At 30.8% G+C, this 66,767-nt stretch overlaps 3 protein-coding genes across 4 annotated transcripts; 2 read left to right on the forward strand and 1 right to left on the reverse strand.

Moving 5' to 3' along the window:
• Positions 1-18,755: 18,755 nt before the first annotated feature.
• Positions 18,756-21,772, forward strand: LOC117913897 (auxin-responsive protein IAA13-like). Its single transcript, XM_034829001.1, has 5 exons — positions 18,756-19,376; positions 20,031-20,353; positions 20,480-20,603; positions 21,040-21,101; positions 21,201-21,772. Exons 1-5 carry the CDS (start codon positions 18,970-18,972, stop codon positions 21,248-21,250), a joined length of 966 nt encoding a protein of 321 aa, XP_034684892.1. The 5' UTR covers positions 18,756-18,969; the 3' UTR covers positions 21,251-21,772.
• Positions 21,773-26,564: 4,792 nt separating this feature from the next.
• Positions 26,565-35,190, reverse strand: LOC117913937 (3-isopropylmalate dehydratase large subunit, chloroplastic-like). Of its 2 annotated transcripts, none has more exons than XM_034829070.1 (15): positions 35,034-35,190; positions 34,801-34,933; positions 34,493-34,663; positions 33,592-33,744; positions 33,407-33,475; positions 33,193-33,309; positions 31,197-31,271; positions 30,933-31,010; positions 30,711-30,806; positions 30,536-30,585; positions 29,745-29,799; positions 29,463-29,594; positions 28,997-29,044; positions 28,724-28,882; positions 26,565-26,997 (listed from the first exon to the last, which is right to left on the reverse strand). In XM_034829070.1, exons 2-15 carry the CDS (start codon positions 34,927-34,929, stop codon positions 26,857-26,859), a joined length of 1,473 nt encoding a protein of 490 aa, XP_034684961.1. In that variant the 5' UTR covers positions 34,930-34,933; positions 35,034-35,190; the 3' UTR covers positions 26,565-26,856. The 2 variants fall into 2 exon arrangements, with proteins under 2 accessions (XP_034684961.1, XP_034684960.1); XM_034829069.1 differs by having other exon boundaries at positions 34,796-34,933.
• Positions 35,191-47,370: 12,180 nt separating this feature from the next.
• On the forward strand, positions 47,371-51,106 carry LOC117915037. The gene is made up of 5 exons (XM_034830587.1): positions 47,371-48,003; positions 48,496-48,549; positions 48,837-48,887; positions 49,239-49,268; positions 50,667-51,106. Exons 1-5 carry the CDS (start codon positions 47,521-47,523, stop codon positions 50,757-50,759), a joined length of 711 nt encoding a protein of 236 aa, XP_034686478.1. The 5' UTR covers positions 47,371-47,520; the 3' UTR covers positions 50,760-51,106.
• The last annotated feature ends 15,661 nt before the right edge of the window (positions 51,107-66,767 follow it).

Raw genomic sequence — 66,767 nt, forward strand, 5'->3', positions numbered from 1 at the left:
AAGTTTAAGCACCGATGAATATACTTTGGGATAAGAATTTAAAAATATTAATAATGCTCCCATTTATTAATTATTTTTGAAGAAATTATTAAATTAATTAAGTTTAAGGTTCATATTAGTTATACCGTTACGTAGATATGCTAAAAATGCTCAAAATTTTGATTAAAGCCCAATCCATGGCCCAGCCCGTCCAACGCGGTGTGGACCTGGGCCCTAAGTAAGGGCCTGCGAGGGAAGGAGCATTATTCCTTGTGTTGGGTTAGTTTAACGTATCCACCAAACCACATTATAGTGGATTATTTCTAATTATTGTCCATTTAAAAGTATAATTATTAGGTTTCACTTGGGGAGTTAATGATTTGTTTGAAATCATATTTAAGTAGCGCCATCATGTGTTATGTATGGGTTAATTTCCATATTATATACATATATATATACATGCCGTTGGTATGACTTACTCACCTCTTCTAATACTAATCAATCCCTTGTACAAGAACCTCAAAATAAAACTATGCCAACTAATTCACAATTTCCTTGCATAAATACTTATTTATAAAAAATTAAGCTTTATCAATAATTTCAAACTTTGATTAGACAAAAGGGTCTCACTATATTATTGATTTGGTACTAAAGCTAATAACCTTCGATGAGTGAGGTCCTATTTTGTAAATGTTTTTTAGAATAGTTCTAAAAAATGGTTTTTAAAAATGTTTTTTTTTTAGGTTCTAATATTTTATATGCTTAGAAATCTAAAATGTTTTTAATCTGTTTTAAAAAAAATAAGTGAAAACAATTAAAAATTATTCTTTAAAAATATTTTGTTTTTTATTATTGAGAATTAAAAACGTTTTATTTTTTGTTCTTAATAATAGAAAACAAAAAACAGTTTTTTAGTTACTAAACTTGTTTTCCAATTTTTTTTTTTTTTTTTTTGGAAAATAGAAAATTGCTCTAGCAAAACCGTTGCCAACACAGGCCCTAAATTTTTATTAACAATTTTGATGAATACAAGGGAATTTAATAAAGGAGGAAGAATTGTCATTCCCTTAGTTACGGGGAGGTATTTGTAAACTTTTCGAACATGATTTTTCATAAAATTATTTTCTTTTATTGTTTCTTCTTTTTGAAGGCTTTAATGGAAGACATAAATTTTATATCTCACGAACCATGATTTTTTAGCCTTTTTCTCTTTTTATAATTCTTTTCGAATACCAAATTTTATCAAAATTGGGAGATAAGTATATATAAAGACACTTTCATTCTACTCAATGAGACTAACAGGGTCGTCGAGTATATATTTCAAGTCTTATTGTTTTATATGTTAATTTAATCTCATTATTTTATATCTATGAATATTTTTTTATATAGATTTTTTAAATATATTTGTTTTTTAATTTCATATGTTGTATATTTCTTCGTCCAACTTTAATGATTCAGGTTATATTTTCAAAAGATATCGTGTTGATAACCTATAATATTATTATTGTGATAGACGTTGATGGATTAGTGGTGTGGTTGTGATGGATGAGCAATAAATTATTATTATAATCATAATAATAAAAGGAAAAGGAGAAGAAGGTAGGAGTGGAGGGGGCGTGAAGACACACAATGATAGAGCGTATCCAAACATTTCACCCTCTAATTATTACCAATATCCCATTCTTTAATTATTTACAATACTCCTTTTGTCGGACAATATCCCACATTTCTCCCACGCGCTCCTCCCGACTCAAATTCCGTGGACGATTAAGTCGAGAATAAATGTTGTTGAAGTGAAAAACATATTTAATTGAAATATTTAGGTTACTTTGGTTTTGAAAAATGATAAGGAAAGGAAAAATAGTATTAAAGAAAATGATTTGTTTTTTATATATGATTTTATTATGAAAAAACTTATATAATTGAAATTTGTTAAAAATTTATATATTTTAAAATTATTTAATTTTTATATAATAAAGAAAAATAAGTAAAATAAATTTAAAGAAATATATAAATATAATTTATTGAATTTAAATTTATTTTTATTTTATTTCATATTTTCTTTTCTTCCTTTATTTCCTTTTTATTTTATTACCCTTATATTTTTTCTCAAAATTTTCAAAATCAGACTATGGACCCCGCATTTCAGCTCATGCGTTTTCCCACTCGATAACAAGATAGATTTTTATTTTGAAAAATGATTTATTGTTATTTTTTTAGAAAAATGACTTGGAGTCGCCACTTATTTTTGTTTTATTTTTAAAAGGGCAAACAAAATAAGAAAGAAAACCTCAAGTGTGACTCCTTATTTTGGAAAAGGTGGTTTGTGAAAAACCGGATCGGGTTCGGGGTCAGGTTACTTATCAGGAAGGTATGGTAAATACCGTAACACCCCTCTAAGTCCCTAAAAATGGGTCTCTACTAATGAGATAGAGCAAGCATGACAATTGATTAATCGAGCATGGATACCAAAGGAATGTCACTCAAAACAAAATAACTGAATGAACAAGAGAGACAAAGAATGTACCCGAGTGATGAACCGGTTTGCTTCAGGGGAAACAAATGTTAGCAATCAAACACAGAATAATTGCATGCATGTCATAGAGTCGAATAGAGTAAATCAATCATGTATAGTAATCAAATCAATCAATTAATCATAAAATCACATATGTCGGGCCTCCACCAAATCCCATTTATTTTGTATGAATTAATATCACAGATTCCATTATTCTAAAATTATGAAAAATTCGTTCATGCTTATTAAAATCAAGAGGAGCAAAAGATTGTTTGAAAACCAAAGTGGAATTAAAACCATTTGAGAGAATTGGATTTTTGAAATTTATTTGAAAAATTAGAGTCTCGAATATTACTTGAAAGAAATTGGAGTTTTAAAAATTAAATTTCGGAAATGGAATTTTGGAAATTAAATTCAAAAGAAATTGGATTTTAGAAATTAAATTTGAAAGAAATTAGAATTTTGGAAATTAAATTTGAAAGAAATTAGAATTTTGGAAATTAAATTTGAAAGAAATGAAATTTTGGAAATTAAATTGAAGAATTTGAATTTTGGAAATTAAATTTGAAAGAAATCAGAATTTTGGAAATTAAATTTGAAAGAAATGAAATTTTGGAAATTAAATTGAAGAATTTGAATTTTGGAAATTAAATTTGAAGGAAATCGGAATTCTAGAAGTTAAATTTGGAAGAAATTGGAGTTTTAAAAATTAAATTTAGGAAATGGAATTTTGGAAATTAAATTTAAAAGAAATTGGATTTTTGAAATTTAATTTGAAAGAAATCAGAATTTTGGAAATTAAATTTGAAAGAAATGAAATTTTGGAAATTAAATTGAAGAATTTGAATTTTGGAATTAAATTTGAAGGAAATCGGAATTCCGGAAATTAAATTTGTAAGAAATTGGAGTTTTGAAAATTATTTAAGAATTAGAGTATTGAAAATTAAATTTGAAATGAAGTTTTTAAAAACACATTTTTTTTTTCTTTTTAAAAGATCGATTTTTTTATCATAAAAAAATGGATTAGGAGGATGACACGTGGCATGGGGTCTCCACGTGTTCATCCTTGTTCTCAACTTTATTTATTATCTCAGATATAGTAGCAACAAACCCATTTTCCATCAACCCATTCCACGTGGGGCCTTAAGTCCAAGTAAATGAAATATTTTTCCATGTTTGTATATTTTGAAAACAATATACCTCCTGTAGGAACTTTCATGACTACTTCATTCCACCACCCATAGAAATCAAAGATGCATGAAATATTTTCACAAAACAAATGCCCAGTTCAACTCCTCATTAAAACTTCCCTTTCATATCAATAATAGGCTAACAGGGCAAACACAAGAACTCCATATTTTTAAATAACCCAACAAGCTGGACTGAAAAATCAAATAAAGACAAAACAAGTATACAATAAGAAGAATAAGCATATGTAAACCGTTTAGACAATTAGGATCCCAGAAAAATCAATGGAAACCCAAGAATAGGATTATACCTAAAAAAAAAAAAATCAATGCAAACACAATAATTATGAGCAGAGCTAAAAACTGGAATCTTCAAAATCACATAAAACTCAAAGAGAAAAATTGAAGAATAAAATGTTGATTAGCCAAATGGACATCTCAAAAAATCAATATGAGGATTGAATAACAAGAAATTCTTTGTGGAGTCAAGCTTTTCAAAATGTAGAAACCAAAACAACATAAAACACACATCTCGGCGACATCGAGAGGGTTAACATCGAGAGGGTTAACAAGGATGACAAAGAGGACAACGGCACCCGCATCAGCCTCTCTCTTCCAAGCTTCAGTTTTTCAGCTAAAAAACATCACCTCCTCCATTTTTTTCTCTCTCACCCTCCTCCCCCTCCCCCGGCGAAAAGCTCCCTTTTTCTCCCAAAATGCCCCTATTTTCCCCCCTATTTTCTTCACGTTGGAGGGCCCATCAAAATCGGAAAAGTCGAAAAAAACCAATAAAAAAAAGAAAAGAAAGAAAGGTGAGGAGGGGAGGGGGGGGGGGGGGGGGGGGGGGGGGGGTAGGTGAGAGTAGGTAGGGAAGAAAGAGGAGGGAGAAGAGAGAAATGAATGAAATAAAAAGAAAAAGAAAAAAAAAGAAAAATAATAATAATAATAACAACAACAACAATAATAATAATAATAATAATAATAATAATAATAATAATAACTAATAATTAGATAGTGAGTAGACAAAAAATATCATATGTAATTGGGATTTAAAAACCAAGGATAAAATTGGGCTCAAAATTAATGTAAAAATAAAAGTAGGACAAATTTTGGAGTCTACACAGATATAATCTTAATATTTTTATTCTAAATAGTGTTTAATTATCAAGAAAATAGAAGTATTATATTGATCAAAATTTTGATAAAAGTTGCATAAATAACAAAAATTGAACAAAGTGATGTAAAAATGATAGATGAAATTTTGAGAAGTAATTAGATAATTAATAATATAAATATTTAATTATTTTTAATAAGATTATATATATAATCTTATTAAAAATAATTTAATATTTATTTATTAAAAGGCATGAATAAAATTTAGTTTGTTGGCAAGAGCACTTGTTTTTAAGAAAGGCGAGATTGGCTTCTTCATGTTCATTTCAAATCCTCTATACCACCAAGAAATCGTGGGTCTCTCTAATAGATTTTTTAAAAAATATATATATTTAAAAAAAAAACTATTCTTGATTATTTTTATAACAAAATTTTATTTAATGGATGAAATATGAAAAATAATTTTCTCAATTAAAGTATTACATTTTTATGTATAATGTAAATTTTTTTTAACACTTTTTTCCGTCTACATTTCATAAAAATAACTAAAAATACTTAAAATTTATTTAAAAAATAACTTATTTTAAAAATAAATTATTAAAATATTATTTCCTATCAAAAGTAAGCAATAAGTGTTTTCTAAATTAAGAAACTATTTTCCATTTTAAAGTATAAAAAAGTGTTTTCAAGAATAGTTAACCATGTTTTTAAGACTTCAAAACCATGAACAAAAAAGCAACCTTGACTTTTCGCATTTCCTTCTTTGTCCTTCACTTTTAAAAATAGCTTCTTTCGCAAGCCCCTTAAAGAGTGGCATCCTTTTCAAAAATACCATTTTCAACTACTTTATAAACAATCTAATTTGCTAAATGCATATGTTTTGAATTTTTTTTTTATAATTATATCTTTCATAAAAATTTTCTTAAATTGTTAAATTTTTAAACAAATACTAAAATTATGTTATCTAATAAAAATAAATAATAATATTTTTAAAAACTTATAATATTTTACAAATTCACTCAAATTTTAATTTAATTTAAAATAAAATAAATATTTATACGAATATATATAATTTTAAAATTAGTAATATAATGAAAATTTTTATAAATAATGATATTGATGATATAAATGCAATCATATATATATATATATATATATATATATATATATATATATATATATATATATATATATATATATATATATATATATATATATATATATATATTAAGGGTTATTTGGTTAAAGGGGTTAAAATAACCCTCATATTTTCAATAATAACCCACTTGTCAAAAAAAAAAAAAAATTGATTGAGACAAAAATACCATTCCTTTTATTTTCCTCCAACACTAACAACTTTTCCTCTTCTACTTCATTTATAGAATAAACTCCTCATTTTCTTTTTCTACTTCATTCTCTTCCTTTGGTGTATAAAATAGAAAATTCATATTTTCTTTAAAAACCCTAAAAATTTTCTTGTCTATCATTCTCAAACTCTAGAAAATTTCACCTCTCATTGAAGAGTGATAAGAGAAAAAGGTTTAAATTAGTGGCAAAAAAGTAAAAATCCCAATTATGGATGAAAGAAGAAAGTGAGGAAAAATTCCAATTACCAATAGAAGAGAGAAATGAATCTGCTAAACCGGTGAGTGTAGCCTTCACATTTGATAAATTTTTGGAATTTTTAGAGTTGTTATATAATAGTATTTGAGTAGGGTTAGGTTTATTAGTTACATCTTTTTTAAAATTTAGGAACTATTGAAGTGTATTCAAAATATAAAATTGTTATATTTATAATTTTTTTTAGTTCTCCATTGTTATTAGTTATGTATTTAGAGTGAATAAATTTAGGTTTGTTAGTTGATATTTGAAAATATTTGAGAACTATTAAAGTGTGTTGAAAAATAATAGATTGCATATTAATATTGTTTTAGTTTAGAGTGAATTAAATATATTCAATATAGTAGCGTCTAATTAGGGATTAATTTTTAGAGAATTTATAAAATTTTAGGGTTTTTTGAACTTTTTAGGGATGTTATGCAATGGTGATGGGGTTAGATTTGTTAGTTAATGTTTTTAAAATTTTGGGAATTGCTAGAGTGTGTCTAAAATAATAATTGCTATTAAATTAATCAATTATTGTATAATATTTATAATTTTGTATTAAATATTTAATAACTTGATTTTATTTAATTTATAGACTACTAGTTCCTTGACATGTTTTATAGTTAAAATACCAATAGAAGAGTACTTCCCATCAAATGCTGCATGTCTATCATACATATTTGTAATAGAGAATATTAAAAAGAAGCTCAATAAGGAACAATTAGAGATGTTCAAGAATTCTTGCTTTGAATATTTTTTGTTTATGCCAAAACTTAAATTTTCAACTCAAATTGTGCACCACATGTTTATTACGTCAATGTCTTATAAAGAAGGATGACGAAATGTGGTTTTTCGTAAACTCTAAGGGATTAAGATTTGGTCAAAATGAGTTTGGATTGATCACTGGTTTAAGTTTTGGTCTCATCCCTTAACATAATCAAACATCATTGAGAATAAAAGATGTTTATTTTAATGGTGAAAACAAAGTGGGTAATGATCATTTGGAGAAAGTTTTTCTTTCTTTTGGTGAAGTGAAAAAAAAGAAAAACCAAACGAAAAGCTTGATAATCTTAAAGATGAAGACTTGGTGAAACTAGCCTTATTGTACTTTCTTATGCATGTTCTACTTGGGAAAGAAGGGAAAAATTTAATAGACATGCAATGTGTTGTTCTTATTGATTGTTTGGAAGTTTTTAATAAGTATGCATAAGGTAAGATTTGTTATGAAAGAACATTTTTTGGGTTGCAACGGGCCTTGGAGAAACGGGTGTTAAAATACTAAGGTAAGAAACAACAAAAGGACAATATAGCATAAGAGGCATCTAGCTTAGTTAGATTTCCATATGTCTTCTAGGTTTGGGTGTATGAGGCTATTCCAATTATCAAAATGAAATATGCTAATCATGTTGTTGAGAGTTGCCCACACATATTAAATTGGAGTGTTACTTCCACACCGAGGTTCACTGAGCTCCAACAAATTTTTTTTAGACTCCAATGTGAGTAAATTTTTTACCTTATATTTTGATAGTGTTGTCGCTTATATACTTGTATATGTTTATGTTTATTGATTAAATTACTTAACTTGAATTTGATAGTTATCCTTGTGTTTGCTACTTAAACTTACTTAAGAGGAATGTCAACAAGATTAGTACAAGTATTTGAATAAGTTAGAGTAAGTGGATGATGCTCTTTTAGAAGTTTTAAGCCAATCAACAACCCCATAACATGATATTATGGGTAGCCTAAAAAATGAAGTGACGCAGTCAAAGCTAATGCATATACTGTTGCTGCAATAAAAAACAAGAAGATGATCATTCTATCCTACCTTCAATTGAGGTAACTTCACTATTATACATTTATTTATAAATTTCATTTTTAATATTTCAATTGTAATACAAAGTTTAGGTGAATATTCAAATTGAAAACTTAACCTCGGTTAAGTTATTCGTCAATGAAACTTAACCATAGCCAAGTCAAGGTGGATACTTTGATGAACATAACTTAATTATCATAAGTACACATCAATTTTGTAATCTCAATTATAATATAGTCATGCCCCAATTTTTTTTTTTTTTTATAATTATGACTATAATTTTGGTGTATAATGATGTATGATGAGTTGAAGTTTCATTTGTTTATAACATGTGTAGAATCTATGGATAGAGTTCATGAAGCATATATAAAGATCTTAATCAAATTTCAATTATCTAAAGAAAGAACTGAAGGAAGTGAACACAAAGATAGACGACTTAAGACAACTTTTATTGGATGTTAATGACATATTTATTGAATTTTATATTTTATTGAATCAAAGTATATGTTGTGTTTTTGTATTTGTGCTATCTTATTGTATGGTGCATATATGATTTTAGGTAAAATGAGCCATGTGCTACAAATAATACAAGATTTTCAAAATTTGGTCCAAAGGGAAAAGATATTGATATGGACTTTGATTCACTATATGACAAGTTTGAGTGTCATGAAAGATAAGGAGGATAAGAACCATGGCCATATAGATGTGAAGACCATTATAGAAAAAATAGCAAATATTGTAGCTATAGAAAACACATAATTGGGATGGAGAAAGATGATGATGTGATTCTTGATCCAGTTGTTGATATTACCAAACTATATGATACCTTTAGTGTATCAGACAACTTTTTGATTTATGTATTTCCAAAGCAATTGTCCCCTCTTATATTTAAGCAAAGGTGTGAGTTGAAAAAATCGTATTTTTTGTAACCTCCTTTCACAAACCCTACAAAAAGAAGGAAAATAAGAAAGAAAGGAGAAACACCATTTGACTTTAATATTTTACAATCTATTTTCGAAGAAGCAAGAGAAGCCTTTCATAAGTGGTTGAGTCTTGAACAAGGGTAATTTATTTTTAATTCAAACTTGTGATAGTTTCTTTTTGGCAAGTTCTTTGCTTGACCATGGTTTTTTGCTATATTAATACAATGAGGTCTATGGTTAATATTGATTACTTGCATGTGGACCAAGAATGGTTTGAATCACTACTTCAACATGGTTCATGACTTAAAGACACGGTTTGTAAATGTTCTTATTGTGTTTTCTTTTACTTATTAGTATATTGATATTATAATGAAATAATATAACTAATGTTTTTTTTTTTTGTATATGTTGTCTAACATATTGATATTGCTTTCTACTTTTTTCTAAGTGGAGAATAGAAAAGCCCCATGTATTTTCTTAAAATTTTACCACCATAGACACAATGTTTTGGCTATATATATATATATTACTAGATAAATTATGTTAGTTTAACTGTTTTTTTTTTTTTTTTTTTTTACATTTTCTTATATAGCAAAATGTTAAAGTAAGGTGGGAAAAACATCCTAAAAAATGGAATCAATTCCAAATGCAAGTAAATGATGTTCTTATTGACTATGCCAATGGGCTTCACCTAGTTCCTTCCATGAAATGGTCTGAGGTGGACATCGTTTATGTCACTATTAATGTTTGAATCATGCACTGGGTATTGGGAGTAGTTCATCTTACTTAATGGAGAATAATTGTGTATGACTCCTTGATAGACATTAATAGTGACAATTGATTGAAATACACTATCCTACCTTTAACTAAATTGTTACAGTGTATTTTGTATGTTGCATCATATTATAGGGAGATTGGTGATCCTAAGAGTGACTAATAGTGGGATATTGAATGGTTGCATGATGTTCTTCAACAAGAATATGAACAAGTAAACAAATATCTAAACTTTCATCTTATCATTTCACCTTTATGTCTTATACATAATTTTTTTAATGATCTTAATTTTGATTACTTGTGTTTTATGTAGTTGTGATTGTTGAATGTTCCTAATTAAATATGCAGAATACTTGATGGATGGTCATCCATTCAACTCATTGACTAGTGTCTGTATGGATTAGTTTTGATAAAAAACACCATAAAATTTTTTTTAATAAAACTTCGAAAATTATTTCAATAAAAAATCCAGAAATTATTTTATCAAAAAGTTCAAAAAATTATTATTTTGAAAAGTCAAAAAAATTGTTTTAATAAAAAAAGTTCCACAAAATGCTTTTGATAAATCCAGAAATTTGATTTTTAATCAAAACTAAGAAAATTGTCTCAATAAAAATTCAGAAATTTGTTGGTAATAAATTGTCTGATTTTTTTTCAATGAAATTAAAAAATCTTTTTAAATAAAATGGTAAAACTTGCTTTTTATAAATAAATTGTATAGTCTTTTTATTAAATAAAAATAAGAAGCTTTTTTTTTTTAATAAAATTATAAAATCATCATTTTCTCTAGAAAGTAAGAATTTCTTTTCACAAAAAAATAAAATAAAATCCCATTGTGTTTTTCTTTACCTTAAATATTTGTTAAACTTTTTTTCTAAAAATAATTTAATCATCTTCTAATAAATTCTATTTTCTTCGTAAATCTTATAATAAAGTTTGATACTGTTTTTAACAAGATTGAAGAACACCTCTTTTTTTATTTTTATTTTTTTATTTTTTTAAAGGTTAAGTTCATTTATTGAAATTCCTTTTTAGTGAAGTTAAATAAAACTCTCTTCTTGCAATTGAGATTGGAGATATTTTTTTAATGATTTTTTTTTTAGTAAAAAAGTTTGTTTTAATAAGAATAGGGTGTGAATTCTTTTAAAATTAAAGGTGTAAAAATCAATTCCTTTATAAATAAAATTAAATTGGAATTATCTTGTGTAAATAAATTGTAAAATCATTTTTAAATAATTGGTAAAAATCACTTTTCATAAAAAAAAAATTGAATTGTTAAAAACCTTCTTCTTGTAAAAAACAATTTTCAAATAATAATAATAATAATAATAATAATAATAATAATAATAATAATAATTTGATTGATACTTTCTAAAATCATCTTATGAAAAAATCATTTTAAATAAAATTTGATTTGAAATATTTCTTGAAAATAGATTTGTAAAATCTCATTCTTTTAGTAAATAAATAAGAGATAAAATGTTTTCTTGTGTAAATAAAATCAAATTTATGCATATCTTTTTAATAGTAAAATTGCATCCAATAAACCCTTTTAATAAAAATAAGAAAGTCTGTAAATTTCAATATGAATCAAATCTTTAGTGAATAAATTGAAACTTTGTAAATAGATAAATTATAATCAATAATTTCAAATTGTTTTTAATGTAAATAGTTTCTTCCAACACTTCATTAAATTATCTTGTGATATTTGGGATAATAAAACTCATTTTTCTTATTAATCAAATAAATCACTTCACATAATTTTCTCATTTTTTTGAGCTATATATTTTTGTAACTTGTCTTTATGTTTTCTTTCCATCTTGTATTATTGTGTATTTTTCCTATTATGCTCGCTATTTGTGATTGATTAATTAATTATCATAATTTCTTCTATTTGTTTAGTAGAGACTTAGGTACATGAGCTTAGAGAGGTGCTATAGCTTATTACCATACTTTTCCCATAGGTAACTTGACACCAAAATCTATTTTTATTTTTATTTTTTATTTTGTACACTTGTCTTTTTTTTTTTTTTTCCAAATAAGGAGTCATACAAGCTTTTTTTTTTTTTTGAATTTTATTTTCCTTTTTAAAAATAAACTAAAATAAGTAATGACTTCAACTTTTTTAGAAATAAGTTTTTCACATAAAAACAAGTCTTGCCATTGAGTGAGAACACACATGAAAAAAGTAGGTCCATAGAAAGCTGAGGAAAAAAAAATCTATATGGTTGTTGCAACCATTACCTATACTTGAGTGGAAATGAGATCACATTATTATGGACTTTGCGATAAGGTTACTAAAAACTAGAGTCAAGCAAAATAGAATTTGGGTTATTGTGGATAACCTCATGAAATCAAGTCATTTCATACTTTGGCTAAGTTGTATATAGAGGAAATTGTGAGGCTTCATAGGATATCATTATCTATAGTGTTTGACAAAGATCCTTATTTTTCTATTTTTTTTTTCTTTTAGGAGATAAGATATAATATCCAGGTATTTTAGGCCACATGAAAATCGTGAGTTTTAAAATTTTCTAGAAAAATGACAATTGAACTAAAATTAAGAGCATATGTCAGATTTGGCTTAGAACATTTAAAGAACTTTAGTGGTCAAATAAGTGAATTGAATTAGTGTCATGTTAGCTTTACTATAGAAACTTTCTTAGGAAGTTAGATAGGTTCTACTTATTATTGATCAATAAATAACTTTGATTTTTGATGATTAATTATGTTAGTAAAAAAAAATAGGTATATGATTTAGTATTATTAGAAGTTGAAAGTGGCATGAAAGCCACTTTGAAAAAAAAAAAGGAAAAATAAAAAAGATGAAAGTGGTATGTGTTGTGCTCTGATATCAGTTTGTTGTGATAGTGGAAGCTTTCATGCAAGTAAGGTTAATTTAAGAAAACAATCACACATATGGAACATGAGGTTTTAACATGGTTTGACCAACCATGCCTATGTCCACGAATGAGAGATAATAATTCCATTATACAATAGAGAATATTACAAAGAAGAAAATAAAAAACAACTTCTAGGTTCTCAAAACATCCCATATTTCCCTACTCCTTGTATCCATACCCTACCACGAGCCCTGTTGCTCCATCGGGTACCTCCTGTTCTTACTCACATCTCCATCCACCTCGAGGCCCATTTTCATCTCATAACTTTTTCCCCTTATTACCTTGAATATTTATAGGGATATTTCCAACAACTTTCCTTATTCTATACAATAATCTTTACAAAAAATAATCTTTACTAATTAGGAATTTGGAATAATTCCCAACAATATGAAATAGTGAAAGTCATTATTGGAGAATTAAAACAACTTAGGAAGCGAGAGAGAGAGATAGGAAGAGGAGGAAGAAGAAGAAGTCTACGAGTAAGATAATAGAGGGGTGAGGAAAAAAATGGTGAAAGTTTTAAACTGTGGCTATTCAGAAGGTTGTTTGACAAACCAACTTATCCTTAAGGCTAACTTAAAATATGAGGAAGTTAGAAATTTAGTTTTTGAGAAATTAAAATATGTTTGAGGATGATGTATAAGAGTTAATATAGAGAAGTTGTAAATAATAATAATAATAATAAATTATAATCTATAGAAAAAAAAAAGAAAAAAAAAATTGAAGGTGGCGTGAAAGTCACTATAGGAAAAAAATAAGAAAGAAAATGAAGATGAAAGTAACATGAAACAATGAAAGCCATTATTGGAGAATTTGAAAAAAATAAAAAGAAAATAAAAAGAAAAGAAAGGGTCAAAACCACATAGAAAGTAGGGGTGAAAAAAAAAAGGAGACAAAGAAAAGAAGTCTACAAGTAGGGTACTAGTTAGGTGAGAAAAAAAGAAAAAGAAAAAAGGAAGTTGTGTATCAAGGGTCTTCGAAAGGTCATTTGATATATCAAACATCGTCCATTTCACGTGAAAATCAAGGAGGATATTCTATTTTATAGGGGAAGATTGTTACGGAATTTGATTTCAAAGTTAATGGTTAGGTTCTTGGTTTTTGGTAGGGTGGTTTATCCTTAAATTTTTTTTAAAATATATTTTATTGTGGTGAAAAAGATTTGCTTATACATATGATGTTTGTTGGTGATTTCGTATGAGTTTTGCTTACCTTTTATTTTCTTGATGATTCAATAAATTTTTTATTGATGTAAGTGAAATGATCATTGGATGATAATTTAATTTATGAGAATCGAAGGAAAAAAAAAAATTGTGTTGAGCTTTGAGACTATTGGAGTGTGTTAAATATAAATGTATTCCTAAAATAATATTCATAATATGATGCTATTATATATATAATGTTGATAGATTATGTAAAATGAGAGAAAAAAAACAATGAAAAACAAAGACTATAGGAGAGGCTGAATTAAGAAAAAAGTAAGATCTATAATCTGAAAGACATAAAAATTTACTCTATGAAGACTTTGAATGAGAAGTATATTTGAATACAGATTCATATCCTTTAATGAAAGCTTGAGAATAATAGTGTACTATATAATTGAACGTTTCATTTGCATTTGCATTTTCTTTTAGTTACCAAAATACGTGTATATTATATATTTGAGTTAAATTAAAATATTCAAAATTAATGTTTGAATGTCTGTTTTAATGTATTTTAGCTAGCAATGAGATAGAATAAGCTATCATATCATTTGGCATATCACATCATCATGAACTAAACATGTGATATGATAGATGGTGGATTATATTTTCTCACATTTTTTTTTTAATATCGCCTACCTCTAGGATCAAATAATCTCAAGTTGAGATCAAATATAACCTTAAAGGGATTTGAAAGCAGGTAAAGTGTAAAAGTATGATTTCCTTCTTAATGGGATGGGGTGGTTGGGATAAAAATCAAACCCATCTTGAAACTAAAATATAAAGCCTCTCAATACATATCTCAATAGAGTATGGTGAGCCAGATTACCTAATAAACCTAACCCATTACCATTCTAAGGTAAGAAGGATACTTTTGTTGATAGAAGTATGTTACTCTTAAAGGGTTTGTAAGAAAATTATTTATAAAAGTCGAGGAAATGATAGGAAGATGTGAAATTATTGAGAAAGGATGGGAATGAATTATCTAACTTAATTTATTTCAAATCAATAACTATCAATTAAAGATGACACAAATATAAACATGTATATCATGTTCTTATCCCAATCTAACTTATTATATTCAACTATCAATTAAACATGACAAAAATTTAAACATGCATTAGTAATGTTCTTATCCTACATACTAGATACTGCCAAACACCAAAAGGAGTTTATAATTACAAAGTTGCCCTTTAAATTTGGGAATGAGTTCAAAGTTGAACTTGAAAATGTTTTACTTCTTTTACAAGTTAAATATCAATATATGATATCACACAAGCTCTAAATCAATTTGTTTCTGCAAAATGATTGAAATTCTAAATTAATATTAAAAATGTCCCTTGGATAAAAACAAGAACATAAATTAAAACTTAAAAAATAATAGATATTAAGGGATTGTTTGTTTTTTTAAGTATGTTATTTTAAGATTTAAAATAAAAGTAAAAGAAAGAAATTATTAAGACAAAATTGTCTTAAAAAAAGTGATAAATTAAAAAACAAATAATTTAAGTTTTAAAGGAACTTGTTGCTTCAAGATTTAAATAAATAAAAAAATAAAATAAACAACTTTATAGTAGATTTAAGTATATTAAAAATTTATTTAAATTTAAGATTAAGGAAAACTGCCAATTTTTAAAAAGGATTCTTAGCAAGCATAATAATACCAAATTTTAATTATTACGTAAGATTAATTTACTTACACTTAGGGGTTGTTTGATAAAATTTAATACTTATTACTTAATAACTTAAAGTTGACTTTAAGTTAAAATATGCTTAAGTTATTGACTTAATATTTATTTCTTAATTCTTACTTTTAAGTATTAAGATTGTTTGATAAAATCAACTTAAAATTTATTTTAAATCATCAAATTGACATATTTATTTTTATAAATTATAATTAGAGTAAAGGAGATCAAGTAACAATGAAAGTTGTTGAGTAGTAAAAGAGATTGTGGAGATAATTAGAACAAATAAAGATAAAAATGTAAAATAAAGATGTGAATTTAACAAAATAATAATAATTATTTTTATTTATTACTTAAAGTTGTTTTTAACTTTACGTATACCATTAAGTTTTTTTTAATCAAATATATTTAATTTATTTAATAAATTAAATTAAATTATTAAATTACTTTAAGTTATTAAATTGGTTTAATTGAATTAATAAGTAGTGTTGTTTAAAATGAAAAAAATAACATATTGTAACACTTTGGAGGAGGGCCCTTATATTTATGCCCATTCTTAAAAACATATTTATGCTTACAATCAAAATATGCCATTTTTTAATATATATATATATATATATATATATATATATATATATATATATATATTAATCATGAATTTCCCTAAGTATGCTATTGTTTTACTCCACTCCACTTACATTCAACACGACAACGAAAAACATCAAATGGATACTTGCTTAGCATAATTCCACTAATGGACGTGGTCGCGTGGAAGGAGAGCGCGTGTGAGGGGAGCAAAACCAGCTTTCTCGTGAAGCTGCCGAGCTGTCTCGGACTAAGCCCCAATGAAGAATGGGGCCCACAGGTCACCCGGTCAGCCGCGTACCTTGTCGGCCCACGTGTCACTTAAAGGCACGTGAGTTGGCTCCCACGTTGTCGGTTTGTCCCTTTGCTTAATTAAACCCCAAAAATTCGTATCTGCTCTAAACGCTGCGTTTCATAGCCAACAACATTTGCTTAACCTATACCTTCACCTCCAAGGCACATTCACAAGCCCTAATCCAAATAGCACATCATATTCAAACAATCTTATGTTATAAAATAAGAATATTCTTTTATTCAATGTTACTTTTTTATTTATTATTATATTTAGATTATATATTAAAAAAAAATATAAATATAAATATTTTAATTTTTTATTATAATTCACTTTCATTCTTATTACTACTTAACATTTTTTTTTTCACATATCAAACACATTAAACTCTATTTTGTTTTCAAAAAATTTAAGGAAAAATAGGAGGAAAAAAAAGAAACAAAAAGTAAAAAAAATAAAAAATAAATTTAAACTTAATAAATTATTTTTACATATTTTTTCAAACTCATTTTACTTATTTTTCTTTGTGAATATTAAATAATTTTAAAATATATAAAATTTTGAAAAATTTTAATTATATTATATTTTATTTTTATATTTTGAATGGTGAAATCAAATATAAGAAAATTATTTTTTTAATATATATTTTTTTTACTTAGTATGTTTTGGATCAAATATGGCTGAAAAATAAAAAATAAAATAAATGTGGTCAATGGTTAAAATTGATTTATTGGAGTTTGAACCGATGGGAATCGCCAAATATGCAGTTTCCTTACATTCCCAAACAATCAATGCATTGGGCAAACTATGTCCCAACAAATTGTTTAAACAAGGCCCCACTATGGAGTAGTTTGAAACCATTAGTTTATGGGTTGGTGGCCAAATAACCCTAAATAATAATGATAATTAATAATAAAAATAACATATGCCCCCTTTTCCTCATATATGTATTGATCTCCTTTCTCCTTTTTCTTTTGAGGTAGACCCCACCGGCCACTGATAAAATGCATCTCTTTAGGTTCCAACTTTCTAAAACAAGGTTTTGTGCTGTTTGTCTTGCAAGCAGTGGACAGCCCATGGAAACAAAGAAAGGGGGAGTGCATTAAGAAATTATAGTAGAATATGCTTTTGCCCCTAAAAGTCTCATACTTTAGACTTTAACCTATGCTTTATGCTAAAGTTGAACACACCACCTAAGCTCTCTACATACTTAATCAGAGCCTTTCATATATATATATTCTCTCTTCTCTTTTTTTTTTTCTTTTTTTTTTCCATTATATACCTTAATAGTTAATTAACTAACTAGTGTCATGTATCTAGGCTTAGGTTTAGGTTTAGGTTTATTCATGAGGTGTCTTTGCTCTCCTTTATAAGGGTTTGCTATGTGTATTAAGAATAAAGAAAGAAAAAGATTAATTTAATTAATAAAGAGTCCATGTGTTATGTGACTCTCTTTTTCAAGACCAAGCATTTATATATGTATATATATTGGGTGTGTTTTGGAAGAATTATTGCAGGTTTCAAAAGACATGTACATGGGTGAGTGTGGAGGATTGGCTTTTGTGATTGGAATAAGTAAATGAAATTTCAACAAGATATGCTTAGATTTGAGCCAACATTGAAAAGATCCTTTGCTATGATCATAAGGTGGCAATAAGTAAGAATAATTTGACCCCAAGTGTAAAGCTTAAAATCTCCAACCCTTTCCTTCCTTGGGTAATTAATTAATGTATTGTAGTTGATGAAAGGTACCACTGTGGTTCAAACGATTCATAGAAATGATGACTTTGTGTATGCTTATCATGACTTGTTTCTTTAGCTTTTCACTTTTGAAGGGTTTAATTTTTTTTTTTAATTATTTTATTCTTAGAGTAATATATGATTCTTAATCATGGGATTTTGCATATAATTTGATTAGCTGTAGTATAAAATTAAACCTTATTTAATATGTTAGATGAGAAAGAATAAATTGGAGAATATTTTAAGGATTTATATATTTTGGGTGAAGAAATAATTAGAGTAGTTGATAGATGGCAGAGGAGAAAATTAAAGCAGATTCTGAAGAGATAATGAAGCCAAAGAAATAAAGGGAGGGAGGGAGGGAGGGAGGGAGAGAGGGGAGGGGAAAAGCGGAAGGGGAATAGAGAGAGTGGTGGAGGCACTAGGGAGAGAGGCAGGAGACAGGCGGGTCCCATCATCATCACACCCTCCACCACCTTCCTCCAACCTCTATACTGTCTGCCACCCGCTTAACACCTTCCACCACCATTTTATTCATTCATTCCATTTCATCTCTCTCTCTCTCTCTCTCTCTCTCTCTCTCTCAAAAGAACACTTTGGATCTTCTTCTTTCCTCACTTAATCACATCCCTATCTCTCTTTTATTCCTTGTGATGGATAGTGGTCTGAGTTCATTAGGTGGTGGTAGTGGTGGTGCTTGTGGTGGTGGTTCCTCTACTAACGAATCTGTAACTACGGTGTCAAAGGTGGAGGTGGTGGAGCAGATGTCAACGGAGGCCTCTTCTTATCCGGGGGAGGCTGAGCTGGAACTGGGTCTGGGTCTCAGCCTTGGGACTGGTGGTGGTGGTGGTGGTGGTGGGTTGGTGAAGCCCAAGCAGCCCTCTTCTGCATGGGGTGAGTATGGCAGAATCCTGACGGCCAAGGACTTCCCTTCTGTGCTTTCCAATGCTTCTTCCACTGCTCCTCGCTTCTCTAATTCTTCCGCTGGTCCTGTTTCTGGGACTAAGAGAGCTGCCGACTCTGCTGTTTCTCAAGAGGTTGGATCTGCTACTGCTGCCAGGTTAGATTTCTCATTTCTCCCTCACGACACTCAATATTTTATCGTCCTTGCTTCTGCAAGAATTTGGAAACTTGGCTCTGAAGTGTGCTGAGGTTGTTGCATAAGAGCTTGTATTCCAAGGTTGCAAATAATAATAATAAAAAAAATCTAAACTTCAAAATTTTATCCCTCTATTATTTTCCTACCTTTTATCTGCTACCAAATGGTGACTATTTTTTCTTCTTGCCTACTTGTTTGATGATTTTCTTAAACTGTTAGTTTGGTGTTTGTATTTCCTTTCCCTGGTCTTTCTGATTCAGCCCTGTCTCTGCCTTTATTTCTTTTTTCTCTCTGTGTTAATAGGTTTTCCTGATCTTGATCAAGTGATGAAGCTGTGTTTTTATTGGTATCAGTATCTTTATTTGGCCATCCAGAGTTTTTTCTTTTTAATCTGTATAAAGAGCAAGAAAATTTTCGCTTATTACTCCATTAATTGTTAATGGGTTTTTTAAGATTTCTTTAATTTTCTGTGGGTTGTTTCGATTTTATTGGTTGTCCCAGTAATTATTGAAATGCTTTGAGAATTGAGATATGGCTTACCCTGGTCACTGTTCTTCAGTTTAACCCCTCAAACTGAGTTATTATTCACTAGTGTAATTTGTTTTGTGGGAGCAGTCAGGTTGTGGGATGGCCTCCAATCAGAGCTTATAGAATGAACAGCTTGGTTAACCAAGCAAAAGCCCTAGCTGCTGAAGATGACAAGGCTGACAGCGAGAATGATAAATTTAAGGATACTTTGAAGAAGAAACCTTACACTGGTAGCAACAAGAACAATTCTACTGTGAAAGAAAAAGGGCATCTTGGGTTTGTTAAGGTGAATATGGACGGATTGCCTATTGGGAGGAAGGTGGATTTGGATGCTCATGCCTGCTACGAGACACTGGCTCAAACATTGGAGGACATGTTCTTTAGGCACAACACAACCATGCCTCCCATTCGTAAGTTCTTCTCTCAAATTCTTTGTCTTGAAAATGTTGGAAGTGGATAGAAATAAAAAGACTTCTTTGTTGATTACTTAATTTATTGGAAATGAGAAAACAATGTGAATGTTTCTTCTTGATTAGGGTCTGATGTAGAGAAGGGACAATCAACAAACCTCTCCAAGCTTTTGGATGGATCGTCTGAGTTTGTGCTCACTTATGAAGATAAGGAGGGAGACTGGATGCTTGTGGGAGATGTTCCTTGGGGGTATGCTACTACCATTACCTTGGCAGTTTATACACAACTAGTCATGAGCGGCTGCGGCCTAACAGGAAATGCCCTATGTGGTAGTTTGGCTCAGCCGCTTTGTGATGTTCTGCTTGTGGATCAACCACAATAGACATTATAAGCATGCTAGCAAGTTTATGGTTGTTTCAGTTACTAATAGAGAAAGAAGAAACTGAACCTTGGAGTATAAACCTCTATTTGCAGCTTTGATGCTTGCATATTGGTTGGTGGTCCATGTGAATTGATGGTCCACTTAATTCTAAAGGACCACAGTTTAAACACCAGAAGATAAATCAACCGCCCTTTCTTCTCTCAAATTAACGAAAAAAGCTTAGAATCTCCAGTGATGTTCTTCAGTTAAATAAATAAATTTTGTGAAAGCTAACAGTATGTTTGCTCCTGTTACTGATTTCAGGATGTTCCTCAGCACTGTGAAAAGGCTTCGAATTATGAGGACCTCTGAGGCTAATGGGCTTGGTATGTGATTTTGCAATCAATTTTATGGTCTATGGTCTTGAGATTATCCATTCCATTGCTCCCTTCCACCTCCTAATTAGTCAAATAACTGATTTGCAGCGCCAAGATTCCAAGAAAGGAGTGAGAGACAGAGAAGCAAACCCATTTGACACATTGTTGACCAATTTATTTTAGCTCGAGTGGTGAAGAAAACCCACAGTTTGAAAAAGGAAAATGAAAGAAAAGTAGAGAAGCTGAAAAGTCACAGCATTTTGCTAAGCTTGGTCTTTTGTTTGTCTTTTTTTTCTTTTTCTTTTTTTGTTATTGTCAACCATTCTCTGGTTCCTGCTCTTTTTTTTCTCTTCCTTGTAGGCCAAATTCAATTTTAGTGTTCATCATCTCTTATATAGTGACATACACACCTGCATACTTGGCTGAATGCTGCTTTCTCATACTGTAAATATGGGAGTGCTTGATATCTAGGGTGCCAGATTTTGCTGCAATCGAGTGGACTCAAGTTTTTTTCTCTCGGTGATAGAAGATAAGCTTGTGTGATTGATGTTCAAATCTTTCCTTTCTGTTGGTTGAGCGTGTGTTTTCTATGTTTTATACCTTTCTTTAGAGGATTTCCGAGCTGTTCATTTGTTTTTGAGCTTGCATTATATGATCAATCCTATGTATCTTTTATGTCTCGATCAGCCCATGCAGAAAAATTCAATGCATAGTTCCTTACTAAACAACCACATTGGAACAGCCACTAACCATTATCTAATGGCAAAATCCTTCCCACTTGGGAACAGGAATGAAAATAGAATGTTTGGCATGTGGGAATATGAATGGAAATAAGAATGGAATGAAGGTGAATTAGAATAAGAACCAAGTAGAAAAAAAGAAATCAAAATTATCAAAATTATAGAAATGAAATTGATTTTTCATCCTCATTTTTTATTCCACTATTTCAACTCAAGAAATGAAGGCAACCCATTAACCGTGATCAACATTCTAATGGATGGTATGCTTCTTTAGTATAATATTTCTTAATAATATCATATTTCCTTTTGAAATGAGGCAATCGACAATATTTAGATACTAAAATACTACCATTGCACACTGGAAAAGCACTGCTGCCACCACAGCAGGTTCCTAGTGATAATTTCCCTTTTTTTTCCCCTTCTTATCTGGTCAAGATAGTTGCCCATCACTATCAGCCATAGAATACTGGGATGAGATTATATCAAAGCTAAACTATTTGCAGCATGCTTCTGTGTATTTGCTTTTGTGACATTTCCTTTTCTGGTTTGGTGGAACTTCTTGCAAGGAATGCCGGCCGATTACAGCTTTGGCATCGAATAATGGAAAAGAGAATTGTCTTTATCTTTTAAGGGTCTCGCTTTAAAGTGAATTCTTTTTGATTCTTCTCATATTAGTAGTGAAAGTAGGTGATCATGCAACAGAAGTCCATCCCTTTATCTGGCTTCGTGTGTTGCAAGCAAAACTGTATGAAAACCTTAAAGCTACTCTGATTCTTGAGGTTTTGAGTTGAACTCTTATAAATGAATCTTCATCTACTACAATGGAGAGAACTTCACCTTCTGGATTGCCCAAAGATTTACACAATCTGGTTTTTAGAGTACTTTGCATAGTTTGGGTTGATGTTTGGTTTACAGTATCATAAAGTGATGTGAGCTTCCGTATTTATGTCATCTTTAATAGCCATTACTATTAGTGTCATCAATGGAGAATGACTGTCAGTGAGATGGCTATACATTTTTTAGTATAAATTTGTCTGCAAGCTGCATTAAGTTTTGGAACCTCAGAAGCAATGTGATGAAGTCCAAACTGTCCCAAACCTCTAAAGAGGATGATTCAGAGATTGGAATATTGTTTTCAAATTGGATGGTTATGAATACAAGAAAAATAAACAAATTCAAAACCCAGACCCAAAGCAGTATAGGCTTGAACTAGTGCTGCTGAAAAAGAAAAACAGAAAAAAAAAAAAAAGGAATAGGCTAGTTGGTGGAGAGATTATGCAATCATACTGATTCTGAATGTGGGGATTATAGCCAATTGATTACTTTTGGTGGTGACCCATCTGCATAATGACCTCCTTTTAATTGATGAGAGACAACTGTATGGTACTATGGATGAAGAGAAGTTGCTGAGAAGGAGATTCATGGCAAGGTATGCTCCACTTTGTTTCTGCTGTTGTGAATATTGTTCTCAAAGTTTAAACCTTTCCCTTGTTGCAAAGGAAAGCAAAAGATGACCATAAGGACTTTCACTTTAAAGTGGCTTCTTTTCCTTTGTATGCCTTTCTCTTTTCTCTCCTCTCATTTTAGCCATGAAAGTGAAGTGTGTTGAGTCTGTTGACCCACCACCCCAAACTTCATTTTTTTCATTAAAAAGATTTGCCTTAAACTCTTGTTATCAACACTAATAATTGCACGGGAATAGAAAGAGCTGGAAAGCTGAAATGGTGTTAACTGTTAATCTCATTTTCATTGCTTCCACTCAGATCATATCAGAACCAACGCCTTGAATGTGGGGATTGAGGGAAGAAAAAGAGGAAAGTCACATTATGTCCACTATAGGTTGATTAGACATTATGAATTGAGTAAAAAGTGTCTTGGATCATTACTCTCTAGGCGTTGTGCCATTGTGCCATTCCTTTGGTACGGTCTAAATTGGAGCAGCAGCAGAGATGAATGATGCGAAGTGCCCCAGTTGTGGGCCTATTCTAGACCAAGAAAATGCTGCCGAGATCAAATGTTTCAGATGTTAGGGGCCATGGGAGTAATCTCTTTGTTTAGTTCGCCATTGTTTCTGTGATTTTGTGCACAATTATTTTGCTGGTTGGTAAGCAGACTCCGTCCCCCATCACACAGTGTGACACAGCTATGCTAAAATGATTAACAATGCAATCTTCCTTTTTCTCTTGTTTGGTTCATTCTTATATTGTTTCCAATCCCAAATAAAAGGGTAGGTGAAATCGAGGTACACATGCTCTCATGCATACATAGCTCGATAAGATATGAAATAATAAATAAGACATTATATTTAATCCCATATTTTGTTGAGAATGAGTTAGAATATGATATACTATCTCTTATTATATCTCATATTTAATAAAAAATATAATATGATAAGTGATTCGATAACTTATCATAACTCTTTTTCATATCTCATGATCTATAATAATCCTAAATGGAGATTTATGACATTCACATTGAATGTATCATATTATATATATATAATGCTTTTGCATTTTTAATAATATAATGTACTATTTTTTATTGTAAATTGTGACTTCTTATTTTTAGCTAAAGCCATAATTTTCAAATAATAATATTGGTATGATAAAAGTTTTATCAAACATAAAAAGACTTTTTATAAAGTCAAAATAAAGCTTCTATAAGAAGTAATATTTTTAAAATTTTAATTTTCAGTTCTTTGAATAAAATTAGTCAAGTAGGTATAAAGCCTAGATACACCCTAAACCACGAGTCCCTATAATATTTTCCATTCTTCCTCACATCTCTATCTATTTCGTATAGTCTTTACAATATTCTTTATACAAAAGGAATTTATATTAATTAGGAATTTGAAACACTTTCCAATAATCTCCACTTTGGATCAAATTCCGTCAAGTCAATCTTCTATCTCTCCATAATACACTTCTAACTAAAATTTCTTTTATGATCATCATATGTGCTCTATTCTCTTTATAACAATCTCTACTTTGGATCAAATTCCGTCAAGTCAATCTTCCATCTCTTCATAATACACTTTTAACTAAAATTCATTTTATCATCATCTTGTGTGCTCTATTATTTTTAAAACAATTTCCACTTTGGATCAAATTCCGTAAGTCAATCTTCCATCTCTTCATAATACACTTTTAACTAAAATTCATTTTATCATCATCTTGTGTGCTCTATTATTTTTACAACAATCTCTACTTTGAATCAAATTCCGTCAAGTCAATCTTCCATCTCTTCATAATACAATTTTAACTAAAATTCATTTTATCATCATCTTGTGTGCTCTATTATTTTTAAAACAATCTCCACTTTGGATCAAATTCCGTAAGTCAATCTTCCATCTCTTCATAATACACTTTTAACTAAAATTCATTTTATCATCATCTTATGCGCTCTATTATTTTTACAACAATCTCCACTTTGGATCAAATTCTGTCAAGTCAATATTCTATATTTCCATGATACACTTTCAACTAAATTTTTTTTTATCATCATCTTGTGTGCTCTATTCTATTTACCTCTTTTGAATCTTCAACTTGTGCCCTACTACTAGTATGTTGTGTATGTAATAACTTTCATTCTAGTTTGTTGTGCCACAGGAAGCTTTGATACTGGTTTGTTGTGTCAATGAAAGTTTTAATGCAAACAAAATTAGTTCAAGAACATAAAAATAAAATAATCCACACAAAGGTACATGAAGTTTTAACGTGATTCAGTCAACCATGCCTACATCCACAGATGAAAATTTTTTATTTCATTATACAATTTAGAATATTACAAACGACATAATTAGATATAATTATTGAGTTCTCTAAACATCTCTTGTTTTCTTACTCCTTATATTTACATGCTATACCACAAGCCCCTCGTTCAATTGAGTGTCTTGACACTTTCCAATACCTTCTACAAACTAAATCCAATAGAATCTCGATAAATTAATAACCTTAATTAAATAATATTTTTTATTAGAAACCAACATGCTAAACTAATAATTCAATAAATATATAAAATAATTTAGAAAATTTGTATAGGTTCATGCATTACCCACTTACTACATAACTTAATAATTTTTTAATATACAACATAAATTAATAATTTTTTAATATGCAACTAAATCCACAAGATCTATCTCATTATTCTCATGTGTCCAAAGTTGTGATTAAATCTATATGATCAATTTGTTTGGTTAAATGTTCATAAAATAGAATAATATATTGAACAATGTAATGTAGAGTTTAGAAAAATAAAACACTTGAAAAAAATATGTAGACTCATAAAAAGATATTAGATATAATATTTTCTTTTTTAAAATAAGAAATACTTTAATAAATTAATAATTTATTAATTTATCAATTGATTAATATCCACTTAATAAATTTTCCACAAGGCCAAAGCTATTAATATATAGTATGAGGATAACAAAGCATATCCTATTGAAAATGATACTTAGGGTATCCAATTCTACATTATCCAGTCAACCATACATGGTATCTCAGCGGGAATACCAAGCATGAGACATAAGAGTGAAAGTCCACCTCATAATTCTAACCAAAAACCATCTCTTTAGAGCTAGCAGGGACTTGAAATCAAGTTGAAAGGAATTTCAGTACACGAAGCCATGAGAATGGCAACATGCAAAAACATAAATCAATCCACATGAGAGTTGTGGAATGGCGTTTTAAGACTCCTAGAATCAGGTTCAAATTAAGAAAGCAAGCAACAATTTGAGGGTTAGGATGGGAACCAAATATACATGGCATCCCAAGCTCATATTCCACATGGTTTATTATCTCTCTACCGATTCAAGATACAACAAATTCGTCACATCACTCCTTAACAAACATGTTCTTCGCTTGCCATTGCTTACTACTACTTAATAGGGCTACATACCATCTCTCAGACGACTTATTAAAATATTATAAAATACATTCACCATAAGATATTACCACACTACTTCAACCATTAGTTTAAGCTGGAAAGGCAGAGGGTAGAGACTATTTTACACTGATTTTGGCCTACTGCAAGAACTCTCTTGGGTCAGTGACATAACCCCTCAAAGCAGATGCTGCTGCTGTGTAAGGAGAAGCTAGATATATCTGGCTTTCTTTGTGCCCCATTCGCCCAGGGAAGTTCCTATTTGTTGTAGACACACATACCTGCAATAATCAACACCTCAGAAATGTTACAATCTGGAAATTACTGAAATCAGTAATCCAACATGATCCTTTGATACGAGAGCCATTGGATAGCTATTTTTAGAAAAATGGGGTTTGGTTAGAAATTGATTTGAGTGGATTAAATGGTGCATCTTGATAGAAAAGTTTTCTGTTCTTTTTAATGGAACTCCATGTTTTATTCAAAGCTTCAGAGGATCGAGGCAAGGAATTCTCCCTCCCCATATCTTTTTGTTTTGGTGATGGAGGCACAAACAATTATTTGTTGGAGACAGCCAGAGGGGGGTGGGGGGTTATTTCATATCAGGTTTTAGGGTAAGGGGTAGGGGAGGTGAAACCGTGGAGGTGTCCTGTTGTTTGCCAATGACCACATTAGTCTTTTGCAAGGCCACTCAAAGACAGGTGGTCCAATTAGGCCGGTTGTTTATGTGGCTTGAAGCCATTTCAAGGCTAAAAAATAATCTGGAGAAAAGTTAATTGACCCCAATAGGGAGGGTGGCTAATGTTGAGGGTTTGGCTCTTGGTTGGGATGTAAGGTAAGAAAGATTCTAACTGCTTACCATTAATGGCTCCATTCAAAGTAGAATCAGGATGGGACAGTGTGGAGGAGAGATTTTGTAGAAGACTTTTGTTGTAAAAAATGCAATATATCTCGAAAGGAAGGAGACTGACCCTAATTCAAAATGCTTTGTCTAGTTTGCTCATATATTTTATGCTCCTGTTTAGCATTCCTAGAAAAGTTAGATTGCGGATTAAGAAAATTTAGAGACATCCTTTGAGGAGGAGGAGCTTTAGGAAAAAATATTCATTTGGTAAAATGGTCTATTGTTTGTAGGGAGAAAAGTAAGAGGGGCCTAAGAATAAGGAATCTTTCTTCTCTTAATAAGGGCTCGGCTAAGTTAATGGAGTTGGAGATGTGACTCAGAGGGTGAGGCTTTTTGGAAAAAGGTCTCAAGGGAAGTATAGGGGGGAGGAGGAGGGGAGTTGGTGTTCTTATGAAGTAAGGGAAGGATACAGGATTAGGGTTTGGAAAACCTTTAGTAAGGGTTGGGATCTGGTTGTCATGTCATTAGAGTATCCTTTGAGATGGGAGATAGGAAGAGGATGGGGATTTGGAAAGATAAGTGACTTGGGGATGAACCCTTAGCCATGACTTTCCCTTCTGTCTATGCCTCAGCTGTGTTAAAAGAGGCTTAGGTAGCAGATGTTTGAGACCATATGGGTGAGGGGGGATATTGGAATCCTTGTTGGCAGTGATTAGAACTGCCAAATAAATATTATTTTCTGCAAAATAGAGCTTGCTAAAATGATAACTTGTCCTGATCATTTTTGCAATTTTAATATTGCAACATGTGATCACATGTAAAGAAGAAACATGGGGCCTATTAAAAACAACTAAGGTGGTTTGTCAACTTAATTCACTGAGAGATAATAAAAAGGCCACTTTCACCACTACAAAGCATGTTAGATTTGTTCTTTGTCATCAATAATGTAACTAGTATTGGTCAGCAAGCAAAACAGCAATCAGCAAGTGTCAACCATTAGGACCCAAGTGGTCTAATCTATTTTATAACAATATGACCTTTTCATTTTAAGATCATTTCCATAAGTTAGGTGTTTCATCTGAGGAATAAAAGCAGAAGTATAGGTGGAATAGTTGATGAAATGCTTTTTAAAGTTGTACCAATTGAGGAAAATAATATCTTGCCTGAGGTTCATTCATGCGTGCATATGTGTCTCTAGGACCACCCATACAAGCACCACAGGTAGGACTTGCAGGTGTATCACAACCAGCTTCCTCAAATATCTGAGAGCAAGTCTTGCCACCACATCCTGGTACCGGGAGACTATATACGTCCATCCAAACCTGATAATTTTATCATATCAATTACTATATTGCGTAGGATTAAACTCTTTCCTATGACAAATCCCTATTTGGAATCTTCCATACAAATCCATCAAGCAAAAATACAGTACAAACCTTTTGGGTTGCAGGGACAAGAAATGTGGGAACTTTGACCTTCTTTCCCTGTAAACGGTGCGATTAAATTTTTAAGCTCAAAAAAAGAAAAAAAAAAAACAAAAGAAAAGAATGCACATGCTAACATATATTCATGGCACTTAAGTTCCATGCTTAACTTAATAAAAAATCAAAGAAAAATTTCCCATAACCAATTTTCATCCAGAAAGTACTCCACACTGCAAAGTATAACAAAATCAAAGCACAGGGGATCACACCCATGAGAACTGATGACTTTCCACCATAAGGTGGTTTATAAAAACAAAAGAAAAACTATTCTAAGGAAGATGGTTAAAATAATAATCGTGTAAAATGCAATTATGTAAGATGTGAAATTAGATATACCACAACAAGAAACAATGAAAGCAAATTAAGAACGAAGTAACAAGTTGTCCTCGAAGAAGCAAAGTAAGCTAGAAAAACTTACTGAAGCATGAAAAACTTTGGCTGCAGCTAGAAAATCCTCACTTTTTCCACCAGTACAAGATCCAATATATACCCTGTTAATTTTCACGTCTTTGCATTCTCTTGCCAAAGCACGTTTATCAGGTGAATGAGGCTGCAGAAGCATATGGCAGATATTATTCAATATAAAGTGTGAATTTGCCACTTATCAACACTTGAAATGGATTTTAAAATGAAATACCTATTTGGTCTACAGTTTAAAAACTTAAGATGATTTCACTTAAGGCTATATAAAATCACTCACCTTTGCCACCAGAGGTTCCAGTTTTGAGATATCAAATCTGTACTCAGAAAGAAATCTAAAAGCAAGCAAAAGAAACCATCAGAACAAAAGAAATATGAAGGAGAAAATAACAGAGGATGAACATAAAAATAGAATTTCTTAACAAGAGTACAATTTTATACACTACTCTAGATTAAAAAGACCACTCACCTAAATTCATGCATTTAACAACTGCTACAAGTTTCTAAATGAGAAAGCTTTAACTCTGTAACTATACAACTCTGCTAAAGATGACTTACAATTACAAATTATCAGGTTTCAATCATTTGTTAGCCCGGAGAACGCAACTTAAAATTAATCTTAAACATCACTATCCAGGTACTAAGCTTATTTTTGACAAATAGACTATGGGTATGTTTCAAACAAAGATGTTTAATGAATTTGGAAAAAAAAAAAAAAAGGCTATGAAAAACGTTAAATTCACCCGCAAATGAGCATTTTTTAAAAAAAGATGAAGCTTAAGGTGTGAGAGAGAAACATGTTCAACAAGTATTATAAAAAAGAAATCTTTGCATTATGTTTCCTACAACATTCTAAAATGAGTTCATTTTTAATCATTTAAAATTTTCACAAGAAGACTATTTCTAGAAAATGTTTTACTATCATATTTGTTATGACTCCATTTCAAATAGCCAAATGTGATGGAAACAACTCCAACTAATTGAATTCCGCATATTGTTCATATATGCCATTTGAAACATAGTTACTTTCTCCTGAACTCTTTAACTTTTCTTTTGTCAACCTTTAATTACCTTGCTTGCTCATCACTATAAACTGGTTCATATGGCAAACTTGTCTTATCCTGTGAAAAGAAACAATGACTTAGCCAGAAAAAAGAGTTGCACAATAAGCATAAAGAGAAAAAAAATCACCCTTTTGGCAATAGCAAGCATGAGAGAGAGAGAGAGATGAATGATTTCTTCTAACCTCAAGGTACTTATGTGTAGTACTATCAGCAGGGACAACACCATTCTTTCCCCCAGCTTCAATAACCATGTTGCATAATGTCATTCTTTCTTCCATCTTTTCAGTTTAGAACAATGAAACAATCAAAACTGTGATCCAGAACAGGCTGATTAAACAAATTCTACACAGAAATGAACAGTGATTTAGATACTTGCAGTGGAAGATCTATAAAAGTGCACCTACAGTTAAACTTTCAACAGTAGTGCCAACAAATTCCATAGATTTATATGTCGCGCCAGAAACAGATATTTCACCAATAATCTGCAAAGTGAAAGGCCATTTTGTGAAGCAAGACCATAAAAAAAGGAAGGCCATACCAATCCATTAAAACATCAGCGAAGTAAATAACCAATATGGGCTCATATTAAAAACACAACATATTCCATGGGTGGAAAGATTATGCCCTTTAAAAATGAAAGAAACGCCACTAGTGCTAGTAAGACTTACTTGCAAAATCAAATCTTTTGCGAGCAAATAATTGGGCATTTCTCCATCCATTACAAATCTCAAAGTTGGAGGCACCTGCAGTTAAAGGTGTAAGGGAATTATGATTCAATGATGCAGATACATATGGAAGGATTTAACTACCACAATTATATATATATATATATATATATAAGTCAACAGGAGGAAAACATAGTCAACTCATTCAAAATCAGCATGCAACATGGTTATATAAAACAAAAAGCACAATTCGTCAAAAATTTCAGAGTTCTCAGATATATGATACATTCACATTTACACCAATGAAAAAAAATATTATGTTCATTTTTCACAAACCAAAAAGGTATAGAGGGAAAAGAATGTCTGCAAAAACAGCCCTAGGCTATCAAACAGAAATCTAACCAAAAAAATAGAAGAAAGAAAAGATGACAATTAAGCCTGAAAATCCTAAAGTCTGAGCCATTAAAGCAGACCCCTCAAGCCCACATGAGCAAAGCCTGGAATCCAGCAGTCAACCCCCCCAACAGCATCAAACTTGCTGCAGCACAACTGGTTAGCATCAAATTTGGGAGATAGTGATGATGAAATATGGATATCTACCATTGCAACAACAGATGCTATTTCTTGTTCAAGAACAAGATCACTCCCAAACCAATGAAGGTGGACAGAAGGTGGAACCGCAAAACTCCTACATACTCTCAGCAAGAAGCAACCCAAAGCTGAAAAAATGCTGAAGCAGATGTCTGATCTTAGTGACTTGATTCCTCTATGAGCTACCGAATTGAGTTATCACTTATGCAAAAGGACAATGTGCTATTGATCTGGCTCCAGGGTCTTCTTTGCCTAATTTACCCACTTATCACACTAATCCTATTAAAAGATAACGAATTGTTGAAGAAAGGCTTTATTCAGGAGGACCTTAGTCCTTGAATAGTGCTTGCTTTATTGACTGCAAAGAAAAATAGGTCATGGAGGATGCGTATGTACAGTCATGCAACAATAACTAGAACTACCATTTTTGTAAAGATTGACCCTTCTAGTGGGTATCACAAGATTCCAATCAGACTTGAAAGTCAATGGAAGACCACTTTGAAGATGAAGGACAAACTCTGAGTGGTTAGTAGTGCTTTTTGGCCTTGACAAAAGCATCAAACACTTTCATGCACACAATGAAGGTATGCCATCCTTTTATTACTGGTTTCTTATTGCATACTCTAATAACATACTTATATATAGCAAGGCCAACATCAAGAATGCTTTTCATCTACAACAAAAAATGAGGGTGCTTAGACAAGAAAAAAAGCTCTAAATTAACTTAATGGGGTGCCCTTTCATGTGTCCTAGTGTTCTGTTTTTTGGCTTTGGCTTTTGGGGTTCCTTGTCATGGTGTTGAAACAGATATGGAGAAGGTCCAGGCTATATAGAGTGGTTCCTCCCAAACATGTTGCAAGAAGATAGAAAATTTCATGGGATAGCTTATTCTAACAAACCTTTTGTTCATGGTTTTAGGCTTTTAGCACAATTATGGCACCTGTTGTGGTTGCAAGAAGGGTAAGCTCTCACATGGAGAAAGGCAACAATCAAGGCCTTTGAACAGATTAAAAAACAGATGATGGGAGCTCTTGTTCTTCAGCTTCCTGAAATTCTAGGTGTTTAAGTTTGTAAATTTTGATAGGCAAACAAAACAAATGTATTAAAAGCACTAACTGAAAACGCACCAAAGTACACAGGTCATATACAAAGGAAGCCAGGAAAGCACAACAAAAAATAAAGAGCAACAAAAAATAACTGCCTCTTCAAGAAGATCCGAACCAGTCTATAAAATCTAACATAGGAAGCCACCCATGTTTAAGTCTGTATATGATGCATTGTTCACCAAAGTTTGATTGTAATAAGAAAAACAAGATGTCTATCAGTTACAGGATCCACACACAAACTGAAAATTTGAGGGGGGGAAGTGATCAAAAGAGTAGGGAGATATAAAAAACAATTTGCAAACCTTCAGCAGGATCTTTCCAGTGCCTAATACGAAAGCAGCATCAGTGTTACCTATTCCAGTAGCGAACTGGCCAAATGCCCCAGCAGTACATGTGTGGGAGTCAGTACCTAAGAGGACCTGTGAGAATGTATATAGGGTTCAACAAGTGTTGTGCATATAAAGATATAAAAAGTTTAAATAGATTTTGAAAAAGGGCTTGGCAAGAGAAATGTACCTCTCCAGGCCTGCAATGACCTTCTTGGGCAAGGGCAACATGGCATACACCTTTGTAATCCGGATTGGCCTGCATTCTCATACGTAAAGTTTACATTCAGTGCAATAAACAAGAATAGATGATACACCTTCAGCAATATAGTTCAGTGGTTGGAAACTAAAACATGAAAGACCAGAGAGGCATACCCTGAAATTACCAAGATCTTTTATGTCATAGAAGTACTTGATATTTTGCTCTGTGCAAAATTCCCTCAGGATATCAACATTACGATTTGCCCGTTCATCCTTTGTGAAGATGTAGTGTTCAGGTATAATAACAATCTTTTCACGGTCCCAAACCTTTAGTTTCAAAATGAGGATGGATTAATATAAATTGCAGGCTTAAACACAGATAGTCATGCAAAGTACATTGATTGTAGAACTATGCAAAGATTTAAAATTGAAATGGAGCAATGAAACACTGTAGCCTAAAAATTAAAGTAGAATATGCATAAACATAGCAGCATGTGTTTGCAGCCTTAGCATTAAAGTAGAAAATCAGATAGTCCAGCATGTTTTATCATATGAGATGGCAATATTTAGATGAGCCTATCCTTTCTCACAAACAGCCATGATTGCATAGTTTAAAAAAATGCGCCTAGGCTCAAGGCACAATCACTCCCTAGTTGTAGCACCTTGCTTGCCAAATGTTTGGAATTTTAATTTTTTTATTGATTGAATTATATTTTGAATAATATTTTATAAAATTGATATGCATCCTAGGTTGCATTTCACTTCACTTAGGCACGTCCCTTATGTTGCACCTTGAGCCTAAGCTATAAAAGAGATTTTTCACGCCTTAGGTGCGCCTTGCGCTTTTTAAAACTATGCGTGATCATGACTTTATTTCTATATCTTTTTGTTGATCACAAGATATTCATTACAACCTAGATCATCCAATGCTTTGTACAAGAGAAAGGACAGATGTAATATTTTATTGGGCCTAAAAAACGCTAAGGAACTAAATGATGCCTCAACAAAATTAGAATCTTCCTATTTGGATGACAAGTAAGAATCAACAACTCATTGCATGTTAACACATATATACCTTTGCATTCTCACCAAACTCTTTCTTGAAGATTCCAAAAGAACCTGGGCCACAGACATCATGGGTCATCAAGAGATCAACATTTACCCATACATTCTCACCTGGGCTCAGCTGGGGTTTTTCAGAAGCCCTGGCCAAGATCTTCTCGGTCATGGTCATTGCAGTCTTTACCTGAAAACAATCCAAAATCCCACTAATATAAACCATCAAATACTAATACCCACCACAGAAAAGAACAATCGAATGCAAATTATAAATATATAATGAAGAAGAAGCAGAAATGAAGAAAGAAAGAAAACGAACTGAACCAGAGGTGGAAGGAGAACGTGGCGATTGTTGGGGTGCCATGACTGAAACAATTTTCCGGGAATTTCTTTTATTGGTTTTCTGAATGGAAAATGATGATGCCGATGATGAAAATGCAGAGAGATCCACATCTTTCTGAGGAAAAAATAAAAAATAAAAAACAACGTGGGTCAGTGAGATTTTAGCAAGAAAATTTGGGAAAGAGAAGAAACTTAGGAGGTCATTAACCATTAACCTTGATGAAAGCAGGAGAGTTGGAGGCAATAGCAGAGGAAGCCATGAAAGAGAAGGAACCCTGCTCCTAATTCCGGCAACGTCTGGGGTTTGGAACTGGGTCTTTCGCAGCCCCTGGGAAAGCTGGAACTAGAGAGGAGTGTTTGATTCGGACTCTGAAGTTGCGGCGGCTACGGCTCTCACAAGAGACAGACAAAAGCCAATTGACAGTTGACTATAGCGGTAGTGGGCCAAGTTTACCAAGGCAAGATTTTGGTGCGTTTGCCGCATGCAATAAAGATGGATGACAACGGTATGAGGCCTGTTAAGACCTTTTTCACAACTTATTTGCCTTTTTTTCCTTTTTTTTTTTAAAAAAAAATTTCTAACTTAAAATACGCTTTTAAACAAATTATAGATTTTCAAGAATTTATTTTAAAATTAAATCATTTTTAAAAATAAATTTAATTATTATATTAGAATACTTTAAGTAATAATTGAAAATTTAAAGAATACTTTGTAGAATAATTTTAATACTTTTATAAAAAATAAATTAAGATACTTTTTTTTTTTTATATTTGAATTTCTAAATAAAAAATTTATTTCTTAAAACAATTGAAAATATTTTAAGAATTACCATCCAAAATTATTTTTGAAAATATCACCAATAATACCCAAAATTTTTATTTTTATAATAATCAATATCCTATTTTAAATAAAGGCAATTAAAAGGAGCAAAATGAATATTAATTCACAAAAATGACCCTATTCATTAGAAAAACTAATACTTCTTTCCCTTTCTTTACCTAACTCCCCATCTTTTGCTACTTCCCCTTCTTTCTCAATTGAATCTCACAACCCCACTCTCATTTGGCCAAAATCCAAAGTCTAATGTTCCTTCCTCTTTCGTAAATATTTTTTTTTCTTATCCAAAAATGATTAATATAAATAAAAAGGTTCTTCCTCCAAGAATGACAAGATGCCACAAGGTATTTGTTTCATAAAATCAATTCATAGTTTGTTTTATCTTAATTCTCAACTACTTCAAGTGCTACGGTTGATGTGTCTTCTTGAGAGGACACTGCATTAGGGATGATCCCACAGGGAGAGTTACTTTTTTCCAATGGTGTCAGAAAGGTGTTCCCCAAATCTTATCTAAACAAAAGAAAGATCGAGGTGTGCATTCTGAAAAGAGTCTAGTAAGTGAAACAGAATAGGTGCTGTGAGTGGAGAGTAGTCAACCCTTTCCATGCTACGTTTAGGGTCTCATCACCACCCCCTTCCAACTTAAGCACACCTTAACTCAACACATCAAGACTCAGCTCTACACATGAATCTTCATATGCACACCTTGCTTTGCATACGCACAACCTCATTGTCTTATGCACACTGGTTAACACTAAGAAATAAGGTTTTTTCATGCTTAAAATAAGGATTTTATAAACCTTTTAAGTGTTAATCAATATTTTTAAACTTAAATATGCTAAGCTTGCATTTCAGAACTAATGATTTTATTAGTTAAGAATGCAACAAAAAGAAGATAAAAACATAAGCAAGTCTCAAGGAAATATAAGAAACTGAGGTTGATTGAAGTAAGTTCGAGAAGTAAAGGAAGACATGAAGTGGAGATTGGATATCAAGAGGATAAGAAAAAGATGAAGGAAGGTTGTTGCTAGTTTTGGAATTCCATTTCGATACCAAATGCGATAGGAAATTATGGTATCAAATCTTGAAGAATCACCGATAGTTTTCCAAACTCAATTTGATGCCATTTTCAAAAGATGGAACGAATCAGACAACAATTTTGTTAAGAGGAGAATTTCGAACAACAGTTTAGTTCACTGAACAGTACTTTTTTGGCAACCGACACTTGATGTTAGAATGAATCAATACCAAAGAAGCCAATGTTCAGTATTTGATAACATACCATGGGGATATTCACTCTTGGCCCTTTTCTATCTGATCAATCTGATACCGTAATCCAATGTTGGTTTGCATTTGACGGTAGAGTAAAATTGGTCGTAGCTAGAAGCTATCTCTCAGAACAACCAATAACAATTCAATAACATAACAGCATTCAAATATCAAGGTGAAAAATCCATTTTGAGTTGATTTTTGAATCAGACTTTGCATTATATTGGATAGGAATCCCAAGTGGACTGGGACATGCTTGAGGTGGAATTCTATGGTGGAAGCCAAAGATCAAGAAATTAGAATGCAATTTCAACATCAATTCTGATAATGAAGGTGAGAACTAACACTAAACGGATAGCCTCTGGGGTTGTCATCATTTTGAATAGATAAAGCTTTGAACAAAGTGAAGGAAGGTAATCGATGTCGGTTTTGTATCAAAATAAAGGACACTAATTTTGATAGTAGTGTCATGCACAGTCCGTTTTGGTGGTAGCTTCTTGTGCTCTATCGGTTTTGAAGGCCCATTCTACCATTATTTTTTACACTGCTTGGAGGTTATCCCTGATATTGGAATAAGCGGTAATAAGTGTAATTCATGTCGTTTCAAACCAATGTCAAAGCTAATTCCAGTCGTTCACTCTGAGTATGCTTGTCAAGGATCTTTGACCAGTTTGTAGGTTATTTTAGCAATCATTCATTTAGGGTTAGGGCTAGAAACTTACATAAATACTTATTATTTTAGATAGACATACATGTACGTACATTCATTAGTGATTTAGTTTTCGGCTTAATAGAGATCCACTCTGTGTTTCTTTATTTTCCTTTGTGAATCAATCATGAGTGGATAAGGTCATTTGTATCCAGAGTGCTACCCAAGGGAAGATTTCAAGAAGGAATGCATCCATGCAGGTAAAATTGTTAATTTTTATTTCTAGATTCAAATAGACTCTCTAGAAGTCTATCAGGACATGATATCATTGATGCTTATTGATTGATTGAACGTTTACCCTATTGGTTTGATTTATTGATGATTGATTTGATCAATGATATGCAAAATCCTCGAATAAAATCTTATATGAGTATTGCACTTAATAAATTGAGATATGAATGCAATGGAATGCAGTCATCCTTAGGTAAAACGGGATCTTATTCCACAAAATCTAAACTTGGGAGAACAACCTACTTTGTATAGTTTATCACCTTGTGGCTTGTAAAAACCAAGTCTTGGATAGAAAAGTACCTAAAGCGAAGTCAAACCAAAAAGTGGCTTGCAGGTTCCTTAAGGATTAACATTAGTTGAAACTCTAGTTTTAATTCCTTTTTGTTTCATTTTTTCAGTTAGTAGTTTAGTTAGGTCATTTCATAAGTCTTACTTCTAAGTTTATTTTATTTCCATGCTACCACTGATCGTGGATGCAGATTGGTTGGGAAAGAGATTTTGCTGGTAGATTACAGAGAAGACCCAATCAGGTTGCAGCCCAATCCAACACAATGAAGGGAGAAGACCAGAATCAGGAGTGTCACAATGCCTCAAATCCACCCCCATTTCAGATTCGTAGATAAGTGAGGAAGCATCCCAATTCACCATGGGTCACTCTAACCCTTCTTCTTTGTGACCCCAGCTGAACATGTCCTCATCAGACTGTAGATAGTTTAGTTGCTATCAGCGTTCAGAGGCAGAGAGTAAAAATCCATATGCACATATCAAAGACTAGGAAGAAATATGTTTCACTTTCAAAGATGCTAATGTTCTGGTGGACCTATTAAGGATGAAGTTATTTCTACTCACTCTGAAAGACAAGGGAAAGACGTGGTTGAACGTCTTAAGGCCAAGGAGAATAAGAAACCGGAATGATTTTCAAACTACCTTTTTGCACAAGTTCTTTTCAACTCATAGAACTAGTACCTGGAAGAAAAAGATATCAAACTTCATGGCTAGAGATGGAGAAAAGATTTTTGCGTGTTGGGAGAGATTCCAGGAGACCATTGGAGCTTGCCCATACCACTGGATTTGACAATTAGAATCACCCGTACATCTAATTCAACAATCAAGGCAATTTTCAATAAGGAGTCAGAATTAGTTTGGAGGCCACCAGGTGATGAAAAATGCCCAACATGGACAGCCAGGAGCATCAAGTTCTTATTAGATGTAGCTTTAGCCCTACCAGTCCAAGATCAACCATCTAGCTCACCCTCATACCTAGAGAATCTATTTCAAAGCTTTATTCAAAAATAGAATATGAGCAATAAAGAACAAAGAAGATCGAACGAGAAGCAAAGGAAGATTAATGCTCATACTTTCTAAGCAATTACAAACATTCAGGCCTTGCTCAACAAGTTGAACATCTAGGGTACACAAGAAGAAGGGAGATTTCCTACTCAACCTCATCAAACTCCAAGGGGGGTCTATGAAATCAATGAAGGCAAAGCTGAAAGAAATGATCACCCAGAGGTCAAAGCTGTTGTGACCCTGAGGAGTGGCAAGGTGCTAGCAGAAAGTGGAAGGAAGAGGAATATAGTCATTGAATAGAGAAAGGGGCTACTAGGAATGAAGAAGAAGATAGAAAAGGAAGGAGAGGTAGAAGCAGATAAAAGGGTTGAAGAAAAGATGATGGAAAAAAAGCAAAAGCAGATAGTAGTTGCTTATCCATCAGCTTTGAAAGAGAGAAAGAAAGTGGAGAAGTACCAAAAGGTATTTGAGCTCCTCAAGCAAGTTACGATGAATATACCTCTGATTGATATGATAAAGCAAGTACCACTCTATGCCAAGTACTTTTAGGACTAAAGAAAGATTTTAGTGGACAAGAAATCGTTCTTGATAGAGCAAGTGCAATTACAGAGTGTAAGACACTAGTGAAGTATAAAAATCCAAGTTGCTTGCCTGTCTCCATTTTGGTTTGTATTTTTTGAGCTTTGTTTGGGAAGCTATGGAGAGCCAATGCTAACGGGATTACACTGTAAAGTTGTATACTTATCCATATCTTCCTTTTTATTTATTTATTTTTGTATACATTGGTTTTTATTTCTCTATTTATCATTTCTGTATATATGGTTTTTTTTTTTGGTTTTCCATAAATGATATATATATATATATGTAGATTTTTAACTAATTTTAATTATATTTGATTTTCTTTTATATTTTTCACGGTGAAACCAAACACAAGAAAACTATTTTCTTTAGTATTTTTTTTCTTTTCTTAGTGTTTTTCGGCAACCAAACATTATAGGGAAATCAAACATAAGGAAATCATTTTCTTCAACACTTTTTGCTTTCTTTAATAATTTTCAGGAATCAGAAAGGAAATTTGGAGAAATAAGTAACAAAATATTTATTAAGTTTGGACCACGTTTTTTTAATTAACTTTTTCATTCTGTCTTTTCATTTGTTCCATTTTCCCATTTATATGTAAGTATATATATAAAAAAAATCTTAGAATTGTGTTGTCTTGATCACTCAAAGCCCTGTTACTATTGTACAATACCCAAGTACCCATCAAATTCTAATAACACATAGAGTACGTGACAATCACCAACTAGATTTCAACCATGAAATCCTTACATAATGCAACAAAAAATGGCAGTAGATGATCCAATGGAGTTCCAGTGTCAAAAGCCTTAAATGCCGTGTTTGCTTTCTCAAGTGTTTAATATTAGCTTGACATGTGTTACAGAACAATCCAATGAATATTATTAAAATTTGAAAACAAAAATATCTAAAAAAAAAAAGGGTATTCTATTTAAAATCCATCATTATGTAGATGTAAATGTGAAGTCTAGCTAACCCAATCACTTAAAAGGGGGTGAATTGGTTGACAATCAATTTTTACAAATTTTAATATCAATGAATGCAAATAATCACACAAGAGATAGTAAGCAAGCAAATTGATAAAAATGTAAATAGAGCAAAGGAAAGAAGGATGTAAACCTATCTCGACCTACACCCATATATATATATATATATATATAATATATATATATATATATATATATGTATGTGTACATGTAAATTTGAAGTCTAGCGAACCCAATCATTTAGGAGTGGGGTGAACTGGTTGATAGCCAATTTTTACAAATTATTTTAATCTCAATGAATGCAAATAATCACACAAGAGATGACAAGCAAGTAAATTGATAAAAATGTAAATAAAGCAAAGGAAAGAAGAATGTAAACATTGTTTTATAGTGGTTCAACCCATATTGGGCTACGTTTATATATATATATATATATGTTGGGATTGAGCCCTTAAAAGTAAGACGAGATGTAACAAAGCCAAATTTGACTATCCCAATACTATCCATTTTATGCATTAACATTGATTTGAGTATTTAACTCATATCTCTTACATTATATATGACCTAGGTGCATTAAGAGTTGTGCAAATGATACAAGTCATGGGTTCCTTGTAAGTAGATAAGTTGTTCATAGTTAGTTCATGGATTTGGGCAATCTAGTAGAGATTGTAGTGCACTACTTCCTTATTGGAGATATGACTTATCTTGGTTATCGGGATGAGTTTCTCATGGTGAGCGTACTAGTGTATTTGATGCACATTGGACAAGACCTATAGTGAATCATGATGTAAGACTATCGATTGCCATGATTTACCAAGTTACTTTACTACATGGATTCTCAACCTTGAGAGAATATCGAGTTTGTGTCAAAATCAACAAGAGATTTTGACGTATGGGTGAGACCCTAAGATGTTCCTATGTCTCTAAGGATTAGGTCACTATTGATGGAGGCTAGCGGAAACAAATATTCTTAATAGAGATATCATGTCTTATGGGATTGAGATAATGTGTACCATTGGGTAATTTAAAAGATATGTGGTCATGAAATCTGTGGTTGTAGTAATTCATTTAGTGGAATTTGACATATATTCCTTAGAGTTAGAGTATGTCAATTGATTACATAATAAGTGAGATATATAGCTCAAATATTGGAAAGGTAATTTTGATAGGTGATAAAAATATCTTGTTAGATTACAAACAACAGTACATGGAGAGTTTGCATGTAGTGGATAGTAGGTCATAGATTCAAGTTTTATCTTGTTGTTATTTACATAAGGTATTGGAGTGCAATTGATTCTTTGTAGTGGAATATTAAATCAACTTCAAAATTAGATTTTGAGGGAGCCAGTACTCCTATTAGTCCCAATGGTTCTTGCTCTAAGTTCATATATCACGTTGGCACGGTTCATGAGGATTAGATTGGCTCTAGGTTCACTTAAGCTGAATAAGGAAACCTTATAAATACCCCTTAGTAGTTAAGGTTTAGAGAAAGAGAGAAAAAGCTTAGGTTTCAATTCCAAAGCCTACACTTTGGAGTGTTAAGATCATGGTTCGAGTCATTGGATGGAAAATCTTGGGTAAATGAGACCTCTAGATTATTCAAACACATGCTTCACCATGAGGAATTGATCTTAGAACATCCAAATCTAAGTACGACTACTATATCTCTAGATCTATAGTTAATAATGGTTTTTATCACCATTTTATTTCATTGCAATAGATTTAGAGATGCTTGGGGATAGATGCATGCATCCTATGAGATCAGGGCCTAGGAATGGAGTAATCCAAGTTTCCTAGCAACTGGTATCAGAGCCCTAAGGGAGGTTCTTGCATGCTAGATCTATTATAAGGTGTGCTCACATACGTTTTGTAGGGTTGTATTATTCATCTCATGGCCGCTACTGATGATTGAATGAAATGTTTTTATTTGGTCAATTAAATGAATAAATATGGATGGATGTGATGCTTGTCTTTTGATTCTCTAGATTGGGTTATACACCCCATAAGGGGTATAAGAATTTTATTTTATTGTAAAAATATTTTATTTTCAATAGATGGGTTGTAAGCTCCATTATAGGAGCATAGAAATTTTTTATTGTTGTAATTTTTTTTTTCTATCTATGGTGACTCAAGAAAAAAGAAAGATTCTTAAAGGTTTTTTTTTTTTTTTTTTAAGATCCTATGGTAATTTAAGAAAAAAATAAAGATTCTTGGAAATTCTTATTTTGAGATTCATGATAGCACGATGATGTTAGTTTTGACTCAAAGGGCTATCTTCCATGAGCTTCTTAAGAAAACCACATATTGTTTTGAAACTTATGAAGTCAGGAACCGAAAGCTTCAAACAGTTTGCAAATTGGAGTTGAAAATAAAGAAAATATGGTCGATTAAAGCAAGGCCATGTAAAGAGCATGCTATTCCGAGATTGAGTTCAAACCAAATCTTTTTTGGTTATTTGGACCTTTTTTGGGGCTTATTTTTGGCAAAAATTGGGTCTTTTAGGGTTTTTTTTTTTTTTTTTTAATTACTAACCCTAATCTTTAGTTCCAAGACTATTTTGGTAATTTGGATTTTACCCAATTTTTAATTACCAAATGTGCAACAGGATCTTGAAAGACCATGGAGAATTATTTATTTAATTATTCCCTTATTTTTATATGCTTTTTATATATTTATATGTGACCTTAAAATATTTTGGTATTCTTAATCGAAAATAAATTTTCATGAATTTTCAAATTTGGAAAACTTATTTAAATTAAAAAGTGCAAAGAAAAGATAAGTTGGAAAAGGATCCAGAGTTTTTTTTTTTTTTTTTTTTCATTTTTAAAGTTAATTCTTAGAGATTTTAATTTTATTTAAAATCACTTCAAATCTTTGAGATCTCTAAGAATAAAATCTAGCAAAAGCTCTTAACTTTCCAAGTTTTTGTAAAATAATATTTTTTATTCTTTTTGTACAATATTCTGATTTAAAGAAAATAATCTAATTTTGGAAAATTCATGATAGATAATTTATAATTAAGAGGGTTACCAAAATAAGTGTTAAAACTTAAAGAAAAGTATTTTGGTATTCTTAGAAAATTTTCATAAGTGGATTTTTTCAAGATTATTTATTTAAACTGGTTATTGCTAATAAGATTGTTATTCCTTTTAGAACTATTCTTTTGCTTATGGCATAGGTGCTTCTCCAGGATCTCTCACCTGAGAGAAGGAGAACTACATATATGATGATCCTCCAAGCTCTTCTCCCTGAGAGAATGAGAAAATTGTTTGGTTTGGACATAGATAGTTCAAAGATAAGGAATAAGATAGCAATTCTTATAACATAAGAGTCCCAATTTAAATGACAAATAACAAATTTGAAAAATCTCATTATAGAGAATTTATGATAATAAAGGTTACCAAAATATTTCTAGAAGCTTTAGTAATTTAATGGAGATATAAAATATTTTGAAAATACTTTCCAAAATGGATTATCTAATTTCTTCTAAGGAAATAAACATTTTTGAATGTTTTTCATAGAGAATATTTATTCATTTAGGAATTACTAAAAGGTTGTAATTTCCATCGTATTTAATGGAATAAATTATTATGAAGTTTCCATAAGAATATTTATTAAATTGAAAAGATGTAGGAATAATGAAAATAAATTTGAGAGGAATTTTGAATATGAGAAGCAAAAGTTCTTTTAGTGGATAAGGTGCTCTCAAGATTTTCAAAATATTATAAATTGGTAATTTCCTTATTACACTAGAGTTTCCAATTTGGAATAAATATTATGAAATTTTTTATTAAGGATAATTTATGTTATTACCAAAAAAACTTGGTAATTTGATAGAAATAAATTTCTTTATAGGCATTTTCTAGATAAAATATTTATTAATTGGATTTGTATAAGAGAAGGAGAATTTTATGAAAATAAATTTTAAAATTTTGAAAGAATGATTTTATCAAAATTTTTTTTGAAAAATACTCTTATGGAAATTTGAATTTTTCATATGCACATTCTCCTATTATATTAGGTTTCCAATTAGGAAATAAATATTTTTGAAAATTCTAAAAATAGATAATTTATTCATCATGGTAATTACTAAGATTTTAAAATACTCTTAATTAACTCAAAAGATTAAGTGGGAGAGGCTCTAGGCAAGCTCACGGTCTCCAATGTCGAGCCCATCTTGATTTGAGGTCATCATCACCCCATTGGCAGGCTGGGCCTTAGGAATCAAGGGATATGGACTCCCCATTAGGACAAGACTAAACATGTTTGTAGTGGGAGCAACCACCCCATCGGTGGGGTTCCTTACTTGGTGACATTGATAATTCAAGGACAATGGTTATACACTTATCATTGGATATGAGTCGAATTGCCTACCGTGATATCGATCCAACATGCATTGTTTGTGGGTTACATAAAAAAAATATGTTGATCTTGACTTTAGATGTCTTTGTGGTTAAGGTAGGAAGATCAATCTGAGAGAGTTAATCAAGGATTTTTTTTATCAACTTTTGACTTCCATAGCTAAATTGGTGTTTAGCTTAGACATCAAAGCCAAGTTTGAGATTTTTTTTTTTCTAAAAGTTTCGGTTTTTCTGCTATTTATTCTAATTTGAATGTAATCTATGTTCCTGCACAAATCTCAATAATCACTTGTTCTGATTCTACATATTGATCATTTTGAACTAAAAGAAAACTTTTGGGGGGAATATTCATGTTATGTATAATACCTTCACTCTCAATAATTACATACAAGTTGATATACCATATACTATTAATTAAGCCATTGCAAAAATCAATTTCTTATAATCATTTTCCAATTAAAATTAATTAATTAGCTATAAGATGCACTTATTGATTGCAATTAAAAAAAGGTCAATTTTGTCTCTAGAATAATATCACATTTTTCTTTTCTACTATTTATATTATGACAATTAAAAAAGATCAATATAAAATTTAATCATTTCAATTTATTTATTTTTTTGGTAATTTAATATTTGAGATTTTAAAACTTAAATTAAGGAGATACCACAAAGAAATGGTCTTTAATTGCCCAATCCAGTCTCTAAACGGTTGTTTTTTTTTCTTTTCTTTTGTGATCTCATTTATGTTGTCTATTACAATGTTCTTGTAAGGGAGAGGTGGGAAAACAAAATTTTTTATCAATTCCATCCATTTAAATAAATTATTTTTTTCATTACACTTTCAATTTCAAATTTTTTTTCTTCCTATTTTTCCTTTTAAAGATTTAATTGAAATTTGTATTTCTTTTTTTTTTTAATGCTTTTAATAACTTTTTTTTTTCCATGAAGATTCTTTGATAAAAATTGTGTTTGATTTTCATTCATTTTTCTCCCTGTTTTGAGTCTTGAATTGTTTTAATTCATATATTTGTCATGCTTTTTCCTTAAAAAAAAAAAAAAAACCAACTTTATTATATTCTAAATTTTTTTCTTTTACTTTTTTTTCGAAAGTCTTTTTTAATGCAGAATCATATTTACGCGTAAAGGCAAAAAGAATTCTTACTTGTTTTCCTTTTATTCTTTTACTTTTACTTGGGTTTTTTTTATAGAAAATATTAGAATGTTTATTTTGATATATTATTCTATTTTTTTAATTCATATATATATTTTGGTTTTTCTTTAAAATAATTATTCTTCATTTTCCCCTTAAATCTCATCAAAGGAGAATCATGTTTACAAATAAGACAAAAAGAATAAGGGTCTGTTTTTGTAAATTATGGTGTTTAATTATTTTTGTTCATGTCCTTTTTTTTTTCCTTTATTTATCATTCTTGCTTTTTTAAGCTATGTGTAATTTATTATTTTTCGTTTTTCTTTTATTTTCTTTTGAAAATGTTTATTAGTTTTTAGTTTTTATTTTTTATTTTTAAAATGTGTTCTTGATGATGAAAAATATTTTATTTCAATTGTCTATTTTGAATACCAACTAATCATATACTATCCCTGTTTTTTTTTCTTTTTTTCTTTTTAAAACCATAAACCAATTCTATTTTCATATATATATATATATATATATATATATATATATATATATGGAGTCTCCAAAATTTATTATTTATCTAATTATTACTAATCAAGGATTTTATATAGCTAGAACGAAGTACCTCACAAATGGTGAATATTAATTTATTAAGAATTAATCTGATTTTATTTATGTTCATTTTCCTTTTATATTAATTTTGTTTTGAGTTTACTTTGCCTTTTTAAATTCACGTACCTACTTTCTTTTTTTTTTAAGAAGAAGAAGAAGAAGAAGAAGTCAGATTATATTTCTTTAGGTAAATAAAGAAATATAATCTGACTTGTCAAATTAAAATACCGCGCGCATGTGTAGACTTGAATAATTTTGCAAAGCATTTCTCAGCTGCAACTTGCATTAGCCAACAATGTTGAATAGGTCTGAGTTCATTAATTTACTGGTTGCGTTAGCCGACAATGCTGAATAGGTCTGAGTTCATTTACTGTTTGCATTAGCCAACAATGTTGAATAGGTCTGAGTTCATTTACTGGTTGTATTAGCCAACAATGTCGAATAGGTCTGAGTTCATTTACTGGTACTGGTCCAGCCATCACAACAACAACAAAAGAAAATGAAGCATTTCTAGAGACAAGAATGGTGTGGACAAGCTTGAGATCAAAAGTAACAAGACGTCAGAAAATTTACTTCTTTTTTTTTTCCTTGAATATTTTGTAATGAGAATTTTTATATGTATATAAATGATGGAACGTCCTTCACCATTCATAGAACTCAGAAGCAAGCCACAAGGGTGAAGAGTGAGATCGATGGAAGAGATTAGTGAGGCTGCATTAGCTTATTATGAAAATGGAAGTGAAGAGCAGAAGCAGTTGGCACGGGATTTCTTCAATAGCTTGGATGAGGATGGAAACGGAACAGTGGACGTCCATGAGTTCATCAAGATTCTCAGTGAAGAGGGGCATGGGTTAGTGAATAATTCCGGATTTTTCCAAGAGCTTGACCGTGATGGCAATGAAAGTCTGGATTTCAATGAATTTCTCACCCTATTCTATATCATTAAAAGCCGTAGTAGGCCTTTCTGTGCTGGGTGTGGAATTTTTTTGAAGAGTTTGTTTTTCAGTTGCGCTAAGTGCCATGAAAGCAGCGATGAAACATTTGATCTTTGCTCTGCGTGTTACCGGGGCAAAAGGTTCAGTCACCAGCACGCTGCCTTTTTAGATAACTACACTTTGTTGGCACACAAGAGGCTCATCACCCTGGGAGGAAAGGGACAACCAAACACGAGTCAGGTAATGTATATAATCATCATCATCATCATCCCATGTATCCACTTACCCACCTTTTCCACTACTTTTAGTCGAGCTCTTCGCTGGTTTTTAGATCCCAATATACAAGAAGAAGGATCAGAATTCAGCAATCCCCATCTGTTGATTATTTTTTCAACCATCTAGTATTTATGAGTAGAATAGATGCATTGACAGCCTTCTACAAACATCTTCTTTTTTTCTTTTTCTTAAAAAATAATCCTAGATCCTTATAAAGTCGGTATGAGATTTGTTTGTTTGATGTTTAGTTATTTTGTTTATCCATAATATCTCTTGATTTTAATTGGGGTAAAAGTTTTTAATCCTTATATTATAATTTTTTAAAATCACTCGTACGCCCTCGAGTTACCCATAAACGCCTTTTCATTTCTCTGGATTTCGTTTGGGATAACACTAGTTAAAATAATTTAGATTTTGTTTGGGATAATGCTAATATAGATTGTTTGTTTGTTACAGGCAGCTTCTTCAGGGACAAGTAGTTCCAACCCTAAGCCACCAGAGTCTAAAAGTGTAAGTTCATTTTTTTTAATTCTTTGAAATTGTATGTATGTTGATTGATTTTTAAGGTCAAAATTTTTTTTTGTTTTTTTTTTTTGTTGGAATTTTAATGAGACATGATATTATAATTCATCGTATCAAATAGAAAAAGGATATTATATGAATAATTTCACTCACTTTCCTTGAGGTTTTTCTCAACTTTGGATTTGGTCTACTTGAATTTTAAAAATATACAATATTTGTGTCAATTATTAATTTCTTGTTAAGCTTTGCTAATATGGATTAGTTGTTTGATACAGGCAACTTCTTCACAGAGCAGTTCCAGCGCTAAGCCACAGAAGCCTAAAACCGTAAGTCCCATTTTTTTTTTTTTTAAAAAAAACTTATTTATTTTTTAAAAGCCCAAATCTTTTCTAATTTTTTGAAATTGTATGTATGTTGATTGATTTTTAAGGTCAAAATTTTCTTTATTATAGATATATATATATATATATATATATATATATATTTTGCATAAAATATAGGATCTATGTATGAGAAGAAACAGGAATTACGTTCATGCCTCCACTTATGGCTTACCCGCTTTTTCATTTTCACTACTTTTTAGTTCAGCTCTTCTCTAGATTTTAGATCGCTCTATTTTACGCAATTTTGTGGACTGTTTATAAGTTTTACTGATATAATCTACTTGTTTGATCCAGAAAACTTCAGCCAGGCCGAACCCTAAACAAGTAAGGCTTTTTTTTGTACTTTATTTTCTGGAAAGCCCAATTTTAATTTTTTTTTTTTTTTGGAAATTTTAGATTTGTAAATTGGTTTTTAATATCAAAGCCTTATTGTAAAAGAAATAATTAAGGGCATTTATGTAAAAAATGGTAATATAAATATTATTTTAGGATATTATATCAAATACATAAAAATATTATAAGATATTAAACCTCAACCAATATATATTTTAAACTAGAAAGAAATAAAATTTAGAATGGAAACATATCTCATTCCTTATTAGAAAAAAAAAAATATTTAGGTCTTGTTTGGTTGGTCAAATATAACATGAGATAAGATAAGATAGATGATATTATATTATATCCCATATTTGGTTGGTGATAGGATAGAATAAGTTATCTCATTACTTATCTTATCTTATGTTCAACTAAACATGTGATAAGATAAATGATGAATATATTATCCATTTTTTTATCCCTTTCATATAAGATATGTTAATCCTATAATAAGATATAGGATATATATATCCTATGTATCTAAAATTTATTTTTAATCATTTTTATTTTTTTTTATTATACTGATTTTACAAAATAATTTTTTATTATAAATTAAATTTATGATTAAAAAATTTTAAAAAACTAAAAAAAATATTTATAAAATAATATTAATATATGATATATAAATTATTTTTATATATTAATAACATAATATTAAAAAAAATTATTTATGAAGTTTAAATATTTTAATTATGAATATTATTATACATAACAAAAATTGTATTTTTTAAATAGAAAATATTTGAATGTGATATAATTTTTATTTTAAACATTGAAAATAATATATATTTTATATTACTTTTTATTCATTTCATAAATTATATATAAATATAATATAATATAGATCGTCTCATTTGATATGTTATCTTAAAATATTATGCCCATAAGATATGTATATTCAAGGATATCATATCCTATTAGAAATCATATCCTAGGGTATGCATATTTTATTCAGTAGGATATGATATCCTAAGATGTACATATCATTTCTCACCAACCAAACGTAGCTTCAAAGTTTTATTAATAAAAAATATTATATTGTGTTAAATAATATACATTAAATTATATTATACAGTAAATATTTTAAATTATTTTTTAATATTAATATTATATCAGTTGCTATTATGTATTAATATTATTTTAATATTCATATAAAAAAATTTATTTCTTTTTCTTTTTCAAACCAAAATTTAAAACTTTTTTTTTAAAAATTAAACTTCCTTGTTTCCCAAAGTTATTAATATGGAAAAGAAAAAAAAAATGAATGAAAAAAAAACATTATAATCTATCCATATACACTTGAATTTGCACTTGGACTAATGCATCCTTAACTACATTGAGTTTCAGGAGAAAAGGAGGCAGAGATTAGAGGCTTTTAACAATGGAATTGACATTGGAAACTATGTTAGTGACGTTACCGGTGAATGTAGCATTCTATAAAATTGCGTTTGACAACGATTTTATAAAATATTTTTATTCTTTTTAATACTTGAAATATAAAAATTTTGAAACATTAAATATATAAAAAATATTTCGTAAAATCACTATCAAACGCATTATAAGTATTTCGTTATTGAAATCTAGTTATAATTAAGGACCTCTCCCAATGTGATTTTCACCGATTCTATGTACTATTCGACTTTGCTGGGAACTATACTATTTGATTTTCAATACTCATGTATATGGTATATTTTATTGAGATTGTTGCTTGAAGTAAAAAAGAAAAAAAAAAACAAATAGAAAATAACCCTGGTTTATACATATTATCGGGGAGCTTTTGCTTGTTATAAGGTTTATCATAAAATTAGTGAATGATGATGGCTGACTGGCCAACCAATTGTAGTAGCTGGGCTTTGAGTGATCAAGACAATACAATTCTAATATTTTTTTTGGCATACTTACATATGGAGAGGAAAATGGAATAAATGAAAAGATAGAATGAAAAAAATTCATAAAATAAAAGTTGTTCTAAACATAATAATTTTTTTGTTACCTATTTCTTCAAATTTCTTTTCTGATTTTCGGAAATTATTAAGAAAAGCAAAAAATGTTGAGGAAAATGATCTCCTCATGATTGATTTTCCTATGAAAAATATGAAAGAAAACGAAATATAGTTAAAAATTAGTAAAAAATTTATGAAGTTTAAAATTATTTAATCTTTCCTTAGAAGTGAAAAAATAAGTTAAATGAGTTTGAAGTAATGTATAAAAATAATTTATTAACTTTAATTCTATTTTAAAATTTTTCTTCATTTTGTCTTTTCTCATACGTTTTCTTTTTATTTTCTTTTCCTTACATTTTCTTCAAATTTTTCCAAGAACCAAAGATAAGTGTAAAGAAGTGTGGAATTTGAAATGAATAAATACTTATATAATTCCTAATAAAATGCTTTTCTCCAACTTCATTTCTATTACATTTTATTTTTCTTTGATTTACTTTACTCATAAATTTTTTAGGTGTATTCATCAAGGCGATGGAGTTGGTTAAGTCAGTGAATTTGTTAGGATTGTGAGCTCCAAATGTATTAATTAATCTTGCAATGCCCTAGTTATATTTGGTTCTCAAAAAGTTTGTAGGAAAATGCGAGGAAAAGAAAGTAGTACTGAGGAAAAATAGAAGGAAAATGAAAAATAAATCTAAAGCCAATAAATTATTTTTATATGTTATTTTAAATTTTTTTCAATTATTTAACTCTTCTATATAAAGATTAACTAATTTAATATATATATATATATATATATATATATATATATATATATATATATATATATATATATTAATAATTTTGGTTATATTTCACTTTCCTTTACATTTTCATAATAAAACAAAATATGAAAAAATCATTTTTTTCAGCATTTTTTTTTCCTTAGTACTTTTCAAACACTAAGCAATAAAAATCAAGTATTCCCTTGTGACCAATTCAAATTGCATAGAAAAGTAGTAGGTTTTGGACTAATTATTGAAGTGCCACGGTAGATCACTCTCTTACCTTTTATTCAAACTTCTTACTAGGGCCTTCAAGACTTGTGGCCATGGTACCTACCTCCAATACTACAAATTCCGTCAAGATTCAATCCAAAATCTCAAAATTTGCAACTATCTTTCTCATATGAATTGAATCCTAAGATGAAGCTTGACAGAAATAATTATAGCTTTATGGAAAAAATTTTGACTACCTCAATAAAACTCAAACGTACAGAGAAAATTCAATCAAACCTAGAATTTGATCTTTGAATGAGAATTAATCAATCTATTATGAGTTTACTTTTGACTTCCACAGCTAAATTAGTGTTCAGGTAAGATGTCAAAACTAAGTTTGAATCCTTTCTGGTTTTCTAAGTCTATGTTTGGTTTCTAGAAAGTATTAAGGAAAGAAAAAAAAAATTAAAGAAAATGGTTTTCTCATATTTGGTTCACCATGAAAAATACAAAAGAAAATCAAATATAATTAAAATTTCTTAATAATTTATATATTTTTAAATTGTCTATTTTTTATATAGTACAATAAATTTTTTAGGGAGATAAATGAAATGAGTTTGAAAAAACATATAAAAATAATTTACTGAGTTTAAACCTATTTTTTATTTTCTTCTACTTTTTTTTTATCTATTTTATTTCCCTCACATTTTCCTTCAAATTTTTTGAGAACCAAATATAGCCTAAAAGTTTCAATTTTCCTTCTATTTATCCTAATTTGATTGTAATCTATACTATTAATTAAGCCTTGCAAAGATCCATTTCTTATAACCATTTTCCCATTAAAATTACTTAATTAGCTCTATGATCCATATATCTACTACAATTAAAAAAGGTCAATTTTTGTCTCTAGAATAATATCACTTATTATTATTATTATTATTACTATTATTATTATTATTATTATTATTATTATTTATGTCATGATAATTAAAAAAGGTCAATATAAAATTTAGGTTATGTTTGGTTCCTGGAAAATTTAAAGGAAAATGCAAGGAAAAGAAAATAGAAAGGAAAAAAAAATGTGAAGAAAAATAAACAATAGATTAAAACTTAACAAATTATTTTTATTTGCTACTCCAAACCCATTTTATTTATTTTAATTCATCAATATAAAAGTTAAATAATTTTAAAATTCATAAGTTTTTAACTAGTTTTAATTTTATTTGATTTTCTTTAATATTTTTTATAAGACAATCAAACATGATCGATATGAGAAAATCATTTTTCTTAATATTTTTTTTTTCTTTAGTATTTTCTAAGAACCAAACATAACCTTAATCATTTCAATTATTATTATTATTATTATTGGTAATTTATCAATTGAGATTTTAAATTTTAAATCAAGGAGATACCACAAGAGACAAAATGAATTATTAACTATTTTTTGTAAATTATGTTGTTTAATTATTTTTGTTTTTTCCTTTTTTTTTTTTTATCATTCTTACTTTTTAAAGATATGTGTAATTTTATTATTTTTCTTTTTTTTTTTTGGAAAATGTTGAGCATTTAATTTAATATTTTTTTGTTATAAAATATGAGATTTTGTACCACTATGGTAACTTGTGGATAATCATCTATAAATATCTTTTGTAACTCCCTATAAAAGGGAGAGACCCCTAATGAAATTTAAGAGAGTTTTCCTGTGCATTCTATTCTCTTCCTACATTTTGATTTCTCTTTCTTGTTTTCTTCCCCTTTCATTTTATAATTTTACAATAATTTTTTATTTTTTATTTTTAAAATGTGTTCTTGATGATGAAAAATATTTTACTTGAATTGTTTATTTTGAATACCAACCAATCATATAATATCCTAATTTTTTTATCTCTTTTTTTAGATTTAAAACCAGTAATCGATTCTATTTCCATAAATATACGGAGCTGCCAAAATTTGTTATTTATCTCTTTATGTTTTTTTTTTTTTTTTCATTTTTTAAGTTTCATCAAAGAAAAATCATGTTTACAATTAAGGAAAAATAATTTTTAAAAATATTTTGGTAAACTACGTTTTGAATTACTTTTTTTCTTCATATTTTTCCTTTTTGCATGTTCCTTTTACTTTTTAAATGTTTTAATACTTCTATCGTCATCACTTTTATTTTCACTTGATATAGTTTTCAAGCTTGTATTTAGACTTTGAATATTTCTTTTATATTTTTCTTAAAATAATCTATATATTAAGTTATCTAAATTAAAAAAAAAAAGCTTATTTTCCTTAAAATAATAATCTTTATTTATATTATTGAAATTACAAATAAAATACATTTTTCACTATTCCCTTTTTCATGTTTTCGTTATTTTTTCTTTAACTTTAAATGAAGAAAACAAAATCCAAATTTTGAAAAATTTTATTATCAATATTATCCATTAAATTAAAGTCCTTCTATTAATGTTCTTAGTTAACTAAATTTTGGATACCAAGGATTTTAGTAACTAATGTAGGAAAAGTGTAAATAATTTCTATTTTTATTTTTAGAAATTACTTTTAATTTATTTTATTTTATTCTATTAGTGTTATATTTTTGGGAAGAGTCCTATTGGGATTGTGCTAGTGGAGTCTCATTCCTTTTATAAGTAGAATCACCTTCCATTTTGTGTCATCTTCTAATTACAAGTAGATTCCCATTGGGACTACATTAGTGGCTTATAAAAGCAGGTCACCCTTTTCTATACAAAAATACCAATTTTTTAGAGAATTTTTCTGAGAGTTTTTCAAGGAGTATTTTCATACATCTACTTGGAGGAATTTATTCAAAAACCCAAGTTGTATATATCTCACTTACAGTGTGCACCCAAGGCGAGATCTGGTTGTTGAATCCTGGAGGTAGACCATTGGTACCCTAGTGCATCGAGTTCGTTTTCGAGGAGGGTGGATCTATTTCAAGGACAGTGCTTGTCATGCCTCAACCGATAAGTTTTTCTTTTTATTCATTTCGTTCTTTGTTTGTGTATTTTGGGCTAGTCTTTTGTTTCCATACCCTTAAAATCCAACAACTAATGCATTTTTTAAAATTAATCTTATTTTTACTTCTTAATTTTTTTCTTTTCAGTTCAAATAAGTTTATTTTTATTTAAAACTTCATTTTTTGTTATCTATTAGAAAATTTTTGCACATTTTTAATATTTTTATGATTTATATTGTTTCAATTTTCTTTCTCTTTCAATTTCAATTTCTCTTATTTTATTTGTATTGATTATCTAAACCTAAAACAAAATATCAATTTATTTATAAGTCTCATCATAAGTAAATAAAACAAAAATATATTGAGAGCATCTTTTGGAAATAGTCATTTATATGTTCTTCATTTTTAAATTCAATAACAATCTTGGACAAGTGTAAGCTACCACATTCTCAACTCCATTTGTGTCTTTGATCTCAATATTAAACTCTTGCAAAAGAAGAATCCACCTTACAAGTCATAACTTTGCATTTGTCTTTCCAAAAAAAAAAAAATAGTTTTCAAAGCTAAGTAGTCAAAAGAAGAATCTACCTTACAAGTCATAACTTTGCATTTGTCTTTCCAAAAAAATACTTTTCAAAGCTAAGTAGTCAAGAAAACCAATAGAAAAGTGTCCAATAGATAGGATCTGAATTTATCTAAGGAATAGAGCACAACAAGGAGTTCATTCTCAATAGTGATATAGTTCCTCTAAACATTATTTAGCATTTTGCTTGTATAATATAATAAAAGAAGATAACATATTCTCTTTCAATCATTAATTTGTTTCCTTTTGTAAATTATAACCTATTAACTATAAATTAGTTATATTCTAGGTTATGATTTTAGGTAATTAGAAAATTTGAGATTCATATTCTTTAATATATATATATATATAATATATATATATATATATATATTCTTCATAATAAAAGGACAACATGGTCTAAGAGCATTCAAGCTCCTTGGCTTGAAAACCCTAGCTGCCACCATCGCTTGTTCTTCCTTCTTCCCTCTTTCTCTTTGCCAAAGCCATTTATTGCTCATCCTCATAGCCTCATGGCCACCCAAGATACCACCACTTATGTAACTTTTACTCTCAATATTCACAACACTCATGAGTGTTTCCAAGCACTCATCTCAATAAATGTTTATGCTCAAGCCCTACTTAAACTAACCACTACCAACTATGTATCATGGAGGCTTCAATTCCAAACCTTGTTCATTTGCTTCGTGACCTCCTTGGCTATATTAATAGAACTAAACCTCATCCACCCACCACTCTCATTACCAACGACATCGTCATACCTAACCCAACCTATTCTCATGGCTTCATCAAGATCAATTGATCCTAGATGCACTTATTGGCTCTCTTTCACCCACCATAATTCCATTCATTGCCTGTGGCACAACCTCTCGTGAAGCATGGACCATCTTCACTAATAACTTTGCCAAACTATCATGCGGTTGCATTAAACAAGTCAAGAGCCATCTTAAGAATCCTACCAAGGGTTCATAAAGCATCATTACTTTCCTACAAACCATCAAAACTCATGTCGATGAACTTGCCCTCCTTGGTGCCCAAATGGATAAAGAGGATCTCACGGAGAAAATCCTTGATGGTCTTGGTAATGAATACAAAGAAGTAGCCTATATCATTCAAGCACCTGACACCCCAATCACGTTTGATGAGCTTCATGAAAAGCTCATAAATTTTGAAGCATCTCTTCATACCAAGCAACCTACATTGGATTACCTCCCTGCTATTGCTAATTTGACTTATCAAAACACAAATTGGTACCCATCTCATTCCCTTAGCTATAATAGGGGTTGCCATCCATTGTCTCTCTCTCTAGTAATCTTTTCCCGATGGCTTCCAACGCCGAGCTAAATTTGGTACCATCATGATGTGACCACCCGTCTTCACACCCATACCAAGGGTTTTTTTTCAAATCTATAACATCCAAGGTCACATTACTAAAAGGTGTCCTTCCTTCCACTTCAGCATTTTTGGTTGGTGAACGTATTGGTGGTGCAAAGAAATGTGGAAAAATGAAGGGTTTGCATTGACTACATGAATTTAAAAGAGGCTTGCCCAAAAAATAACTTCTTAATGCCCCAGATAGATCAAATAGTAGACGTAGCCTCCATTCACGACATGTTTTCCTTCTTAAATTCATTTTTTTGAGTACAATCAGATTCCAATGCATCCACCAAATTCAGAAAGGTTGTTTTCATCACCCCTAAGGCCTGTATTGCTATAACATAATGTCATTTGACTTAAAAAATGCTTGAGTAACATATCAACGACTAGTAACAAAGATCTTTTGGCTAATGCTTGGTAAGACTACTGAGGTCTACATTAATGACATGTTGATGAAGAGTCTCAGCTAAGCAGATCACCTATAGTACCTAAAATAAACATTTAGTCTGCTCCATAAGTATAATAAGAAGTTGAATCCTTAAGGATAATAGCAAAAAAACTCCATCCCTACTTCCAAGCACACCCCATCACTATCTTGACGAATCTACCATTAAGAGCCACTCTACACAAGACAAACCTATTCAGATGAATGATCCAATAAGCAATGGAGCTAAGTGAGTATGGCCTTCAGTACAAGCTAAGGTTATTGCTCAAATGACAAGTTCTAGCCGATTTTATAGCAGAATTGCCTTAAAAAGTATCTATAAAAGAAGTGGTCATGCAATGGTGGATCCTTAATATGGACGGACTGTTAAGAGCGTCCAATTTCGGAATAGGAATTCTCTTGAAATATCCTAAAGGGAAGCAAATTGAGTAGGCAATATGGTTGGTTTTCTAGCTTCAAACAATGAATCTGAATATGAAGCGATAACAGCCAACCTCAATTTTTCTTTAGCCCTTTCTATCGAGAAGGTGGAAGTTAGAAGTGACTCACAGCTAGTGGTTGGCCAAATCTAGAGGGGTCATGAAGCAAGAGACGAATGTATGGTGTGTTACCTTACTTTAGTTAAAGATCGAGTTGAAAAACTACACAAATAGAAGATACAACGTGTCTCACGAGAAGAGAATAGGAGAACAGATGCCCTAATCAAAGTAGAAGCCATAGTTCCCATTGAGCAAATAGTTTTATTACTAATTTATTTTTAGTCAACCCTATCACAAGTGTCACATGGAAAAGTGAATAAAATAACTAAAGAAAAACATCGTTGGATGTTGAAAATGGTTAAGTATATAAAAATGGGGGAGGTCCTAAGCAATGCAAAAGAAGCTCACAAAATCCAAGTGTAGGTTGCTCGATATTTGATGATTAATGGTCAACTTTACAAACAGTCATTTGAAGGATTCTATTTAAGGCATTTGAACAAAAAAAATGCCCAATATGTCCTAGATGAATTACATGAAGGAGTGTGTAACAATCACCTTGAGGAACGAACATTGGCTCTTCAAGTGCATTCCTATGTATACTATTAGCCCACTATGAAAACAAATGCAAAGGCTTACAAAAGAAAATGTGATAAATGTCATAAATATGCTCCAATTCCATGATTTCCATACCTTACCCTTGTTACCAACCCTTGGCCATTCACATAGTGGGGGATGGACACAATCAAACCATTTCCAATCAATACCGCACAAAAAAAAAAAAAAAATGTTGCTTACTACCACAGACTACTTCAATAAATGGGTAAAAGTAAAGGCATATGCTACTATCAAAGACAAAGACGCCATTACATTCATCTAGAAGAACATAGTGTGTTAGTAAAATATACTCCACGTAATAGTCACTAATAATAAGCCACAATTTGATAGTCAAACATTTCAAAATTTCTGCTAGGAATTAAAAATAAAAAACTTTTATTCTATGTCAAGGTTCTCCCAAAGTAATGGGCAGGTAAAAGCCACTGATAAGGCCTTGTTGACAAAAATCAAAAAAGGCTATTAGGAGCTAAAGGTAAATAGGTAGATGAATCACCTAGAGTTTTATGGGCATATCAAACTACCAATTACAAACCCACAAGGGCAATAGTATTTTTGTTGGAATACGACGTGGAAGTTGTAATCCCGACTGAAATCGAAATGTTGACTGCCAAGAGAACCATCCCGGAGACAAAGAATAGCCATGAAAATTTGGAAAGACACTTAGACTAGGTGGATGAAGCAAAAGAGATAGTGTTTGTTCAAATAGCTTCCTACCAACAAAGGGCTATTGCTCAATACAATAGGTGGATAAGACAAAAGGTGCTCTAACGAAGAGACTTGATCTTAAGGAGAGTGTTAAAAAATACCACTGAAATTGGTGCAACGAAACTCCAGGCTAATTGGGAACGACCTTATAGTGTTGTAAAAAAAGGATTAGCCAACTTCTATCACCTAAAGAGCATGAATGGCAGACCCATACAACAGTCTTGGAATGTAGCCAATTAATTTAAAGAAATACTATCAATAAAGAGTAAGTTTTCATTATATCTTTTTTTATTAATTCCTCATATTCAAACCACTATAAAAAAAAAAAAAAATAAAAAGAAATGGCTAGTTTCATTTTATAAACATTCCATGTGAAAACACCTTTCATACAAAGTTAGCATAAAGCCAAAGGGTTTAGAGCCCGAAATAGGCCAAGTAAAAGAGTAGTCCTTTTGGGTAAAGAAAGAGTTTGAAAACTATAAAGGCTAAGCGCCTAGAATGCATAAGGCCTAGTACCCAAAATTCATAAGGATTAGTGTCCAAGGCACAATGCTCAAAATCTTTAAGGCCTATGCGTAAAGATCACAAGGATGAGTGCCCAAAATGAGTCGGGTAGGAGAATCCTTTTCACAATCATAATAAGGTTTGAAGCCTAGAAATGAGAAAGCAAAAGAGAAAGAAAATATGAAAAATCAGAAGCAAATCCTTAAAGAAACATAGAAATTGATTACGAACAATTAAAAAATTCATTTACAACTTCCAAAAATGTCTAAAAAAATAAAGACATAATCCTATGGCCTATCTAGCCACATTACTAGACTAGTCTTTAGCTCCATTCTTCTTCTTCTTGGATGTGGAAGTGTTTAAGACCTCATGAACGAGAGTTGCTTCAATCGGCTTGGCCTCATTATTTGATGGAATGTCAACTACAATTTTGTGTTTTTCCATGCAATGACCAAAGCCATAGAAGTACATATCATCCACTTGCTTTATGTACTCAACCTCTAGGCCCAACTTCTGCTTTGCAAAATCCACTTTCTTTTTTCGAGTTCCATCCTTAGCCCGATGATCTCTTCTTTAGCCTTCGCCTAGGCAACTCCATTATTCATTTTCAAATTCGAGACAGAAAATCTCTACCTACAATGCCCCATTGTCTTGTTTAGCCTTTTAGAGGGAATTAACACCATCTTCTGCCTCGTTATGGGCCTTAGCGACCAAGTCCAGAGCAGTTTCAATTTCGTATGCAGTTTTTGTTGCTCACCTACTGCCTGGTTTACAAAGGCTCTCACATTCTCGACAATCTCTAACCTTTGGGAGATGTGTGAAAGTTGTTGCATAAGGTCTCAAGTTCTAGCCACAATCTAAATGACCAAGATAAAAGTAGGAAAAATGAGGAGAGAAAAATAAAGGCGATGAAAAATTTATAAGAAAAAGGGAAAGAATGAAACATGATCACCATCTTCGTTGTTTAAAGAGCAGTATAGTCATACAAAGGCATCACACCATCAATCGCACTATAGGGTGTGCCAAATGGGATGCAAGTGGTGAAGTTCCACTCAGGTTCATTGTTAATCTTAACTGACACCCTCTAAAGTTTAAAAAATAGCTCATCCATGTTGGTTACGAGCAGCTCCTTCCCCACAAAGCTTAGGAATTACTTCAAGATTTTGTTAAGCTTCTCTATGTTTGGAATGTCCATTGTAGGAACTAAACGGGGCTATTGACTTGGCCTCAGATCGCTCAAAATGAAAATTGGATCTAGAGTCAAATAGAAAGGAGTGGATTCAATAGCATCCGATTGATTCACGACAAAATCTACTATCTGGGAAACAACAATTGGTACGATGGCTATTAGAGTGGATCTGAAGGTAGCCCCCCTCTCAGAAGCCGAGAGCTTTCTTCTTTTAGTAGGAAGAGGACTAGAGATGGGTTGTGCAATTTGAGGTCACTCCCTAAATCTAGCGCAAAGATTTGAGGTCATTTCTTATTCTTTTTCTTCTTTTTCTTCTTCCTTGATTATCAAAGGAATTGGGCAAGTCGATTCAATTAAGACGATCACTTGATCACCCCTAATAAATTCAAATGATGAACCCTCCACTAAAGAATCTTAAAGACTTGCTCATTTTCTAGATTAACCTTGAGTTGGTCAGGAAATGGAAACTTGGCACAAAATACCCTCTTGGAGTTTCTCTCACAAAGCTTTTTCCACCCACTCTACCAGGTGGACTTGTTTTTCCTTGCCTCCAAAATGCAGACAATGTAAGTGTCCTCACACAGACACAAAGATGAAATGTAACGCCCAAGTTTTTTTTTAGGGGTAATTTAGGAAATTATTAATTATAATTAAATTAATTAATTAATTAATTAATTTAATAAAATGGAAGAGGGGTAAAAATGTAATTTTATGAATAAATACCTTATGTATAAATTAGAAATTCTATTCTTCCTATTCTTTTTTGAATAGCGTTCCTGTTCGCAAAATTCCAGAGAACGTAAGGTTGGAGTCATATTTTAGGGTTTGAAAAACAAATCTCTATAGGTAAGATTCTAACTCTTAGTTTAATATTTTAGATTCATTGGTTAATTTCAAATACATTAGATATCTTTTGGAAAACCCAAATCTAGATTAGGGTTAGTTTTTTTTTTATTCATTTTAATATCAAAATAGTGAATATTTAAGATTTTGATTTATTGTTGGAAATTGGGAGATCTTAAGTTTTTTTAGATGAAAAAAAAAAAATTCCTTGGAAGGTTTCGATTTTAGGCTAGGGTTAATTTTATTTTTTAAAAAATTAAATAAATATATTGTTATTTGTGGTTGAATGGATTAGAAAATATTAGGGAAAAAAAAAAGGAACGCGTGTGCACTGGAAGATATAAAAATGGTGAAAAAAAAGAGAAGAGAATGCATGTGCACTAGAAGATAGAAGAATGGTGGGGAAAAAAAAAAGAAAAAAAAATGTTGCATGCGTGTGGGAACTGAAAAATAGAGGAATGGGGAAAATAATATATATATATATATATATATATATATATATATATATATATATATATATATATATATATATATATATATATATATATATATATAATAATAATAATAATAAAAGACATGCATGTGGAGTATGTGAGTGGTGGATGAAAATAATAATATTATTAATAATAAAAGGCATGCATGTGGAGTGTGTGAGTGGGTGGATGGTATGTATATATTTATATATATATTACAATGATAATTGTGTGAGCGTTATGGTAGTTGTGTTTGGAAAATAAGAAAGTGGTAGAATAAACTATGTATAAATAAACAAGGCGAAATACAATTTAGTTAAATTTATAGTAGTATAATTAGATTAATGATAAATATTAAGTTAATAAGTAGCATAAAATTTAATTAGTGAAATAAATTGTAGTTTAATTAAATTATGTTGTGTCCTAAGAAATAAATTGAAAATTAAAATTAAGTTTTATATGAAATAGAAATTTATTAATTTTTCTAAAATAGGAATAGATTAAATTATCTTTCATAATGAAAAACATTAATTTGAATACCTAAAATTTTAGGATTGTCAACCCTATAATTTTAGATAAATAGTAATGATTTTTTTCTCTTATATTTTGTTAGGTGAAAAGTAGATTTTCAGGATTATTTTTCTCCAAAGTTTTTGAGGACTTCTTTTAAGGTAAGGGAAATTAATGCAATTATTATTTTTTTTAGAAACAAATTTTTATATACATCATTTGGAAACATTTTGAGTTATTATTCTTATGCATGAGTCAAATATATTTTGCATGAAAAGTATGTTAGAACGTTATATTTTGTTTACAACAGAGAATATAAAGATATTATGTTTTGCAAATTTGAATAATTGAAATAAGTGTTTGACTCTGGTTTGTTTGGCCCTTGTCAACGGGATATAATAGTTGACCTTTACATTCTGGTGGGAAATGTAATTGATTTGGACCCCAGCTCTAGGGGTTTGGTTAGAGGTTAAAGTACTAGTAGTGTTTGGTTCCGTCTACCTTAAAGGAATAATTTGAGGCTAGCCACCTATTTGAAAAGTCTCACCTAATTGGGCACCATTTGATGTTTGATGACCAAAGTAAATAAATAATTTGAATGTTTTGATCGAATTTGATATGAAAATACTTGAATTAGAAATGAAAGTGTACAATTAAAAGTTTTGAATGTATTGGCAAAACTGACTCAAAGGTTTATGAAAATAATTAGTTATAATATCTCTTATTTTGCAAGTGAACTTGAAATATTTGATCCATGGACTACATTAATGTTCCTTATCGGGCTTTGAGCTCATTCCTAGTTGTTGATTACTTTTCAGGCACCCTTAGTACGGGCGAGGAGTGATGGCTAGGTCGAAGAATGGTCATCATTAGGATTTTGCTTAGGATGTTATTTGGACATTGTTAGCTTATAAGTTTATGTTCATTTGGATTATTTGGTTTTTGGAAGCTATTTAGATATTGAGCTTTTAAATTTTTTTTTGATAAGTTTGAAGTTGAGATTTGGAGATTATGAAAATTTGCTAGCACTTGATTTATTTGAGTTTGCAATCTATTTGGATAATGGATCTAGGTTAATGGATGCTTAGTTTTAAAGTTAAGTTTGAAGATTTTAGAATTTGGTTCCGCTACTCTGAACAGGTTTTTGGTAATTGGTTACTTCCAATTACAATATGATTGTTTGGGTCAGGTTACACTTTAAGCCTTCGGGTTTGAGGTGTGAAATGACTGTCACGCCCTTGGAATGGGTCTTGGGGCATGTCAGAGTGGTATCAGAGCGCTAGGTTGTGATATTGATGAGAACTTGTTTAGTTTACCTTTGGGAATAGATGAGTAACACATTAGTTTGAGTTTCAACTTCATCTAGTCTGATTCCTTTTATTTTTTACAATTTTGATTTGTTTATTTGGCTTCTTAGTGACTAATTTAGTTATACTTGTTGCTTTATAGGACACCATGCCACCATGGAGACCTGCATCTTCCCAAAACAGCCAGACTAATGATGATATACCTCCTCCATCTGAGGTTTTGCCCCTTATGAGTACTGAAGGGCTTTATAGATACTTAGGGACTTTGGTTGGCTTGGTTGAGCATCAGGCTAGAGCTATTGGAAGTAATGGTCAAGGACATTCCTCATCTACTAGGGGTAGCTCATTTGACTACTTTAAGAAGTTGGGCCCCCCTTACTTTTCTGGTACTTAAGATCCAACAGAGGTAGAGGCTTAGATTATGAAAATAGAGAAATTATTTGATGTCATTGATTATTTTGAGCAGCAAAAAGCCTCTTATGTAGCATTTATGTTAGACAAAGAGGCAGATCATTGGTGGTACATGACTAAGAGGCTTTTGGAGGATCAGGGGCCTATTGTTTGGAGTCAGTTTAGGGAAGTTTGTTATAAGAAGTGCTTCCCTGATAGTGTTCGACAATAAAAAGTGGGAAAGTTTGTTTGTTTGGAATAGGGGAATTTGACCGTGGCCCAATATGAGGCTAAGTTTACCGAACTATCACGTTTTGCCCCGCAGTTGATTGCTATAGAGAAGGAAAAAGCGTTAAAGTTTCAAGATGGACTAAAGCCTTATTTGAAGAATAAGATATCAATTATGAAGCTTAGTGTTTATTCAGAGGTGGTAGACAGAGCCCTTGTTGTAGAGAAAGATAATGAAGAGCTTCACCAGTATAGGGAACAACAAAGGAAGAGGAATAGAAATGATGGTGCTCATGGTAACCAACCACAGAAAAAGCCTACTCCAAGTAGAAATTAAAATAAAGGAAAAACAACACAAAATTTAGATAGGATTTGTCCTACTTGTGGCAAGAAGCATAAGGGTAGGTCATGCTATAGAGAGATAGGAGCTTGCTTTGGTTGTGGAAAACAGGGACATTTGGCTTGGGATTGTCCAGAGAGAATAAGAAGTTTGTATTTAGGAAGCCTAAGGAGGAGAATAAAGAGGATAGACAAAAGCTCAGGGCTTAAGGACGGGTATTTGCTATGACTCATAGAGATGCTCAGACTACTTCTGATGTGGTGACAGGTACTCTTCAAATTCACACCTTATTTGCTAGAGCCTTAAATGATCCTGGTTCAATGCACTCTTTTGTTTCCATATCTTTTGCTGGTTTGTTGGGTATGTCGATTGATAACATGGACTTTGATTTATTTGTTGCTACTCCTTTGGGAGATTCTGTTGTGGTTAATAAAATACTTAGAGATTGTTGTGTGATGATTGGGTATAGAGAGATGATAGTTGACTTAGTACTTCTTGACCTTCAGGATTTTGATGTGATTTTGGGGATGGATTGGTTAGCTTCGTACCATGCATCTATTGATTGTTTTGGGAAAATAGTGACCTTTAGCATTCCTAGTAGGCCTGATTTTAGTTTTGAGGGGAAGCATGTGGACAAACCACTGCGTATGATCTTAGTCTTGCAAGCTAATTCTTTGCTTAGGAAAGGTTGTCAAGGCTTTTTGGCTTATGTTGTGAATGAGGAAAATGATTTAAAGTTAGAAGACATACCCATTGTAAGGGACTATCTTGATGTCTTTCCAGAGGATCTACCTGGCTTGCGACCAGAGAAGAAGGTGGAGTTCACCATTGATGTGGCACCAGGGACAACTCTTATCTCTAAGGCCCCTTACAGGATGGCACCTTTGGAGCTTAAGGAGTTGAAGATTCAACTTTAGGAGTTGTTAGGCCTAGTGTTTCACCTTGGGGAGCTCCTGTTTTATTTGTAAAGAAGAATGATGGATCTATGAGACTCTGCATCAATTATAGAGAGTTGAATAAGGTGATAGTGAGGAACAAGTATCCCTTTCCTCGGATTGATGATTTGTTTGATCAACTTCAGGATGCATGTGTGTTCTCTAAGATTGATCTTCAGTCTAGTTATCATCAGTTAAGGATTAGAAGTGAAGATGTACCCAAGATTGCTTTTTGAACTAGATATGTGCATTATGAGTTTTTGGTTATGTCTTTTGGTTTGACTAATGCACCTGCTGCTTTTATGGACTTAATGAATAGGGTATTCAAGCCCTATCTAGATCAGTTGTGGTAATTTTTATAGATGATATTTTGGTGTACTCAAAGAGTAGGGATGAGCATGAGCGTCATTTGAGTATTGTGTTGTAGACTCTCAGAGATAAGCAATTGTATGCTAAACTAAAGAAGTGTGAGTTCTGGTTAGACAAAGTTTATTTCCTTGGGCATGTGGTGACCAAAGATGGCATCTCTGTTGACCTTGGAAAGGTTGATGTTGTGTCAAATTGAAAGAAACCTAATACTGTGACCGAGATTCGAAGTTTCTTAGGACTGGCTAGTTATTATAGGCAGTTTATTGAGGGTTCA

The sequence above is a fragment of the Vitis riparia genome, chromosome 5 (assembly GCF_004353265.1).
Source record: "Vitis riparia cultivar Riparia Gloire de Montpellier isolate 1030 chromosome 5, EGFV_Vit.rip_1.0, whole genome shotgun sequence".
In the NCBI taxonomy this organism is placed as follows: domain Eukaryota; kingdom Viridiplantae; phylum Streptophyta; class Magnoliopsida; order Vitales; family Vitaceae; genus Vitis; species Vitis riparia.

Excerpts from the sequence above, each read along its gene's own strand:
- LOC117913897 (XM_034829001.1), top strand. The coding sequence starts at position 18,970 with ATGGATAGTGGTCTGAGTTCATTAGGTGGTGGTAGTGGTGGTGCTTGT. Across the intron at positions 19,377-20,030 it reads GGATCTGCTACTGCTGCCAG|TCAGGTTGTGGGATGGCCTC; the intron begins GTTAGATTTCTC and ends TTGTGGGAGCAG. Across the intron at positions 20,354-20,479 it reads CACAACCATGCCTCCCATTC|GGTCTGATGTAGAGAAGGGA; the intron begins GTAAGTTCTTCT and ends CTTCTTGATTAG.
- LOC117913937 (XM_034829069.1), bottom strand. The coding sequence starts at position 35,078 with ATGGCTTCCTCTGCTATTGCCTCCAACTCTCCTGCTTTCATCAAG. Across the intron at positions 33,310-33,406 it reads GTCATTGCAGGCCTGGAGAG|GTCCTCTTAGGTACTGACTC; the intron begins GTACATTTCTCT and ends ACATTCTCACAG. Across the intron at positions 29,800-30,535 it reads TATAGTGATGAGCAAGCAAG|ATTTCTTTCTGAGTACAGAT; the intron begins GTAATTAAAGGT and ends GCTTGCTTTTAG.
- LOC117915037 (XM_034830587.1), top strand. The coding sequence starts at position 47,521 with ATGGAAGAGATTAGTGAGGCTGCATTAGCTTATTATGAAAATGGAAGT. Across the intron at positions 48,004-48,495 it reads GACAACCAAACACGAGTCAG|GCAGCTTCTTCAGGGACAAG; the intron begins GTAATGTATATA and ends TGTTTGTTACAG. Across the intron at positions 48,550-48,836 it reads AGCCACCAGAGTCTAAAAGT|GCAACTTCTTCACAGAGCAG; the intron begins GTAAGTTCATTT and ends TGTTTGATACAG.